Raw genomic sequence first — 72089 nt, forward strand, 5'->3', positions numbered from 1 at the left:
TTAAAGAACTTTGTTGTTAATGAATATATATGTCTGGCAAAGTTGGGAGATAATGTTGAAATTGGTTTAGTAATGAAGTTTAATTAATTTGAGACAAAAATAATGATAGTTAAGTAAGCAAGAAATAAGACAAAAAGAGTAGTAACTTATGTATCGGAAATCTTTAGTGCTTAACGATTTCGATAAACTAAAATCTCAGTACAGTGATCATAACAGTTTTAGCCCCCCCCCTTTTTCTTTTCTATTCGTTTAAATTCTGAAGTGTACTGAACTGATTTGACTAGCAAAGTCAAAGTCAATATAAAACCAAAATTTATTAGTGTTTTACCTTTTTCAAAATTGACATTGTATGTATGTTTCGAAAGTGCTATTTCTAGGGCAACCTATGCCCAATTTTAATCAGGTCAGTAGACAGTACGAAGTTTGTAGTAAACATTATAGTGTATTGTTGTGTATTTATGGCTTGTTCACATTAGTACAGAAAGTGAAATCATTAGTTCAGTAGATTTTCGGGTTCTAAAATTTACCACATCGGGTTCTAAAATTTACCACATTATGCAGTGCTATTACGTGTTGTTTTGTATGAACATACATCAGCTGGGTGTTGTGTGATGTCCTTAGGTTAGTTAGGTTTAAGTAGTTCTAGATGTTAAGTCCCATAGTGCTCAGAGCCATTTTTTGAACATACATCAACTTGTACTGGGAAGAAACTCAGTTAATGCCTAATTAGGCTGGCGACCGTATTATTAACAATTTGGTAGCATCTGCTGTGTCGTTTCTTGTCTGTCCTAACGTGTAGTTGCACTTCAGACTTGCTTGACGCATCATTGTTGTTACTGAGTGGGTGATAGTCTGATTTTGCCTCCATTCGGGTACACGCGGTCAATATCTACCCCAAAATCCTTTCTTATAAGGTGAAGCCCGTCAACTTACCATAGTACAGGCTTTAATAAGTATCGTACGCAGTAGCGTAGTGTTACAAGGTGATGTGGTAAAATGATGCGAAATGGACTGCCCAAATCTGAATAATAGGCAGCAAATATATGTAGTGATTTTTCTAAATATTATTGTGTGTTTATTAGTAAGTAAGGAAATGAACTGCCATTCAATGCCAACAGCAACAAATTGTCTTATAGTGTATATAGATATTTGCATTTGCTTTTGTAGTTAAATGTTTGTGTTCCAGATTTTGAAATTATTTGTTTGATAAATTTATTAAAAATGAGTAATTTGCTATTTAAATACTGTTGTGATAGGAGGTTGGACTGTGCCAAAGGCACTTAAGCAAACGATGGGTAAATGTTCTGGATATGTTAAAAAGTATAGACCTAGATGATGTGAGAGAAAGGAAGTTTGTGGTATAATTTTTTTTTTGTGACAATCACATAAAGATTCAGAACCACTGTATAAATATAAAAATTAGTGTTCCCATCAAATTTGCACTTAGTGAAATTTACTGGAAACAGGGGCATGTGTAACAACAACAACGTTATACTATTGTACATATAATAATTTTTGCTTCTGTTTTTCGATGAATTAGTATAATCGATGTTCTGATTTCATTTCTTTTTTGTTTCATGCCATTATGTTAAGGAAACTATAAACAACTTTCGATGTGAATATTAATGTTTATGTCAAATTTCAAGCAATATTTTAACAAAATTGAAATGTAAGAAATGTTGAAACTGTTGTAAGATGTTAAAGTTGTAACTGTGTGCCTGGTCCATACGTAGGCAATGTATTAGGATATGTAGAATGCAAAACCTCGGGTGAATACCCTGTCTGTAGGGGAGCGGTAAAAGGTGGATGGTAGGCGAGTGCGGGAAAATGCACATGGGCGCTGGACGGCATAACGGGCTCAGCAGTAGTAGTCGGAGTTGGGCATCGGTCTGAGTAACACGTTCTGGATCGAGAAGGCTCTCCTGGAAAACGTAGTTTAATTGAGCCTCGGATGTGCCGTTTCCGACGCCTATACAGCATGGCAATATTCCATAGGCACTAAATGGAAAAATATTCCGACGCTACGAAGAAGTAAAGTGCCGATACATCAAGAGCCATTGCTGTGATTGTATGTGTGCTTTGCGCCTCGCCATCTCGCCGCCCGCCAACCACCGCATCGACATGAACAGGTTGAAACTTTTAGTACTGTATTCGTGTGGACCAGTGTTACTTTTGTTCCTGACTGTTCGATAACAACTTAACTTTTACCAGAACTGTCCTATCATTTAATTATCCTCATCACTAACGTAGACAGGGTCCTTTCCACATGTTGTGCAATCCGAGTGTCCCGAGATGAAGATTTAAAGTTTATGTTAATAATAATTACCTGCAGACCTATCTATGTTAGAACGATGTTTAAAAAACTTTGTTGTTAAAGAATATATAAGCAAATAATATAGGTCTGACTAAGTTGGAAGATAATGTTGAAATTGGTTTAGTAATGAAGTTTAATTAATTTGAGACAAAAATAATGATAGTTAAATAAGCAAGAAATAAGACAAAAAGGGTAGTAACTCATGTATTGGAAATCTTGAGTGCTTAACGATTTCGATAAACTAAAATCTCAGTACAGTGATCATAACAGTTTCAGGCCCCCCCCCCTCCATTTTTCTTTTCTATTCATTCAAATTCTGAAGTGTACTGAACTGATTTGTCCAGCATAGTTAAAGTCAATATAAAACCAAAATTTATTAGTGTTTTACCTTTTTCAAAATTGACATTGTATGTGTATTTCGAAAGTGCTATTTCTAGGGTAACCTATGCCCGATTTGTAATCAGATCAATAGACAGTACGATGTTTTGTAGTAAACATTATAGTGTATTGTTGTGTATTTATGGCTTGTTCACATTAGTACAGAAAGTGAAATCATTAGTTCAGTAGATTTTCGGGTTCTAAAATTTACCATATTATGCAGTGTCGTTACGTGTTATTTTGTATGAACGTACATCAACTTGTACTGGGAAGAAACTCAGTTAATGCCTAATTAGGCTGGCGACCGTATTATTAACAATTTGGTAGCATCTGCTGTGTTGTTTCTTGTCCGTCCTAACGTGTAGCTACACTTCAGACTTGCTTGACGTATCATTGTTGTTACTGAGTGGGTGAAAGTCTGATTTTGCCTCCATTCAGGTACACGCGGTCAACATATACACCAAAATCCTTTCTTATAAGGTGAAGCCCGTCAACTTACCATAGTACAGGCTTTAGTAAGTATCGTAGTGTTACAAAGTATCTATGATTACCTCTTGACAAAGTCATGGATCTCCAGTTGTTGAGCCAATTTAGAAAATTTTCTAAAAATTTACACCTCTATTAATCCTTATGGCTTATTAGAGGCTTTTGCATTTCGTCTCTAAGTCTAAGACCTTTCAAAGCGGACTTAACATTCTCAATGTTCCTCATGTTCTTATTATTTTCTTAAATTCAGCAGTTCTTCCACAATTTTTAGAGTTATTTGTATGCACAACTCCAGTAAACTACACTTCATGTTGTCATTGAAGATTTGGCAAACAGGCTACACGTTTTGTCTTTCTAATGAAGAGGGCCACAGAGCTTACATACTTAAACCATATAAAAATTTCAATAATTTGTTCGTTTTAATGTCAAATATGGACCTAATTGCAGAAAATGAAGGTTGCATTCTCACAGATGCGTTTTCAAAGCTGGGAAAGCAAAATATCAGAAGTTCATCTTTCAAATTCACCCAATTATTTCTCATGCATTTCTCAAAGTGTACTGGGTCTGTAACATAAAACAAGGGTCTGGAATGATCTGAAGGGTGTGGGTAAGCAATACTAAGTTTTGCTAAATTACTGACAGCTTTTCTATTAATTGAATTATTGTCAAAACAAATACAAATAACGTTTCAGCCTAAGCCTTCCAACCCAACCAATACTTTTTTTGTTACATTGATGAACTGGACAGCAGTCATTTTATTTTCAGGCAAGATGTGGACAACATCTTTAAACGATGAAATTACAACATGAATCATAAACACATGAGCAGTTGTTGCAAGATTAATGGTATTATGTGCCATACCAACTAAATTTCCTCCTGTCCACGGCTGGCTTAACGTCTATTTCATCTAACATGAGTCTCACAAAACAGTAATGATGATTCAGGTTTGATACTATGTCCCTAAGGTAAACTAGAAAGTTTGGACTATTAGGAAAAACTTCATTAGAGAATTCCCTCCCTAGGCCCGACAAGACGCCTCCTGAGACGCGGCAAGGTAGGAGTAGGCAAAATGCAACAGGGAATAATAATATTAATGTGCTAATAGTAAACTGCAGGAGCGTCTATAGAAAGGTCCCAGAACTGCTCTCATTAATAAACGGTCACAACGCCCATATAGTACTAGGGACAGAAAGTTGGCTGAAACCCGACGTAAACAGTAATGAAATCCTAAACTCAGATTGGAATGTATACCGCAGAGACAGGCTGGACAGTAAAGGGGGAGGCGTGTTTATAGCGATAAGAAGTGCAATAGTACCGAAGGAAATTGACGGAGATCCGAAATGTGAAATAATTTGGGTGAAGGTCACGGTTAAAGCAGGCCCAGACTTGGTAATTGGATGTCTCTATAGGCCCCCTGGCTCAGCAGCTGTTGTGGATGAGCACCTGAAGGATAATTACGAAAATGCCTCGAGCAGATTTCCCCACCATGTTATAGTTTTGGGTGGAGATTTTAATGTGCCGGATATAGACTGGGAGACTCAAACGTTCATAACGGGTGGCAGGGACAAAGATTTCAGTGAAATTTTTTTAAGTGCTTTATCTGAAAACTACCTTGAGCAGTTAAACAGAGAACCGACTCGTGGCGATAGCATATTAGACCTTCTGGTGACAAACAGACCCGAACTATTTGAAACAGTTAACGCAGAACAGGGAATCAGCTATCATAAAGCGGTTACGGCCTCGATGATTTCAGCCGTAAATAGAAATATTAAAAAAGGTAGGAAGATTTTTCTGTTTAGCAAAAGTGACAAAAAGCAGATTACAGAGTAACTGACGGCTCAACACAAAAATTTTGTCTCAAGTACAGATAGTGTTGAGGATCAGTGGACAAAGTTCAAAACCATCGTACAATATGCGTTAGATGAGTATGTGCCAAGCAAGATCGTAAGAGATGGAAAAGAGCCACCGTGGTACAACAACCGAGTTAGAAAACTGCTGCGGAAGCAAAGGGAACTTCACAGCAAACATAAACATAGCCAAAGCCTTGCAGACAAACAAAAATTACGCGAAGCGAAATGTAGTGTGAGGAGGGCTATGCGAGAGGCGTTCAATGAATTCGAAAGTAAAGTTCTATGTACTGACTTGGCAGAAAATCCTAAGATATTCTGGTCTTATGTCAAAGCGGTAGGTGGATCAAAACAAAATGTCCAGACACTCTGTGACCAAAATGGTACTGAAACAGAGGATGACAGACTAAAGGCCGAAATACTAAATGTCTTTTTCCAAAGCTGTTTCACAGAGGAAGACTGTACTGTAGTTCCTTCTCTAGATTGTCGCACAGATGAGAAAATGGTAGATATCGAAATAGACGACAGAGGGATAGAGAAACAATTAAAATCGCTCAAAAGAGGAAAGGCCGCTGGACCTGATGGGATACCAGTTCTATTTTACACAGAGTACGCGAAGGAACTTGCCGGCCCTTCTTGCAGCGGTGTACTGTAGGTCTCTAGAAGAGCGTAGCGTTCCAAAGGATTGGAAAAGGGCACAGGCCATCCCCGTTTTCAAGAAGGGACGTCTAACAGATGTGCAGAACTATAGACCTATATCTCTAACGTCGATCAGTTGTAGAATTTTGGAACACGTATTATGTTCGAGTATAATGACTTTCCTGGAGACTAGAAATCTACTTTGTAGGAATCAGCATGGGTTTCGAAAAAGACGGTCGTGCGAAACCCAGCTCGCGCTATTCGTCCACGAGACTCAGAGGGCCATAGACACGGGTTCACAGGTAGATGCCGTGTTTCTTGACTTCCGCAAGGCGTTCGATACAGTTCCCCACAGTCGTTTAATGAACAAAGTAAGAGCATATGGACTATCAGACCAATTGTGTGATTGGATCGAGGAGTTCCTAGATAACAGAACGCAGCATGTCATTCTCAATGGAGAGAAGTCATCCGAAGTAAGAGTGATTTCAGGTGTACCACAGGAGAGTGTCATGGGACCGTTGCTGTTCACAATATATGTAAATGACCTGGTGGATGACATCGGAAGTTCACTGAGGCTTTTTGCAGATGATGCTGTGGTATATCGAGAGGATGTAACAATGGAAAACTGTACTGAAATGCAGGAGGATCTGCAACGAATTGACGCATGGTGCAGCGAATGGCAAATGAATCTCAATGTAGACAAGTGTAATGTGCTGCGAATACATAGAAAGATAGATCCCTTATCATTTAGCTACAAAATATCAGGTCAGCAACTGGAAGCAGTTAATTCCATAAATTATCTGGGAGTACGCATTAGGAGTGATTTAAAATGGAATGATTATATAAAGTTGATCGTCGGTAAAGCAGATGCCAGACTGAGATTCATTGGAAGAATCCTAAGGAAATGCAATCCGAAAACTAAGGAAGTAGGTTACAGTACGCTTGTTCGCCCACTGCTTGAATACTGCTCAGCGGTGTGGGATCTGTACCAGATAGGGTTGATAGAAGAGATAGAGAAGATCCAACGGAGAGCAGCGCGCTTCGTTACAGGATCATTTAGTAATCGCGAAAGCGTTACGGAGATGATAGATAAACTCCAATGGAAGACTCTGCAGGAGAGACGCTCAGTAGCTCGGTACGGGCTTTTGTTAAAGTTTCGAGAACATACCTTCACCGAAGAGTCCAGCAGTATATTGCACCCTCCTACGTATATCTCGCGAAGAGACCATGAGGATAAAATCAGAGAGATTAGAGCCTACACAGAAGCATACAGACAATCCTTCTTTCCACGAACAATACGAGACTGAAATAGAAGGGAGAACCGATAGAGGTACTCAGGGTACCCTCCGCCACACACCGTCAGGTGGCTTGCGGAGTATGGATGTAGATGTAGATGTAGATGTAGAATATTTGCATAAATGTTTCTAATAGTATTAGGCTAAGGCAGAATAATATTTCCAATGCTCCGTGTGTATCTGTAAGCATGGTGTGAAGAAAACAACAAGAAAGAAGATAATAAAACATGGGGAGAAAACCTATGTCTCTCAGGAGGTGAAAAGCTTAACTGAAACTGACTTCTTAGGAATTCAACAGTAGGTTTAGTTTTCCCCTCAAATTCTAAGTTATCTAACAATTCAACAATGATGTCTTGATGTTTATCTTCATTTATGCACACTAATCTTTCAACATATGTATTAATATTTTCCAGATCATGGATAATACTTACGGTTTTTGGAACTTTCTTGGAAGTGATTTCACAGCCCTTAACATAAATGATTACACAGAGCTCCTGATTAATAATTATGTACAAAATATGATGTGATGCTCCTTCAGTATATATGAATCTTTCACTGCTTTTGACCACTTTTCATCACAATTAACAGAATCAATCTTTTTTATCAGTTCTGGAAATTAACTGAAGGAAAACTTCTTATTATATTCTTCTATAGATTTAATACTGTCCTCAATGGATGCTCTCAGCTCAGCAGCTACCGTTTTCTCTTGTTTTTCAGAAGAAGGTTCTCTGGTTTTTGACATCACTTTAGATTTATACGAAGGGCAGTTAGGAAATACGCTTGGGACTGCATTTTGTCGGAGTTGTGGCTTGCTTAGTGGTGCGGTTAACGTAGCCCCAGTTTACCAGTCTACTGCTTGTGTTTCCCACAATACAGCATCTTCGTAGAAGTGCAAATGGCAGACCTACAAAGAGAGAAGTAATATACTCTACGCATGTCGCTGAAACTTGTACTGAAACTCAAACTTCAACTGCCATATACTCTCGTCGATAAGTACGGCTTAAAATAAAAGGTAATCATCACAGTATTCTTGCTAGAAACAGAGTTCTCTCTTTTGATCGCAGATAACAATTTCCTTCGCATATTCTCATCGGCTGGAAATGTAAAAATGTGAACGTTCTTCTTCTCGTCTTGATTACCGTCACAATCAGGAACACAACACTTATTCACCATGGTGATGATCACTTCTGAACTGCTACAGGCAGTATACACCCGAAAGAGCAGAAAAGAAAACGATTTCACATGGGAATTCAACTCACTAAGCCTACAGCTTCTAAACAGTTGTTTACCATGCATCTAGGTCGCGGTGCTTCTGGTAGGTGGCACTGCCTGTATACCTGTAGTTGATGTTGTCACTCAGCTATTGACAGAGAGATGTAAGGCCTTGTGAGTTAGATGGTGTTGGTTTGCCCCAGCACATTTGCCTTTGTGTGGGTGGTTTATGGTGGTTGGGTCTGTGGTCATGGTGTGTCAGCCCATCTGGTGCACTACTACATGATCACCACCTGCCATCCCATAATACGTTCTTTTTCCGTTTTGGCCATGTGAATGGACGCAGTTGGGTCTACCATGTAATGCCCACACATAGCCACACGGATCAGCTACCCACTCAGTGGGGGCCATCCGCTGACTCATCGACTTGTGAATGGCTGGCATTAGAATTGCTGGTTATTGTGCTGGTTGTAGAGACAATTTTGTGAACCCATCACCTCCTCCCTCCTTTCTCTGCCCATCTTCTTCTTACACCTCTGTCTCCATCTCCTCCTGCTTCCTCTCTCTGTCCATATCTTCCATCCTGTTTCCTATGTCCATTTCCTCCCGACCCTCTCACCATCTCCCCTTCCCATATCTCTCTGATCTTGAGACTTGTTTATTCCGATTCCAAATTCAGATTCTGCAGTAATTTTCTAACCATAAAGCAATAAGCCATGACGACAACTTCCCTTTCTGCTAGCAACGTTTCATTGTTATGTATTTTGTAACGTTTCTCCACTATTAAATTTATGTATTACATTTATTTAAAACAGGTAAATAAAAACAAGCGCGTACGCCAATGGAACGCTGCGACAAAATTTTAAAGCACTCAGGCAAACACTTTCTGAGAATAATGATTCTGAACGAATAAACATTTACGTTTTTATAACGTTTAGTCATTTATTACATATACGTTTACGTATATACAAGCTGGAGTTGCAGTGGGAACATAAAAACACTTGAGTATTCGAATGCATTGTTGTGCCAAAATTTCAAAGCAAGTCGTGAGGAACTTTCGGGTATTTGAGATTCTGTAGAAAAGAACATATAAGTTTGTGCTTATATAGAAAATGTTGTTCCTAATAGCAAGTATCCGAAATTTTTTGAGCGACTGCTTCGACATTTTGTCACAACCGTCCGCTGGTATACATACGTGAATTTGTTTATCTATTTTTTAAATATGTGTAATACCGAAATTTATATATTTAATGATAGTGGAATGTTATCACAAAAATCTCAAGAAGTTACACGTACATGTACTATATCTCTAATATTACAGAATTAGATACCTAAAGAGACGCCCATGTTAGAATTCAACGTTGCGTCAAAAGTTCAAAGCAAATGGTCAAGAACATTTACACTTTTATAACAGCTCCCCTTTTGTTACATATGCACCAGATGGCGTTCCAGTGCGAATATGAAAACACGCTGGCATTCGAATGCAACGTTGTATCATAATTTCGAAACAACCCGTGGAAGGTGTCAGGCTAAGCCAACACCTTCCATGAAAACACTGACATGATAAGCAAATCCAGCAGTATGTTACATAGCTCCAAATAAATCCTGACATTAAATTAACCAAAGTAATACGATCAACGAGTGAGCAAATGGAATACCACAGACTAACACAAGAATGCCTAAATGCATGTCATACCTCCCCACCGTGAAACAGACGCAGTTCCGAGGGAAGAAACGAGAACAGAAGCCGAGAGCAGAACCGTGTTAAGTTAGAAGGCCCTACGATAAGGGACGGACACCCACAATCCGGCTGACCACCAGGACCACCCCCCAGCCCATGTTAAAAGATAGAGCCCTCCAGAAGAACAGTATAGATCTTACGATAACACTAAAAGGGACACACCTGCTGCAAGTTTTAGCGTCAGATTTTTCGCGTCTCCCAGCCCATGTTAAAAGATAGAGCCCTCCAGAAGAACAGTTTAGATCTTATGATAACACTAAAAGGGACACACCAGCTGCAAGTTTTAGCGTCATTAGATAGACAGAATTTTTGTAGACAGAGCTTAAGGTTAACATTGAGACCCTAATTGGACAGTTGAAAACACAGCCAGATAGCGTTTTTTAAACCAACTTCGGTAAACTGTAGTAAGGAGAAGTTAGGAGAGAGTTGCTTCCGAGACGGCGAGGTGCCTGTAGCTGTGCCGCCCCCTGACGCTGCCTAAACACTGACAAGGTAATGCACGCACGCGATGCCACATTTTTGAGCGCATAAGGCTTCACACAGAACTGCAGAAGTCTCATATGTTACACCCCTTTTTGCATAATACTAACGTCGATCGTCAATTAAAGCTCATGGCATTCACATTTGCTACTAGAAGTTAAAATCTGAAACGCGATCATTTTTCTGTTATATAATTATTGAGAAGCCACATCAGCCACAGTAATTTACGACAAGTTAAATGGGTAATTAAAGATAATTGAGAGTCTCTGTAGACCATTTTTGATAGTTTTCTCTTTTATGAAACTTAGTTTAAACCTAGATGATACCCTCCTGGAAATGGAAAAAAGAACACATTGACACCGGTGTGTCAGACCCACCATACTTGCTCCGGACACTGCGAGAGGGCTGTACAAGCAATGATCACACGCACGGCACAGCGGACACACCAGGAACAGCGGTGTTGGCCGTCGAATGGCGCTAGCTGCGCAGCATTTGTGCACCGCCGCCGTCAGTGTCAGCCAGTTTGCCGTGGCATACGGAGCTCCATCGCAGTCTTTAACACTGGTAGCATTCCGCGACAGCGTGGACGTGAACCGTATGTGCAGTTGACGGACTTTGAGCGAGGGCGTATAGTGGGCATGCGGGAGGCCGGGTGGGCGTACCGCCGAATTGCTCAACACGTGGGGCGTGAGGTCTCCACACTACATCGATGTTCTCGCCAGTGGTTGGCGGAAGGTGCACGTGCCCGTCGACCTGGGACCGGACCGCAGCGACGCACGGATGCACGCCAAGACCGTAGGATCCTACGCAGTGCCGTAGGGGACCGCACCGCCACTTCCCAGCAAATTAGGGACACTGTTGCTCCTGGGGTATCGGCGAGGACCATTCGCAACCGTCTCCATGAAGCTGGGCTACGGTCCCGCACACCGTTAGGCCGTCTTCCGCTCACGCCCCAACATCGTGCAGCCCGCCTCCAGTGGTGTCGCGACAGGCGTGAATGGAGGGACGAATGGAGACGTGTCGTCTTCAGCGATGAGAGTCCCTTCTGCCTTGGTGCCAATGATGGTCGTATGCGTGTTTGGCGCCGTGCAGGTGAGCGCCACAATCAGGACTGCATACGACCGAGGCACACAGGGCCAACACCCGGCATCATGGTGTGGGGAGCGATCTCCTACACTGGCCGTACACCACTGGTGATCGTCGAGGGGACACTGAATAGTGCACGGTACATCCAAACCGTCATCGAACTCATCGTTCTACCATTCCTAGACCGGCAAGGGAACTTGCTGTTCCAACAGGAAAATGCACGTCCGCATGTATCCCGTGCCACCCAACGTGCTCTAGAAGGTGTAAGTCAACTACCCTGGCCAGCAAGATCTGCGGATCTGTCCCCAATTGAGCATGTTTGGGACTGGATGAAGCGTCGTCTCACGCGGTCTGCACGTCCAGCACGAACGCTGGTCCAACTGAGGCGCCAGGTGGAAATGGCATGGCAAGCCGTTCCACAGGACTACATCCAGCATCTCTACGATCGTCTCCATGGGAGAATAGCAGCCTGCATTGCTGCGAAAGGTGGATATACACTGTACTAGTGCCGACATTGTGCATGCTCTGTTGCCTGTGTCTATGTGCCTGTGGTTCTGTCAGTCTGATCATGTGATGTATCTGACCCCAGGAATGTGTCAATAAAGTTTCCCCTTCCTGGGACAATGAATTCACGGTGTTCTTATTTCAATTTCCAGGAGTGTAGATGTGATATGGCATAGGTCATCCTTCGATCGATTGTAGAACTTGGAAACCCATTCAGGGAATATTCATCACATTTTTGTTGAACGCAGTTCTTTTTTTTCATCCTGTATTAAAATATTTCCTTTTATCAATAGTGCAATTTATAAACAATGTTTTGTGAGTAGAATAAAATTTCCAATGGTAAACTTACCTGATTTTTCGACGTTGTTTTAACATCTAACTAAAAATGGGAAAGCGTTGAACCTCTTCCACTAAATTTGGTTAGTATTAAGATTCTTTTACAGGGAGTGCAGTGGAGCTGACGCTGAAATCATTAAGTATTTGATTATATCATCGCTAGTCTCACTTAACTCTTCTGAACTCTACATGTCATGTGTGGTCTGGCGTCTCCTTACCAGCAACAGGTCCCAGGTTCAAACTAGTCAATTCCCTAAAAAACACGCTCAGAGCGTTGTTGCGCGAAAGTGGTATGGAGACACGACTTAGAACAGTCGCAGAAACCGCGCAGAATGTTAGACCCGTAACGAACTTTCGTAGATTCGAGATTTTGAAGAACCGAACATCTGCGTTTGTGCTTATACAGAAACTATAATCGTTCCTAATCATAAATCTCCGAAAGTTTTTGACAGAATGCTTTGAAAGTTTTGTAATATCTCTTTATATTCTACTAATTATCCCTGCACAATTCTAACAGTGAAATACGTTTCCTACTTGACCATATATATACTCGCAGAATCGATGCGCAAAGTAGTACAGTACTATTACTATTCCATGAGCACAAAATTACTCTTTGTAATATACTCTCGCTGGTGTGTTGTGGGGACTTCTAGGATCTTCTGCGTGCCGAATAGCCGCTTTGAATAATTGTAATTTTTCTATCGAGATTACTGGAGGAAAATATATTATACGCTGTTCAAGAAAATATATACTGAGCATTCACATCAAAGGTGTGTAAGGATTTTCATTATATATGTATTCTCTAATTGGAAATTTGCACGGAGGCGTCGTTTCGTTGGTAATCAGAAGGGAACTTCCGATGAATTGGAAACGAACCTGCAATTATTAGATCCAAGAGCTCCATTATTTCATCGGATAATTAAACGTAATTAAAATCTATCAAAGCAAACTTTCCGCTTGATCTGAGGTTCCCCGACTGACTGCGCAACGCAAGAAAACCCAGACATAGTATTTACACAGGATTGCAGGTTGCTTCGAATCATCGAGGCTGCGGACAAGGAGAGTCATCGTCCGATTCGGATTAAACAAGTAAAGCTTAATTATAACTTTCTTGAGAGACTGCCATGACGGTGATACGGCTGCTTATGAATGAGATCATTAATAAAATACTAATAAGTAACTTTCCTCCTCACCAGCAACCAGTATAAACACAATACTAATTAAACTTTTAGACTGATAGAGCATTGCATTGAAATACGAGTATGTTTTTATACGGGGTGTTATAAAACGGTACGGCCAAACTTTCAGGAAACATTCCTCACACACAAAGAAAGAAACTATGTTATGTGGACATGTGTCCTGAAACGCTTACTTTCCATGTTAGAGCTCATTCTATTACTTCTCTTCAAATCACATTAATCATGGAATGGAAACACACAGCAACAGAACGTACCAGCGTGACTTCAAACACTTTGTTACAGGAAATGTTCAAAATGTCCTCCGTTAGCGAGGATACATCCATCCACCCTCCGTCGCATGGAAACCCTGATGCGCTGATGCAGCCCTGGAGAATGGCGTATTGTATCACAGCCGTCCACAATACGAGCACGAAGAGTCTCTACATTTGGTACCGGGGTTGCGTAGACAAGAGCTTCCAAATGCCCCCATAAATGAAAGTCAAGAGGGTTGAGGTCAGGAGAGCGTGGAGGCCATGGGATTGGCCCGCCTCTACCAATCTATCGGTCAGCGAATCTGTTGTTGAGAAGCGTACGAACACTTCGACTGAAATGTGCAGGAGCTCCATCGTGCATGAACCACATGTTGTGTCGTACTTGTAAAGGCACATGTTCTAGCAGCACAGGTAGAGTATCCCGTATGAAATCATGATAACGTGCTCCATTGAGCGTAGGTGGAAGAACATGGGGCCCAATCAAGACATCACCAACAATGCCTGCCCAAACGTTCACAGAAAATCTGTGTTTAAGACGTGATTGCACAATTGCGTGCGGATTCTCGTCAGCCCACACATGTTGATTGTGAAAATTTACAATTTGATCACGTTGGAATGAAGCCTCATCCGTAAAGACAACATTTGCACTGAAATGAGGATTGACACATTGTTGGATGAACCATTCGCAGAAGTGTACCCGTGGAGGCCAATCAGCTGCTGATAGTGCCTGCACACGCTGTACATGGTACGGAAACAACTGGTTCTCCCGTAGCACTCTCTATACATTGACGTGGCCAGCGTTACCTTGTACAGCAGCAACTTCTCTGACGCTGACATTAGGGTAATCGTCAACTGGACGAAGAATTGCCTCGTCCATTGCAGGTGTCCCCGTCGTTCTAGGTCTTCCCCAGTCGCGAGTAATAGGCTGGAATGTTCCGTGCTCCCTAAGACGCCGATCAATTGCTTCGAACGTCTTCCTGTGAGGACACCTTCGTTCTGAAAGCTGTCTCGATACAAACGTACCGCGCCACGGCTATTGCCCCGTGCTAACCCATACATCAAATTGGCATCTGCCAATCCCGCATTTGTAAACGTTTCACTGACTGCAAAACCACGTTCGTGATGAACACTAACCTGTTGATGCTACGTACTGATGTGCTTGATGCTAGTACTGTAGAGCAATGAGTCGCATGTCCACACAAGCACCAAAGTCAACATTACCTTCCTTCAACTGGGCCAACTAGCGGTGAATCGAGGAAGTACAGTACACACTGACGAAACTAAAATGAGCTCTAACATGGAAATTAAGCGTATCCGGACACATGTCCACATAACATCTTTTCTTTATTTGTTTGTGAGGAATGTTTCCTGAAAGTTTTTCCTGTATACTTAATTTCTTAAATATATGTAATATACAGTTTTTTATAAAATTAACAGGAGAGAAACGTTGTTGCAAAAGTCTCAAAAGAAATAGGTACATAAGAACACTCGTGTATTAGAAAGCAATCGGTCAAGTACTTTCGCTTTCGTAGATACACGGTTATGAGCGAACGAACATTTACATTTTTGTTTATGCACATGGAATGAAGAAATGTCTGACAACGCTGCTCGTACAAGTAAAGTAATGGAAACGGCAATCGCGACGTCCGCGCCAGCGGCAAGCAGCGTTGAGGAACTGTCTGGCCCACTGTCCCGGTTTGGCGATATTACTATGCGTCCAGAGTTTGGCTGACAAGACACGGGCGGCAGCCGAGCTACAGCTGGTAGGTAGGCAGGTAGGCGGCAGAGGCACGCCTCATTCTGTTGCGGGGCGCGCCCTTCTGCGACACCGATTCCTGGGCTCACGTACGGCACGTGAAGAGACACGACACGGTGATACCGCAGCTATCTGCCGCCCTCCGGTATAAGGGGCAGCTCCCTGGGCGGCGGCGGCACCGTGAGACATGGGCGGTGCCGGGTGGCGGTGGCTGGCGGCGCTGGTGGCGCTGGCGGCGGGCTGCGACGCCTGGAGCGTCCACCTGTACAACGTGACCGACGCCAGCGTCGAGGAGGGCGACGCGCACGGCCGCCTCGGCATCATCTTCCCCGGTACGTGACCGCCGCTCGAACTGTGACTCTCCCTGCTACCACTAGCTGGACTCTGGTGGTGTACCCCTCCTCAGCCTCTGCAGGTTTCGTGCACATTCCACTCATTTAATTAGAGTCCTGCCGTTTTCGCAACACCTTCGCAATAGATCTATGCTTATGTCTCTGGCACTTCTGTTTTGCATGTTGGTATTCCAGTTGCTGTGTCTTTTTATATTTATAGTTCACTACTGCTAAAGAGAACCGCTTGTACGAATATCAAGAGCTCAGATGGAAACCCAGTTCTAAGCAAAGAAGGGAAAGCAGAAAGGTGGAAGGAGTATATAAGGGTCTATACAAGAGCGATGTACTTGGAGACAATATTATGGAAATGGAAGAGAATGTATATGAAGATGAAATGCGAGATACGATACTGCGTGAAGAGTCTGACAGAGCACTGAAAAAACTGAGACGAAACAATGCCCCGGCAGTAGACAACATTCCATTAGAACTACTTACAGCCTTGGGAGAGCCAGTCCTGACAAAACTCAACCATCTGGTGAGCAATATTTATGAGACCGGCGAAATGCCCTCAGACTTCAAGAAGAAAGTAATAATTCCAATCCCAAAGAAAGCAGGTGTTGTCAGATGTGAAACTTATTGAACTACAGTTTAATAAGTCACAGCTGCAAAATACTAACGCGAATTATTTACAGACGAATGGAAAAACTGGTAGAAGCCGACTTCAGGAAAGATCAGTGTTGTGTCGATTCCCTAAGGTCTCGACACAATGAGTGGCTAGGTGCACGCGAAACTAACGCAGACGGGCGTAAATTCTGAAACAGGAGACTGGATGAAAACTATAAAGAAAAGAAGAAAGATTTTAATATACTTAACTTTAATGTAGTCTTGTTCTTGTTGAAATACATCTCTTGCATAGTAGTAAGCAATTAGCAATGATACACATGGCGCCTTGCTAGGTAGTAGCGATGGACTAGCTGAAGGCTATTTAATCTGTCTCTCGGCAAATGAGAGGAATACTTGGTAGGTCTAGTCGCAAGCTATGTCGTCCGTACAACTGGGGCGAGGTCAAGTCCGTGTCTTGTGACCTGCCCTGTGGTGGCGCTACGTTTGCGAATACACAGTGGCGACACGCGGGTCCGACATGTACTACAGGACCGCGGCCGATTTAAGTTACCACCTAGCAAGTGTGGTGTCTAGCGGTGACACCACAATCAGTTTGGATTCCGTAGAAATATTGTAACACGTGAGGCAATACTGACCTTACGACTCATCTTAGAAGAAAGATTAAAGAAAGGCAAACCTACGTTCCTAGCATTTGTAGACTTAGAGAAAGCTTTTGACAATGTTGACTGGAATACTGTCTTTCAAATTCTAAAGGTTTGTTGTTGTTGTGGTCTTCAGTACTGAGACTCATTTGATGCAGCTCTCCATGCTACTCTATCCTGTGCAAGCTTCTTCATCTCCCAGTACCTACTGCAACCTACATCCTTCTGAATCTGCTTAGTGTATTGATCTCTTGGTCTCCCTCTACGATTTTTACCCTCCACGCTGCCCTCCAATTTTAAATTTGTGATCCCTTGATGCCTCAAAACATGTCCTACCAACCGATCCCTTCTTCTAGTCAAGTTGTGCCACAAACTTCTCTTCTCCCCAATCCTATTCAATACCTCCTCATTGCCGGCCGCGGTGGTCTAGCGGTTCTAGGCGCTCAGTCCGGAGCCGCGCGACTGCTGCGGTCGCAGGTTCGAATCCTGCCTCGGGCATGGATGTGTGTGATGTCTTTAGGTTAGTTAGGTTTAAGTAGTTCTAAGTTCTAGGGGACTGATGACCATAGATGTTAAGTCCCATAGTGCTCAGAGCCATTTGAACCATTTGAACCTCCTCATTAGTTACGTGATCTACCTACCTTATCTTCAGCATTCTTCTGTAGCACCACATTTCGAAAGCTTCTATTCTCTTCTTGTCCAAACTATTTATCGTCCATGTTTCACTTGCATACATGGCTACACTCCATACAAATACTTTCAGAAACGACTTCCTGACACTGAAATCTATACTCGATGTAAAGAAATTTCTCTTCTTCAGAAACGCTTTCCTTGCCATTGACAGTCTACATTTTATATCCTCTCTATTTTGACCATCATCAGTTATTTTGCTCTCCAAATAGCAAAACTCTTTTACTACTTTAAGTGTCTCATTTCCTAATCTAATTCCCTCAGGATCACCCGACTTAATTCGACTACATTCCATTATGCTCGTTTTGCTTTTGTTGATGTTCATCTTATATCCTCCTTTGAAGACACTATCCATTCCGTTCAACTGCTCTTCCAAGTCCTTTGCTGTCTCTGACAGAATTACAGTGTCATCGGCGAACCTCAAAGTTTATATTTCTTCTCCATGGATTTTAATACCTACCGCAAATTTTTCTTTTGTTTCCTTTACTGCTTGCACAATATACAGGTTGAATAACATCGGGGAGAGGCTACAACCCTGTCTCACTCCCTTCCCAACCACTGCTTCCCTTTCATGTCCCTCGACTCTTATAACAGCCATCTGGTTTCTGTACAAATTGTAAATAGCCTTTCGCTCCTTGTATTTTACCCCTGCCACCTTCACAATTTGAAAGAGAGTATTCCAGTTAACGTTGTCAAAAGCTTTCTCTAAGTCTACAAATGCTAGAAACGTAGGTTTGCCTTTTCTTAATCTTTCTTCTAACAAGGGATCTCCCCATCGCACCCCCCTCAGATTTAGTTATAAGTTGGCACAGGGATAGGCCATGAAAAACTGAACACAGATCAATCGAGAAAACAGGAAGAGGTTGTATGGAACTATGAAAAAAATAAGCAAAATATACAAATTGAGTAGTCCATGTGCAAGATATGTCACATTAAGTTACCTGCTCACTGAGGAGCACCGTGGTCCCGTGGTTACCGTGAGCAGCTACGGAACGGAAGGTCCCTAGTTCAACCCTCCCTCGAGTGGTAAGTTTTAATTTTTTATTTTCAGACAATTATCAAAGTTCATGCACTCAGACATGATCAACTTTGCTCTCCAAAATTCCAGGACATGTTCAGATTTGCTTGGACACATGCAGGATTTGACGGTCTACACACTGAAAAACTTGAAAACGTTAAAAACGTTTGTTTTGACAGAGCACAGGGAAAACTGTGCGACTGTGAAACTGTTGCATTCATTTGTTGCCGTTTATGCGACAAACTCAATGTTTTCATCACTTTTTTGGGAGTGATTATCACATCCACAAGAAAACCTAAATCGGGCAAGGTAGAAGAATCTTTTTACCCATTCGCCAAGTGTGCAAGTTAGGTGGGTCGACAACATATTCCTGTAATGTGACGCACATGCCGTCACCAGTGTCGTATAGAATATTTCAGGCGTGTTTTCCTGTGGAGGAATCGGTTGACCTATGAATTTGCGATCAAATGTTTTCGGTTCCTATTGGAGAGGCACGTCCTTTCGTCTACTAATCGCACGGTTTTGTGGTGCGGTCGCAAAACACAGACACTAAACTTATTAAATGAACAGAGACGTCAATGAATGAACGGTCAGATCGTAACTTTGCGAAAATAAAGTAAGTAAAATTTTTGCTCGAGGGAGGACTCGAACAAAGGAACTCTCGTTTCGCAGTTGCTCACTCTAACCACGGGACCACGGCGCTCTTCGTGTTATGTAGTCCTAGATGTTGGATATGTTACACTTGGACTACTCAGTTTGTATATTTTGTTTATTTTTTCATAGTTCCACACAACTTCTTCCTGTTTTCTCGATTGATCTGTGTTCAGTTTTTCAAGGCCTATCCACTGTGTCAATTTATAACTAAATCTGAGGGGGGTGCGATGGGGAGGTTCCCTTGTAAGATAAGTCGTAAGGTTAGTATTGCCTCACGTGTTCCAACATTTCTACGGAATCCAAACTGATCTTCCCCGAGGTCCGCTTCTACCAGTTTTTCCATTCGTCTGTAAAGAATTCGCGTTAGTATTTTGCAGCTGTGACTTATTAAACTGATAGTTCGGTAATTTTCACATCTGTCAACACCTGCTTTCTTTGGGATTGGAATTATTATATTCTTCTTGAAGTCTGTGGGTATTTCGCCTGTCTCATACATCTTGCTCATCAGATGGTAGAGTTTTGTCACGACTGGCTCTCCCAAGGCCATCAGTAGTTCTAATGGAATGTTGTCTACTCCCGGGGCCTTGTTTCGACTCAGGTCTTTCAGTGCTCTGTCAAACTCTTCACGCAGTATCTTATCTCCCATTTCATCTTCATCTAGATCCTCTTCCATTTCCATTATATTGTCCTCAAGTACATCGCCCTTGTATAAACCCTCTATATACTCCTTCCACCTTTCTGCCTTCCCTTCTTTGCTTAGAACTGGGTTGCCATCTGAGCTCTTGATATTCATACAAGTGGTTCTCTTCTCTCCAAAGGTCTCTTTAATTTTCCTGTAGGCAGTATCTATCTTACCCCTACTGATACAAGCCTCTACTTCCTTTCATTTGTCCTCTCGCCATCTCTGCTTAGCCATTTTGCACTTCCTGTCGATCTCGTTTTTGAGACGTTTGTATTCCTTTTTGCCTGCTTCATTTACTGCATTTTTATATTTTCTCCTTTCATCAATTAAATTCAATATTTCTTCTGTTACCCAAGGATTTCTATTAGCCCTCGTCTTTTTACCTACTTGATCATCTGCTACCTTCACTACTTCATCCCTCAGAGCTACCCATTCTTCTTCTACTGTATTTCTTTCCCCCATTCCTGTCACTTGTTCCCTTATGCTCTCTCTGAAACTCTCTACAACCTCTGGTTCTTTAAGTTTATCCAGGTCCCATCTCCTTAAATTCCCACCTTTTTGCAGTTTCTTCAGTTTCAATCTTCAGTTCATAACCAATAGATTGTGGTCAGAATCCACATCTGCCCCTGGAAATGTCTTACAATTTAAAACCTGGTTCCTAAATCTCTGTCTTACCACTATATAATCTATCTGATACCTTTTAGTATCTCCAGGATTCTTCCAGGTATACAACCTTCTTTTATGATTCTTGAACCAAGTGTTAGCTATGATTAAGTTATGCTCTGTGCAAAATTCTACAAGGCGGCTTCCTCTTTCATTTCTTCCCCCCAATCCATATTCACCTATTATGTTTCCTTCTCTCCCTTTTCCTACTGACGAATTCCAGTCACCCATGACTATTAAATTTTTCGTCTCCCTTCACTACCTGAATAATTTCTTTTATCTCGTCATACATTTCATCCATTTCTTCATCATCTGCAGAGCTAGTTGGCATATACACTTGTACTACTGTAGTAGGCATGGGCTTTGTGTCTATCTTGGCCACAATAATGCGTTCACTATGCTGTTTGTAGTAGCTAACCCGCACTCCTATTTTTTTATTCATTATTAAACCTACTCCTGCATTACCCTTATTTGATTTTGTATTTATAACCCGGTAATCACCTGACCAAAAGTCTTGTTCCTCCTGCCACTGAACTTCACTAATTCCCACTATATCTAACTTTAACCTATCCATTTCCCTTTTTAAATTTTCTAACCTACCTGCCCGATTAAGGGATCTGACATTCCACGCTCCGATCCGTAGAATGCCAGTTTTCTTTCTCCTGATAACGATGTCCTTTTGAGTATTCCCCGCCCGGAGATCCGAATGGGGGACTATTTTACCTCCGGAATATTTTACCCAAGAGGACGCCATCATCATTTAATCATACAGTAAAGCTGCATGTCCTCGGGAAAAATTACGGCTGTAGTTTCCCCTTGCTTTCAGCCGTTCGCAGTACCATGACAGCAAGGCCGTTTTGGTTAGTGTTGCAAGGCCAGATCAGTCAATCATCCAGACTGTTGCCCCTGCAACTACTGAAAAGGCCGCTGCCCCTCTTCAGGAACCACATGTTTGTCTGGCCTCTCAACAGATACCCATGGTTCATGGGGGAAGATGCTAACGGTGGCAGAGGTAAAATACAGGGAGCGAAAGGCTACTTACAATTTGTACAGAAACCAGAAGGCAGTTATAAGAGTCGAATGGAATGAAAGGAAAACATTGGTTGGGAAGGGAGTGAGACAGGTTTGTAGCCTCTCCCCGATGTTATTCAATCTGTATATTGAGCAAGCAGTGAAGGAACAAAAGAAAAATTCGGAGTAGGTATTAAAATCCATGGAGAAGTAATGAAAATTTTGAGTTTCGCCGATGACATTGTAATTCTGTCAGAGACCGCAAAGGACTTGGAAGAGCAGTTGAACGGAATGGATAGTGTCTTGAAAGGAGGATATAAGATGAACATGAACAAAAGCAAAACGAGGATAATTGAATGTAGTCGAATTAAGTCGGGTGATGCTCTTTTGCTATTTGGGGAGCAAAATAACTGATGATGGTCGAAGTAGAGAGGATATAGAATGTAGACTGGCAATGGCAAGGAAAGCGTTTCTGAAGAAGAGAAATTTGTTAACATCGAGTTTAGATTTAAGTGTCAGAAAATGGCTCTCTGCACTATGGGACTTTACATCTATGGTCATCAGTCCCCTAGAACTTACAACTACTTAAATCTAACTAACCTAAGAACATCACACACATCCATGCCCGAGGCAGGATTCGAACCTGCGACCGTAGCAGTCGCGCGGCTCCGGACTGAGCGCCTAGAACCGCTAGACCACCGCGGCCGGCTAAGTGTCAGAAAGTTGTTTCTGAAAGTACTTGAATGGAGTGTAGCCATGTATGGAAGTGAAACGTGAACGATAAATAGTTTGGACAAGAAGAGAATAGAAGCTTTCGAAATGTGGTGCTACAGAATAATGTTGAAGATTAGATGGGTAGATCACATAACTAATGAGGAGGTATTGAATAGGATTGGGGAGGAGTTAGTGGCACTACTTGACTAGAAGAAGGGATCACAAATTTAGTATTGGAGGGCAGCGTGGAGGGTAAAAATCGTAGAGGGAGAAAGACCAAGAGATGAATACACTAAGCAGATTCAGAAGGATGTAAGTTACAGTAGGTACTGGGAGATGAAGAAGCATGCACAGGATAGAGTAGCATGGAGAGCAGCATCAGACCAGTCTCAGGACTGAAGACCACAACAGCAACAACACTGCTATTTGGTCTTAAATATTGTAATTTTGACATTTGTGGAGAGACAATGGAGCCATGGGCGCTACAAAAATTGAGTGCCAAGTGGAGAATTCGGAACATTTCGGACATATTCTGTTGGAGTTCAATTTAGGGGTCACACTAGCAGTGGTAGCCATAAACATTTTCGGCGTCTGTGGGGACAATGCCGCTGGACAGAGCACGGTAGAAATGGTTTTCTTGCTTTAAGGACGATCGTTTTGCGGTAGTGACTGTCCACAATGGGGAGAAGTTCTCGGGTTTGATTAAGATCATTTGAACGCACTAATCCACGATAATCCACGTTAGTGTACTCCAGAAGTGGCAAATGTGACGAACTGTAATCATTCCATCGTCGTGCAACATTTGCATGAGATGGGGAGGGTTCCAAAATCGGGTGTGTGGGTACCACACGCTCTAAGCCAAAATCACAAAAATCAATGGGTGCCCATATCTGCATCTCTTCTTGCTCTTTGTCAATTCGCTTTTGAACGACACCGACCATTCCTATCCTGAATCGTTACTGGTGACGAGAAATGGTGTCTTTATGCTAACATAAGGAAACAAGGGAACGGTTGGGCCCAAAAAGAAGCAGCAACTCCACGTAGCGAGACCTGAGCGCATCCACAAAAGATAACGCCATGCATCTGGTGGAACAGTAACGGTGTGCTGTACTGCGAATTGCTTCCCAGAGGTGTAACCGTCGCTGATGACATTTATTGTCTACAACTGACGCGTCTTTCAGACGCAGCCCAAGAACAATGACTAGAAAGGTTGCTTCTCCACGATAACGAGCGCCAGCATTCCGCCAGACTGACAAAGCACAATTCACAGGAGTTGGGTTGGCTAACCTTTCCGCAGTCATTAAACTCACCTGATGCTCTACCTTGACATTTTCGCCTTTTCGAGTTCTATCGAACAACCTTCAAGGAACTTTCTCTGCAGATGAAAATATACTTCGAACATACCTCGACGAGGTCTTCGCCTCAGAATGACGTGTTTTCTGCAGTCGCGGACTACAGAAGTCATCCAAGCGCTGGCAGACTGTTGTAAACAGTGAAAGGGAATACACTGAAGACTATCATTTCTGTTATGTCTATCTGATAATTTTATTAATCTTACAGAAAAACGCTACGAAGTTATACCCCAACCCAGTATTAGACTGGGTGGAGGAAACCAACTGTTGCAGTAGCATCTCTTGCGGATAATCTTCGAGCTACACTGCCTAACAAAGGAAGTAAAGCATCCAGAAGGCGAAGAGTAAACGAAATGAAACTTCTCGCCCTGGAAAGGTATATAATGTTCTTTCACTTACTACAAAATCGAGTCAAATTTACAATGAACGTGGCTCTATGAACACAGATATCCATATGACACCCTGATTCGGTCGGGAAGGTTCTCTTATCTACATCTACATCCATATTCGCAATCCACCGTACAGTGCATGGTGGAGGATAGCTTGCATCATTATTAGTCATTTCCACTCCTGTTGAAGTCGCAAATAGAGTGAGGAAAAGTCGATTGTCTAATTTATCTCATCTTTTCTTTGTGGTCCTTACGCGAGATGTACGTTGGCGGCAGTAGAATTGTTCTGCAGTCGGCCTCAAATGCCGGTCCTCTAAATTTGCGCAATAGTGCCTTGCGGAAAGAGCATCGACTTCCCTCAGGGATTCCCATTTCATTTCATGAAGCATCTACGAACCTACGTGTAACAAATCTAGCAGCCCGCCTCTGAACTGCATTGATGTCTACGTATCATCCGACCTGGTGGGGATTCCAGGTATTCCAACAGTACTCAAGGATGGGTCACACCAGCGTTCTATATGCAGTCTCTTTTCCATATGAATTTTTCTCACTTTCTCCCAATAAACGGAAGACAAGGTATTTAATTTAAGTGAGTGTAAAGCTGCACGCTACTAATCTTGTATTCGAGCGTTACAGGGCTGTTTTTCCTACTCGTCTGCATTAACTTACAGTTTTATACATTTAGAGCAAGCTGCAACTCACAACACCAACGACAAATTTTGTCTGATGCATCTTGTATAGTCCTACAGTCACTCCACGATGACAGCTTTCGTACACAACAGCGTCATCAGCAAATATCCGTAAATTGCTACTCACCCTGTCCGTTAGGTTATTTATGTATACAGAGAATAAAAGCGTTACTATCACACTTTCCAGGGGCACCCGTGACATTACCCCTGTCTCAGAGAGCCATTATGCCTTCTCCTGAGGCATGCTGGCTCACAACTGCTGTCACCTGTCCGTGCTATCCTAGATACTGTCTCTAGGACAGAATTTACATCCTATCAGGCCCACACAAAGCTTTATTGGGGACAGGTCTGGCAAGAGAGTAGCTCAACATCACGCAGACATCTCTTAGAGATGCGTGCGATGTACGGATGTGCTTTGTTCTGTTGATAAATGGTACCACTGTCACATTACAGGTGACACACGTAGCGTACGATGTACGTCACCTATCGTTTCGCTCCCACAGCTCCCTGAATCACTGAAAGCGAAGTCATATCCGATAGTTTCCCACACCATGACGCCAACAGTAGCACCGCTGCCCCTCTGCCTGACAATGAAAGATGGGAAGTCACGCCAGTCACAAATCATACGCGACGACGTGAACATCCAGGATAATGCACAAACGATATTCATCAACGAATATAACGTGACGCCATTTATTGCAGTCCATGCTCCTCGGTTACGGTACCACTCCCAATGCAGCCGTTTGCACATTTGTAATGGTAACGACTGCCTACGCGTGGGATGGTAATTCCTCATTCCGGCTCTAGCTTACGTCCCGCCGATGCTTAGCAATGACACGGAATGCTGCAGGGAGTTCATCACTTGTTCTCGGATGGCAGGCGCAAGGTGTGAAGTGGTTACGATGTGCTCGGTGCGCAATACGGCGATTTTGCTGTCTGGTGGTAGGATACCGAAGACCTGATCCTTCACGATGGGTATGCGTGGCCTCACGAACCTCATACTCCAGTATCGGGATACTGTTACATCTCAGTGCCCCACAAATCTGGTATTGCATGATTCGACCAGGCGGCCAGATGAAGACCCACAGTGAGGCTCTTTAAAAACTCTGTCAGGTGATGGTATCACTGCCTCACATGAGTGGGCGGCTTCTCACGGCTAAATATCTGGCGCTGCACTCCCGCTTATATACCCTACTATGCCTGGTAACAACAGTAAACATGAGCAACAATAAAGCATCCTAGTGGCTGTTCTACCTACCACAGAGAACTGCAACTCTAATTACTCTAATTATTTACCTAACCACCAACGACGTGTAGGCGTACGAAGTTACATTGACATCCGGCCATAACGTTTCAGTGCTTCGCTCTTTATGTAAAGCGGTATAGTTTAGATCCGTAGCGTCTATTCCGGGAACTGTATAAACTAAACGGGGTCTTCTTCTTCTTCTGCACTCCATGGATTATGGAGTGTTGTCGTTCCGCTCCAAAAAAGCATCTCACTATCGTTTCGTTGCTCTTCCCGGATAACTACTTCCCTTTTGTGTATAGTACGAGAACACTCTTCTTGGGATACTTTCGTTCGGCATTCTATAACATGCTGTCTCCAATCATTTCTGTAGTTCACAATAAATCCGTTTCAGTGGAGATTGTTGCCATGTCCACTGGAATGCGCACACTATAGGCCACCGTTGTCACCATTACACTTAGAATCCTCCTGTACTAGGCCTACAGAGTCTAACATTGAATATAAGTTTTCCGATTTGCTTTCTGCTATATGAACTAACGTCTCACGGGTAATGAGTGGTTATTTTTGTTTTAATATTCTCAAGATGTCCATGCATGAAATCGGTTAGTCCCAACAAAGCGTCTGGTTTGTGTGCCGTTCAAAATACTTCCACAAGCTAGCTTGCTTGTGTATGCTAAATGTTTGGGAGTCGAACTTAGTTGTTCTACATTGTAGCTGCGTGCCCTGACATACGAACTTGTGGCTATATACTTCTTTCCTGTTCTTGGAATTAACGGTGTTGTGGAATGTAAACTACCCTTGACACTCGCCGACTCTCTACGAATATCACTCATTTGTGCGGTTACATGAGCACGCCACTGAGGCAGGTCTTTTGTTAGAAGAACTTTTATTTGGTTAAAGTCACGATTAAATTCATTTCTCGTAGTACCCTGTTCAGATACCAATTACATACTACCCTTTTGTACCGTGACTTTTCGTTCAAATCTATTTTTTCAATAATTGCTGTGTCGTGATCGTCAGTCCACTTTGAAAAGCTGTCGTAAATGTTTTCTCTCGATCATTAAATCGTTCGTGCAAATTTCTGTCTTGGTCAACAGTCAGACTTAATTTTTGTAGTTAATTGCTGAACGATATGTTCGATTTGAGTGTCAGCCGTCTTAAGCGACTGGACATAAGACGATTGCTTGGTTGTTTCCAGTACATTTTTGTAACATGTTGTTTTGTAGGGTGGGCAACCACAGCCAAACTTCGACATTTTTTCAAAGAAAATTCCGCATTGGTTGTATGAATGATTTTTATTAAATATGCAGATTTTCTTTGAAAAAATATTTTTGTAAGCTTCTGTTAATCCCGAAATTCCGGTGGGAGTACTTGCATGACTACTGTTTAAATGTGTGACTAACCCTTTATCGCTTACATCCACGAGCGCGTTTCATTCATTAACTTTTGTCTCAGCTTGTGCAGATTGCTCTTGCGCTAATTGTTTGAAATTAGTGTCGACTTTAGCCAACTGCTCTTGGTCTAGTACACACATGAAAAAACTTTTCCATCACCTCGATTCCGAGAGTTCCGGAACATGTACAGAATATTTGAATTAGATCAACATAAACATCATTTCCGCCCTTTTTAGTGCTCACGAAAACCCCACATTGCATGTTGTACCACCATACAGTGAGACATTCTGAGGTGGCCGTGGTCCAGATTGCTGCACACACTGGTACCTCTAATACCTAGTAGCACGTCCTCTTGCATTGTTGCATTCCTGTATTCGTGTTGGCTTACTGTCGACAAGTTCATCAAGGCACTGTTGGTCCAGATTGCCCCAGTCCTCAGTGACGATTCGGCGTAGATCCCTCAGAGCGGTTGGTGGGTCACGTTGGCCATAAAAAAAACCTTTTCAATCCATCCCACGCATGTTCGATAGGGTTCATGTCTGGAGAACTTGCTGGCATTTCTAGTCGAGCGATGTCGTTATCCTGAAAGAAGCCATTCACAAAATGAGCACAATGGAGGTGCGAATTGTCGTCCATGACGACGAAAGCTTCATCAATATGCTGCCGACATGGCGGCACTATCGGTCGGAGGATGGAATTCTACATCTACATCTACATCTACATTTATACTCCGCAAGCCACCCAACGGTGTGTGGCGGAGGGCACTTTACGTAGCACTGTCATTACCTCCCTTTCCTGTTCCAGTCGCGTATGGTTCGCGGGAAGAACGACTGTCTGAAAGCCTCCGTGCGCGCTCTAATCTCTCTAATTTTACATTCGTGATCTCCTCGGGAGGTATAAGTAGGGGGAAGCAATATATTCGATACCTCATCCAGAAACGCACCCACTCGAAACCTGGCGAGCAAGCTACACCGCGATGCAGAGCGCCTCTCTTGCAGAGTCTGCCACTTGAGTGTATTAAACATCTCCGTAACGCTATCACGGTTACCAAATAACCCTGTGACGAAACGCGCCGCTCTTCTTTGCATCTTCTCTATCTCCTCCGTCAACCCGATCTGGTACGGATCCCACACTGATGAGCAATACTCAAGTATAGGTCGAACGAGTGTTTTGTAAGCCACCTCCTTTGTTGATGGACTACATTTTCTAAGCACTCTCCCAATGAATCTCAACCTGGTACCCGCCTTACCAACAATTAATTTTATATGATCGTTCCACTTCAAATCGTTCCGCACGCATACTCCCAGATATTTTACAGAAGTAACTGCTACCAGTGTTTGTTGCGCTATCATATAATCATACAATAAAGGATCCTTCTTTCTATGTATTCGCAATACATTACATTTGTCTATGTTAAGGGACAGTTGCCACTCCCTGCACCAGGTGCCTATCCACTGCAGATCTTCCAGCATTTCGCTACAATTTTCTAACGCTGCAACTTCTCTCTATACTACAGTGTCATCCGCGAAAAGCCGCATGGCACTTCCGACACTATCTACTAGGTCATTTATATATATTGTGAAAAGCAATGGTCCCATAACACTCCCCTGTGGCACGCCAGAGGTTACTTTAACGTCTGTAGACGTCTCTCCATTGATAACAACAAGCTGTGTTCTGTTTGCTAAAAACTCTTCAATCCAGCCACACAGCTGGTCTGATATTCCGTAGGCTCTTACTTTGTTTATCAGGCGACAGTGCGGAACTGTATCGAACGCCTTCCGGAAGTCAAGAAAAATAGCATCTACCTGGGAGCCGGTATCTAATATTTTCTGGGTCTCGTGAACAAATAAAGCGAGTTGGGTCTCACACGATCGCTGTTTCCGGAATCCATGTTGATTCCTACAGAATAGATTCTGGGTTTCCAAAAACGACATGATACTCGAGCAAAAAACATGTTCTAAAATTCTACAACAGATCGACGTCAGAGATATAGGTCTATAGTTTTGCGCATCTGCTCGACGACCCTTCTTGAAGACTGGGACTACCTGTGCTCTTTTCCAATCATTTGGAACCCTCCGTTCCTCTAGAGACTTGCGGTACACGGCTGTCAGAAGGGGGGCAAGTTCTTTCGCGTACTCTGTGTAGAGTCGAATTGGTATCCCGTCAGGTCCAGTGGACTTTCCTCTGTTGAGTGATTCCAGTTGCTTTTCTATTCCTTGGACACTTATTTCGATGTCAGCCATTTTTTCGTTTGTGCGAGGATTTAGAGAAGGAACTGCAGTGCGGTCTTCCTCTGTGAAATAGCTTGGAAAAAAGGTGTTTAGTATTTCAGCTTTACGCGTGTCATCCTCTGTTTCCTGCCATCATCATCCCGGAGTGTCTGGATATGCTGTTTCGAGCCACTTACTGATTTAACGTAAGACCAGAACTTCCTAGGATTTTCTGTCAAGTCGGTACATAGAATTTTACTTTCGAATTCACTGAACGCTTCACGTATAGCCCTCCTTACGCTAACTTTGACATCGTTTAGCTTCTGTTTGTCTGAGAGGTTTTGCCTGCGTTTAAACTTGGAGTGAAGCTCTCTTTGCTTTCGCAGTAGTTTCCTAACTTTGTTGTTGTAGCACGGTAGGTTTTTCCCGTCCCTCACAGCTTTACTCGGCACGTACCTGTCTAAAACGCATTTTACGATTGCCTTGAACTTTTTCCATAAACACTCAACATTGTCAGTGTCGGAACAGAAATTTTCGTTTTGATCTGTTAGGTAGTCTGAAATCTGCCTTCTATTACTCTTGCTAAACAGATAAACCTTCCTCCCTTTTTTTGTATTCCTATTAACTTCCATATTCAGGGATGCTGAAACGGCCTTATGATCACTGATTCCCTGTTCTGCACATACAGAGTCGAAAAGTTCGGGTCTGTTTGTTATCAGTAGGTCCAAGATGTTATCTCCACGAGTCGGTTCTCTGTTTAATTGCTCGAGGTAATTTTCGGATAGTGCACTCAGTATAATGTCACTCGATGCTCTGTCCCTACCACCCGTCCTAAACATCTGAGTATCCCAGTCGATATATGGTAAATTGAAATCTCCACCTAAGACCATAACATGCTGAGAAAATTTATGTGAAATGTATTCCAAATTTTCTCTCAGTTGTTCTGCCACTAATGCTGCTGAGTCGGGAGGTCGGTAAAAGGAGCCAATTATGAACCTAGCTCGGTTGTTGAGTGTAACCTCCACCCATAATAATTCACAGGAACTATCCACTTCTACTTCACTACAGGATAAACTACTACTAACAGCGACGAACACCCCACCACCGGTTGCATGCAATCTATCCTTTCTAAACACCGTCTGTACCTTTGTAAAAATTTCGGCAGAATTTATCTCTGGCTTCAGCCAGCTTTCTGTACCTATAACGATTTCAGCTTCGGTGCTTTCTATCAGCGCTTGAAGTTCCGGTACTTTACCAACGCAGCTTCGACAGTTGACAATTACAATACCGATTGCTGCTTGGTCCCCGCATGTCCTGACTTTGCCCCGCACCCGTTGAGGCTGTTGCCCTTTCTGTACTTGCCCAAGGCTATCTAACCTAAAAAACCGCCCAGCCCACGCCACACAGCCCCTGCTACCCGTGTAGCCGCTTGTTGCGTGTAGTGGACTCCTGACCTATCCAGCGGAACCCGAAACCCCACCACCCTATGGCGCAAGTCGAGGAATCTGCAGCCCACATGGTCGCAGAACCGTCTCAGCCTCTGATTCAGACCCTCCACTCGACTCTGTACCAAAGGTCCGCAGTCAGTCCTGTCGACGATGCTGCAGATGGTGAGCTCTGCTTTCATCCCGCTAGCGAGACTGGCAGTCTTCACCAAATCAGATAGCCGCCGGAAGCCAGAGAGGATTTCCTCCGATCCATAGCGACACACATCATTGGTGCCGACATGAGCGACCACCTGCAGATGGGTGCACCCTGTACCCTTCATGGCGTCCGGAAGGACCCTTTCCACATCTGGAATGACTCCCCCCGGTATGCACACGGAGTGCACATTGGTTTTCTTCCCCTCTCTTGCTGCCATTTCCCTAATTCACGTATCGTACAGCCCTTACGGCGTCTTCCATGACCATCAGCGGCGAACGTCCACCCCACATAATGCCACCCCAAAACAACAGGGAACCTCCACCTTGCTGCACTCGCTGGACAATGTGTCTAAGGCGTTCAGCCTCACCGGGTTTCCTCCCAACATGTCTCCGACGATTATCTGGTTGAAGGCATACGCGACACTCATCGGTGAAGAGAACGTGATGCCAATCCTGAGCGGTCCATTTGGCATGTTGTTGGGCCCATCTGTACCGCACTGCATGGTGTCGTAGTTGGAAAGATGGACCTCGCCATGGACGTCGGGAGTGAAGCTGTACATCATGCAGCTACTGCACACAATTTGAGTCGTAACATGATGTCCTGTGGCCGCACGAAAAGCATTATTCAAAGAGTTGGCGTTGCTGTGAGGGTTCCTTGCAGCCATAATCCGTAGGTATCGGTCATCCACTGCCGTAGTAGCCCTTGGGCGGCGTGAGCGAGGCTTGTCATCGACTGCTCCTGCCCCTTTGTATCTCCTCCATGTACGAACAACATCGCTTTGGTTCACTCCAAGACGCCTGGAAACTTCCCTTGTTGAGAGCCCTTCCTGGCACAAAGTAACAATGCGGACGCGATAGAACCGCGGTACTGACCGTTTAGGCATGGTTGAACTACAGACAACACAAGCTGTGTACCTGTTTCCCTGTGGAATGACTGGAACTGATCGGCTGTCGGACCCCCTCCGTCTAATAGGCGCTGCTCATGCAAGGTTGTTTACATCTTTGGGCGGATTTAGTGATAGTCAAAGGGACTGTATCTGTGATACAATGTCCACAGTCAAGTCTATCTTCAGGAGTTCTGGGAACTGGGGTGATGCAAAACTTTTCTTGATTTGTGTAATTTGAAATTAGTATCCAGTACAGTAAAAAGCTTTTCAGATAATGGATTTAAGCCTTCTATTGTTTGAGAAGTGCTAGCAGTGGGTTGTGACTGTGGTTCAGGTTCGGTTCGTACAGAATCGGTACCTGCATCTCCCATTATCGGATTTGTCATGTTGCTACCATGATGTTCATTACAACTCACTGATGCAATTGTTGTAGTACAGCAAACAGAACCATTACACACACAAAAATAGATACTATTACTTTAAGATATTTATGCAAACTTTTTATTTATTTACCAAGAACAGACACTGGTATCTAAGTTTGAAGGAACTGAATCTACAAAATCGACTGCTCGCATATGTAAATAACAATCTCGAATCAACTCTCCATATTAGCTCCGGGTAACGAAAGTGGCCATCTTATGCACATCTCAATTACGTTACAGTCTACAAGCAGAAAAATTTGGAAATTTATAAATAACTGAAAAGCTCTGGACGTGGGCAATGAACATTCTTGTGCTTGCTTTATGGTTCATGACATCAAAGTACAAGCGGTTCAACAATAATGCCCTTAGCTACAATTCATGCAGTGCAATCTTTTATGATTTCATATTTTTTATTCTTTCAGATAATCCTTGGTTACATTGTCAATTATTTCTGTTGTTTATTACTCTTCTTTGATTTAAGGCTTGTATTTTACCCGGATATTTATTGATGTACATGGAACAAAATGTACAATTGAAGTGCCATGAAATATGTATAGTGCAACACAGTCCTGGGAAACTGTCGCCAGTTCAAATGTGCCGCGTCTATAGAGAAACGTCTACAGTGGAAAATTGTCGACCTAGATGATATTAGGAAATGCACATAATTCCATGACTGGCATGCATGTTTTCGGTGCGTCAAGAAGGTACATTTCAGATGCAATGGGATGTAGGTTTTAGTTTGATCGGGGTATTAATGCGCTTAATATGCACTCGTCTGAATCTGAAAAAGTGACAGTTATCATACACTTACTACAAGGCGGTAAGGGGAGTTGGGCTACAGTGTGGTACAGCAATTGTCATCATAGGAAAGCTGTACAGGAGCAGGAAATATTAGTGAACAAGTTAACACAGTGAGCAAAATATTTACTTGTGTTTCTCCAAACTTATGTAGACTCATTACAAATAATGAAACAAGAAAACAGAGTGCAACTAAACAGTGTCCACAAGAATGAAGCCGGCTGTGCCAGGCACGGACTATAGTGTCGATGAGATGAGGCTCCAAACATGAGTGGGATGCGTGGCTGTCTCCAGCCATTCTATACCGCAGCAGCAGCGGAGTTTGAAATATAGAGATACTGGAGATGTGGCTCCCCGCGCGTGCTTCATTGGGTCCGACAGATCCTGTATGACCACTATCGGCATTGCCATTATGTTACCGTATGTTACCGACTGTGGAATGTTTGTGAGGTGGTATCAGTGTATGATACAACGGTCACTGCTGTCTGATGGAAGTAACTATAGAGAATCCAAGCTAATGAGTCTGAAGGCTTCATCCTGGCACTAGAGCATGGCTGGTTAACATATATCAGACTAGATATGGCTGCCAGGACTGCAATATAGTCCGGACATAAAAATGCAGGAGACAGACTGTTACCGTGGTAACCAGGATTGATCGTAGTAAAAACTGTGACTCTTCACCTCTACGTGAGGAAGAAACATCTGCTCTCATTAGGCATTGTCTCTTACCACCTGCAGCCAGTTCGGATTGGTACTCTGCGCCAGTCATCGTCCATGTGGGCGACCCAATTTACTGCTACTGGACGCCACATCTACCAGCTGGGGACCATGGGCTGTGCCTAGTCATGATGCTGCTGGGAGCTGCACTGGTGTCTTCCAGCCAAGGAGTCACATGTGACATGATGTCTAGGAGCTTCACAGCGCCTACCTGGGCTACTATGGTCAACACCAGGCCGTGATTCACTGCTGAACCGCCACCTGCCTTGTGCTCGGTTCCTGTGGTGCTGCTTGTTTGTGTGTGTGGGCCACTGTCGCTGCATCCTACGCTGAGGTCCACGGCTCATATCTGTGAACGGGAGTGTGTCTTGCACTGAGATGCACATATGCAACATACTGTGTGACCGACTTACTGAATGTCACTGCTATGTGCTGTCTTCCTGCCTGGGCCTGATTCGGCAATACACTCACCAGCGTGCTGACAACATAAGTCTGTCACTGCTGCTACCTGCCTGGAGTGCCGACCGGCCGCCCACAGCTGTGACTCCTGCAGCGTTGGAAAGTACAGACACTATCATTCGAGGTGATTGGCAGATCACAATCAGACACCTCGCTGCTCAAGTGGACATCTCTGTTGGTAGTGGTGACACACTCGTCCACCAGCTGGGGTACTCAAAAGTCTGTGTGCCCGCTTGGCTCCTCGCCACCTAACATCAAAAGCAACACGTTTAGCGCAATGAAGGATACACTCTGCGGAAAGCAGTATGTGGATGGTGGGGAGGTTATTCATGCAGAAAGACTTAGGATTCGACGTCGACCACATGAGTGCAGCCATGCGGGTACGCAGGCCCTCCCAGTAAGTTGGTGTAGGACCGTCGCATTGAACGGAGATTATGTTGAAAAATAGAGTTTTTGTGGCCAAAAGAGTGGGGAATAATATGGTGTATTGGAATACTGAATAAAATCACCCTGTTTTCAGAAAAATTGAATGAAATCCTAACTTACATGTGATGTGTTCATCTCTTATCAACGGGAAGCCGGGCGCCCACGGATAGAGGTATGCAGATGTGGGCAAACAGCTGATGCGTAGCCACTAAGGACGGTGTACCACAAAACACCTTCACCGGTCAAACGCACGCTGTCATACGAAGAGGATAGCCTATACTAGCTCCGCAAATGGTCGCCCAGCAGCGCCCGCACTCCATCGGCAGCGCTGGAACACTCTGTCTTAGCCAACTCCCCAGATGTCAAACTTTTCTGTGTCTCGTAAATTTAATTTCAGTGGCTTCTAAACAGATGTTGCCTTTCTGACCTACTGTCCCGATCTCTTTAAAAATGTGTGTGAAATCTTATGGGACTTAACTACTAAGGGTCATCAGTTCCTAAACTTACGCACTACTTAATCTAAATTATCCTAAGGACAAACACACACACCCATGCCCGAGGAAGGACTCGATCCTCCGCCGGGACCAGCCGCACAGTCCATGACTGCAGCGCCTTAGACCGCTCGCCAGATCTCTTAGCCATATGTCTAAACAGTTGGAACTACTGTAATCCTATGTTTCCGTGGTCGTTGTCACAATCAATAAAATTCTTCTGGGTTTGAGGCCTCATTTTCAACTATAAAGTTCCGACGTTTCGGAGACTGTTGCAAGGCGCTTTGGTTGAAATGGCTCTGAGCACTATGGGACTTAACATCTGAGGCCATCAGTCCCCTGGAACTTAGAACTACTTAAACCTAACTAACCTAAGGACATCACACACATCCATGCCCGAGGCAGGATTCGAACCTGCGACCGTAGCGGTCGCGCGGTTCCAGGGTGTAGCGACTAGAACCGCTCGGCCACCCTGGACGGGTGCAAGGCGCTTTCCTCAGGGTGTATTGCTAACTGCAGTTAGCAATACACCATGAGGAAGGCGACTTGTAACTGTCGCCGAAATGTCTGAACTTTATAGTTGAAAATCCGGCCTCAAACCCAGAAGAAATTTATTGAGAGTTGGAGCAATTACTTTACAATATTTTAGTTTTCTTCTTGCTGAACTTTTTTGTCAAGTGTTCTTTATGTTTTAACATAATTGTTTAGTTATAGTCTATGTCCTCTTTCAAGCTGGTATCCTGTGTCACTACTGTCAGTCACTGAGGCGTGGTAGTGGCCGTGCTGCATGTACAGGGGGTGGGAAAAAATACGGGAACACCAAAACGTAACTCATTATCATACTTAATACGGTTTGGGAGGACCTTTGGCATTCGTAACAGCTTGCATTTGTCTCGGAATGGATAAATAGTGGTCACGTATGTTTTCCAAGGGAATCGTATACCATCCTTCCTGCAAAACAGTGGTAAGTTCACGTTCCGATGATGGAAGTGGATAACGAACACGGACCATTCTCTCCAAAGTAGACGGCAAACGTTCAATACGGCTGAGATTTGGTGACAGTGGTGGCGAGGGTAGATGCGTCAATTCATCCCCGTGCTCACAAATCCAGTTCTGGGCAATGCGAGCGGTGTGAACTTGGTCCCTGTAGTCTTGGAACACAGCATCACCATTCGAATAAGAAACATTGTACCATGTGATGGACCTGATGTGCCAAAATGCTCACATAATCGGTGGCATTGATAGAAGATTGATTAGTACCCATGGGGCCCAAGCAATACAACAACATGTATGCCCAAATCATCACCGAACCTCCCGCCATGTTTCACTCTTCGTCCGCAAACTGAGCCAGAAATTGGAAACCGTGCGAAACAAGACCCATCCGACCATATGACTTCCTTCCGTTGCTCCAGAGGGCAGTTTTAATACCTTCAGCACCACGTTTTCCTGTCGGGGAATTTTGCTTCACTGATGTGTGGGTTTGGAATTCGAGATCATCCAGCAAGTCCCTGCCTATGGAGCTCCATTCTTCTTGTTTTGGTGTTGACTGGGTTTGCGAGTGCAACATTCAGTTCTGCAGTGGCTTTGATAGCTCTTGTCCTCTTATATTTCATAACAAACCTCTTCAGAAATGGGTTGAAAACAGTCGTTAGCGCAACAGAATATTTATTTGCGATGGTTAACAGTTTCGGTGAGAAGGCGCCATCTCCAGTTCATTTAAATAATACTGGCAGACGGTGACAGTGCTCCGTTCACCACAACCACTTAGCATCATTATACAGGGTGGTCCATTGATCGTGACCGGGCCAAATATCTCACGAAATAAGCGCCAACGAAAAACCTACCGTAACTAAACTTGTCTAGCTTGAAGGGGAAAACCAGATGGCGCTATGGTTGGCCCGCTAGATGGCGCTGCCATAGGTCAAACGGAAATCAACAGCGTTTTTTTTAAAAAATAGAAACCCCCATCTTTATTACATATTCGTGTAGTACGTAAAGAAATACGAATGTTTTAGTTGGACCACTTTTTTCGCTTTGTGATAGATGGCACTGTAATAGTCACAAACGTATAAGTACGTGGTATTACGTAACATTGCGCCAGTGCGTACGTTATTTGCTTCGTGATACACTACCCGTGTTAAAATGGACCGTTTACCAATTGCGGAAAATGTCGATATGGTGTTGATGTATGGCTATTGTGATCAAAATGCCCAACGGGCGTGTGGTATGTATGGTGCTCGGTATCTTCGACGACATTATCCAAATGTCTGGACCGTTCGCCGAATAGTTACGTTATTTAAGGAAACAGGAAGTGTTCAGTCACATGCGAAACGTCAACTACAACCTGCAACAAATGATGATGCCCAAGTAGGTGTTTCAGTTGCTGTCGCGGCTAATCCGCACATCAGTAGCAGACAAATTGCGCGAGAATCGGGAATCTCAAAAACGTCGGTGTTGAAAATGCTACATTAACATCAATTGCACCCGTACCATATTTCTGTGCACCAGGAATTGCATGGCGACAACTTTGAACGTCGTGTACAGTTCTCCCACTGGGCACAAGAGAAATTACGGGACGATGACAGATTATTTGCACGCGTTCTGTTTAGCGACGAAGCGTCATTCACCAACAGCGGTAACGTAAACCGGCATAATATGCATTATTGGGCAACGGAAAATCCACGATGGCTGCGACAAGTGGAACATCCGCGACCTCATTGGGTTAATGTATGGTGCGGCATTATGGGAGGAAGGATAATTGGCCCCCATTTTATCGATGGCTTTCTAAATGGTGCAGTGTCTGCTGATTTCCTACCTAATGTTCTACCGATGTTACTATAAGATGTTTCACTGCATGACAGAATGGCGATGTCTTTCTAACATGATGGATGTCCGGCACGTAGCTCGCGTGCGGTTGAAGCGGTATTGAATAGCATATTTCATTACAGGTGGATTGGTCGTCGAAGCACCATACCATGGCCCGCAAGTTCACCGGATCTGACGTCCCTGGATTTCTTTCTGTGAGGAAAGTTGAAGGATATTTGCTATCGTGATCCACCGACAACGCGTGACAACGTGCGTCAGCGCATTGTCAATGCATGTGAGAACAATACAGAAGGCGAACTACTCGCTGTTGAGAGGACTGTCGTTACACGTATTGCCAAATGCATTGAAGTTGACGGACATCATTTTGAGCATTTATTGCATTAATGTGGTATTTACAGGTAATCACGCTGTAACATCATGCGTTTTCAGAAATGATAAGTTCACAAAGGTACATGTATCACAATGGAACAACCGAAATAAAATGTTCAAACGTACCTAGGTTCTGTATTTTAATTTAAAAAACCTACCTATTACCAACTGTTCGTCTAAAATTTTGAGCCATATGTTTGTGACTATTACAGCGCCATGTATCACAAAGCGAAAAAAGTGGTCCAACTGAAACATTCGTATTTCTTTACGTACTACACGAATATGTAATAAAAATGGGGGTTCCTATTTAAAAAACGCAGTTGATATCCGTTTGAACTATGGAAGAGCCATCTAGTGGGGGAACCATAGCGCCATCTGGCTTCCCCCTTCAAGCTAGACAAGTTTCGTTCATTGTAGTTTTTTCGTGTGACGCTTATTTCGTTTGATGGTTGGCCCGGTCACTATCAATGGACCACCCTGTATAAATGACCTGAAGGTGGTGAGATTCACACCGAAACCAGTAACCTTCGCAAATAAATATTTTGTTGCGGTCAACACTATTATTAATCAATTTTTAAAGTATCGTTGCTAGCCGCTGTTTTCCTCCAGGAGAAATGTTGTAAGAAATTACAATCTTCTTCAGTGATCGCCTGTCACTATCACTCAAGACACACTTTCGTCCGCGTTGTGACTCACCGGGTGATGTTCCTACACTTTTCCAGTATGTGGTGTAAATATTTGATGTGCTGCCTCTTGAAACATCAAACACTTGGGCGTCCGTGGTTAGGAAACACCAACGATATGAACACCAACATTTTGCCCTTGTTCGAATCCAGTTTTCTCCGACATTTTGCATTCACATCTACACAGCACAATGTTCTGGGCACGACTGACACGTACACCGTACTAAGGACATTGCACAGGAGCCGTTCGTGGTCACGTACAACAGCGCAACGTGCAGGCTCGGCTGGCATCTGCATTTATGTTCAACCGTGTATTTGTCGCAGTGTTGCCAAAATTTTGGCCAACCCCTATATCTCCCGTGCTGTGTCTCTCTCTGCTGGAAGTGTGCGCCTCACGTGTGTCCGCAGGCACCAAGTGGTGTGGTTCTGGCAACGTGGCGTCCGACTACGACGACCTGGGCCAGTTCGCCGACACGGACGCCTGCTGCCGCGCTCACGACTCCTGCCCTGACGTCATCGAGGCGGGCCAGATGGCGCACGGGCTCACCAACAAAGCCTTCTACACGAGGTGGGTGTTACGGTGTTCATAAAATACCGATACATCGATGTTTTTCACAGAAGATATCAATATGTGTCGGCGATGTTCTTGCTCCGATATATCGATATCGTACGGCAATGCCGAGTGTCGATATTTCTATTTTATATTATATTTCTTTACGTTATATTTTATCACAATTTTCGGTAAATATTTGAAGTTTTTTTTTAATTGTAGTGGAACATAATTTCACTTTCACTGTGTGAAGAAGTCTTACTACTTTTTGAGCTTTAATCATGTCGAGTCTTTCTCTTTGACTATCTGAAGCAAGTATGGGTGGCACAAAAGAAAACGTCAGATTGCACAGGGGGGTGGTGGTATAGATGGAATAACGACCCCCGATGTGAAGAAATAACGCACCAGTAGCGTTAAAAAACAATTTTTAACGCAGCTGGTTTGCTACTTTCTCATACCGACATTCATCAAAAACAGCTGCTGAAAATGATGAACAAAAATCTACATGACAAGATTGGTCATTGCGGTGAGCGGAGGCATATGAGGGGATATGCAGACGAGTCGGCGCTTGGAGCTACGAACAGAAACGGCAACGTTTAGCTTCGCCACGCAATTTTGACAATACATGTGCTACTTCACTGGCATGGGCATAAATGAAAAAAAAAAAAAATGAACGAAAAACAGGGAAGTCGACATGAAATGTTTCGGACAAATCCGCTACGTGACGAAACCGAATGAATGTCCCAACGGACACCTTGTATTCTGCCACTTACATGCAGTCACCATTGCTTATCGCCAAGCGTGAACGAACATCGTTTTTCATTCAATTCTTGCTGTAAGGGGGCTAGGCGGGCTGCTAAAACCGGAAGTGTACTTACAATGTGCAGCCTATATTTTTATAGGCCGGTACGTCGACATTTTTTCCTCCGATATATCTGCGTATCGATAATTTTCTCCGTTATATCGAAAGCCGACAATGTCATTTTTTTTAAATTTATTTATAAGATTCCCGATGTTTTTAAAAATAGCAACAGTGCCAGTAGATATACCCAACAAAACGTACCGCTCCGCACACTAGCATCAATCGGCGCACGGATACGAAGCCCGTTCATTTATCTCTAGGTCAATATAGAGTATAATGTAGAAGGCTGTGGAAGGGACCTGACATTACTTAAGTACGGGACACTGAGTTTTGCAGCCCAAAGGAGAAGACCCAGTAGGTGTCCTTGGGAAAAAGACGAGATATTCACTTTAATAGACGAAAGGAGAACATGTAAAACTGCAGCGTACGATGCAAGGAAAGAGTATGCAGAACTCTAAGAAATGATATTGACAGAAAGCGTAAAATGGTGGAGCCAATATGGCTAAAGAACAAACGCAGGGCTATGGAAGCACGCATGACTGGAGGCAAGAAAATATGCCACTTACTGGAAACTTGACGACGCCTTCCGAGAAAACAGAAGCAGCTGAATTAATATCAAGACCTAAGATGACAAGCAAGAACCAAGCAAAGAAAGGAAAGCTGAAAGGTGTAAGGAATATACAGAAAGGCTATAAAAGGGAGATTAACTCAAAGGCAGTATTACAGAAGCGGAAGAGTAGGTAAACGAAAATCAGACAGGAAGAAGATACTGCAACAATAATCTGACAGAGAACTAAAGGAGCTAAATCGAAAAAAGGTCCATGGAGTATACGTCATTCCCTCAGAATAACTGAGATTCTTGAGAAATCTAATTATATCACTAATGTTCCACCTGGTATGCAAAATATGTGAGAAGAATATTATAGTCTCAGACATGAATTGTTCACGAAAGAATGGAACATCTGGTAGAGGCAACGCTTCGGGGAGATCAGTTCGATGTAGAAAAACACGAGACGGTACTATTAGAGGAGAGTTTAACGAAGGGTAAATCTACGTTCATGACTTTCGTAGATTTAGAGAATGATTTTTACAGTGTCACTGGACCATACTTATTAAAATTCTCAAGACTGCAGGGAAAATACCAACATCTTGTGCAGAAATTTATACGCAAGTTATCCACTGATGATCCAAAGAAACTGGTACACCTGTCTAAAATCGTGTAGGGCCCAAGCGAGCACGCAGAAGTGCGATGTCGCATGGACTCGACTAATGTCTGAAGTAGTGGTGGAGGAAACTGACACCATGAATCCTGCAGGACTGTCCATAAATTCCTAAGAGTACGAGGGGTGTGGAGAGCTCTTCTGAAGAGCACGTTACGAGGCATCCCAGACATGCTCAATAATGTTCATGTCTTGGGAGTTTGGTGGCCCTCAGAACTGTTTAAACTCCGAAGAGTGTTCCTGGAGACCTTGTGTAGCAATCCTTGGCGTGAGGGGGGTCGCATTGGAATTGCCCAAGTGGGTCGAAACGCACAGTGGACATGACTGGATGCAGATGTTCACACACGATGCTTACGTACGTGTCACCTCTCAGAGTCGTACCTAGACGTATCAGAGTTCCCCTATCACTCAACTGCACACGCTCCACACCATTACAGAGCCTCCACCAGCTTGAATAATCCCCCGCTGACATGCAGGGTCCATGGTTTCATGAAATTGTCTCCATACCCGTACACGTCCATCCACTCGATACAATTTGAAACGAGGCTCGTCCGACCAGGCAACATGTTTCCAGTCATCAATAGTCCAATCTTGGTGTAGATGGGCGCAGATGAGGCGTAAAGCTTTGTGTCGTGCAGTCATCTAGGGTACAAGAGTGGGCTTTCGGCTCCGAAAGACCATGTCGATGATATTCTGTTGAATGGTTCCACGCTGACACCTGTTGACGGCCCAGCATTGAAATCTGTAGCAATTTGTGGAAGGGTTTCACCTCTGTCACTCTGAACGATTCTCTTCAGTCGTCGATGGTCCTGTTTTTGCAGGATCCCTCGCCAGTCGCAGCGATGCCGGTGATCTGATGTTTCACCGTATTTCGGATATTCACCGTACTCTCGTAAAGTGGTTGTACGAAAAAATCACCACATCATCTCTACCCCAGAAATGCTGTGTCCCATTGCTCGTGCGCCGACTGCAACACCACGTTTAAACTCACTTAAAACTTGATAACCTGCGTTGTAGCAGCAGGAAGCCATCGAACAACTGCGCCAGACACTTGCCAACCGCAGCGCCATATTCTGCCTGTTCACATATCTCTGTATTTGAATACCCATGCCCGTACCAGTTTGTTTGGCGCTTAAGTGTATAATTTAGTTACGTAAGTCGAAGGTAATGAAAGGGAAGAAGTAGTTGAGAAGGGACTGAGGCAGGGTTCTAGCCTATTATTCTTTCTGTACTTTAAAGCTGTGTTCAGGAAATGTGGGAAGGCGAAATGTGGGAAGCGAATAAAATTTTTGGGAGAAGATATGATAACTCTGCGCTTTCTGATGACACATTAATTTGGTCACAGACGGCACTGGACTTGGAAGAGCAACTGGACGGAATGGGTTGTGTCTTTAAAAGAGGTTATAAGATGAACGTCAAAAAAGTTTACATATATCCATCACTATATTTATTATTATATTGCAGTTATCGTAATTATAATTATTATTTTGAAAGATATTATTAATATTACTATTATTATCATTACGTACTGTCACATACTACTTATATTCCAACGAAATTACAAACCAGTCAAAGTTGCACAGACGTTTCTTTTATTTAAATGGCGACCGGTTTTGGAATTTAGTCAAGTATAAAGCCGTTCACAATTGTCCTATCACAACAGAATAATGTGGGTAGCTTCATAATATACTTAATTCCGAAACCGGTCACCATGTCAATGAAACAAACTTCTGTGCAACTTTGATGGTTTTGTAACTTCATTGAATCGTAGTATTTTGCTGCCTACTGCCGACCAGCATGCTGAAACTGAGTGGATGTATTTCAGTGTTAACTGACTAATGATGTTTGGTTAGAGGTAAGAGAGATCTTGAAGACTTTAATGTTGTCAGGTGAAATAATTGCATAAAAATAAATAATCTTTGGAACTGACGACCGAAATATCAGCCCCTTTCAAAAATTCTTTTCCATCAAGATGTACTGATTTACTTCTCGAACGTACCAAACTAATAGAAGTAACTATAAAAGGTACAGAGAACTTGTAGAACGTCCCAGTACATCTCACCACCCCGTCGTAAGCGATGGGAGTTTCAACCCTAATCTTCGTTCACTCATTCCATCGCTTAGAAATAGTTGCAGTTTTGATAAAACCTTTTACAGTTACTTAGATTTTCAGCTGTCATACAACGTTCCTATTCACAATTATTTATTCAATCAGTCTGAAGTTACGTAAAATATTGCTAATTTTCCTCCGTATCATCGAAATCTTGCTTTACTTTTAATAATAATACCGGGAAATTACGCATCTGTTAGTGTATTTAAAAACATAAGACACACCATAAAACACACTTTAAACTGGCGTCTCACCATAGGCTGCGTGACGCAGTGTACTTGGGTCATTCACTGATCTTACTGTCTACCACTTTGCAGATCACCACAAGCGATCCGAATCAGACTGCGATTGTCAGTTTTCTGGTTCTAAAAGCTTTTAGCGATCGAGAGTCTTAGGCGCACAGTTCGTTTCAACGTCAAGGAGACTTGTGTCGACCGACGGAATCCCCCCTAGACAAGTCTCCCGCTTGCCTCTCGTATACCAGAGTTTCGAGTAGTTGCGCTCTCTTGCAGGCTAGAGTGCACTTGCGACGAGAAATTCTACGACTGCCTGAAGGCGGTGGACTCCCCCGTCAGCTTCCAGGTGGGCGTGGCCTACTTCAACCTGCTCAACACGCAGTGCTACCGCAAGGACTACCCCATCGTCGAGTGCAGGCGCTACTCCACGTGAGTATCGCCGTCACACTGTTCACATTGGCTCTTCTACAAGCAATATCGCCTTAAGACGTTAGGCTGGTTCTTTCAGCGTCACGGACAGTCACAGGGAAATTCGAGACAGCATTTCTCACTGGAGTCCTTGGCAACTTCAGAAACAAATGCAGTCATCAGTGGATTGTATACGTACATGTTTACTTGGCTTTCCCTTGTTAAGGGGGTTCCCCAGTGTGAAGTTTTCAAAATGTGGTTTTTTGCGCATTTTGACTCTTTATGGTTTTAAGAACATCAAAAGAATTTTGTCGGTAAATAATTCTTTGTGCCTAAAAATCATGTTTGAATAGGAGCGCGCATACGCCCTCCCTAGCCGCTCTCGGCGTTTGGTGCATCGCGACTCCGATCGATTTATCTTTCTCTGTAACAGTCTGGGACGAATAAATTATCGATATAAGTGCTGTAATTGTCCACCAGAGGTTTCAAGCATATGATTGCGACGAATGCGAGATTTAAAAAGCAGTTATGACAATCAGCAGCACGGTTACTGTTCTAAAAGTTGGTGTAAATGGAAGCAAGCTGATATGAACATGACACTGGACACGTTTGATCATAAGCCATCACTGAGGAGGTAAGTTACTGAAGCTATTGCTGACGTTTACAAACATATGACTGACGACAGTCTGATGTAGAGATGCCTTGGGCTGATGCCCAGAACAAGAAGGAAGCACTGAATTCATCTTGGACTTATGATCCGAAACACATGTCTTGGAGTATAAAAGTCGTCAGAGTTGCTACCAATCAGGCGGGCGTCATTTTAACGACGGATTTAAGGATATCCTGGTTGACATGAAAGTCGTGGGAGTCGTTATCGGCACCACGTCTTCCTCATTCGCCACAAAAAGGGCCGGGAAATGCCTGAAAGGTTCGTACTGCCACTCGCTCCAGACAAGCCCCGAACCTAGAATTGCAGCTAGAGCAACTCGCGGCTTAGAAAATGAGGTCTTCGAAGAAGATGATCATTTACTCTGCTGGCCAGGAACAGCAGATTAATGGTAAGAGTAAAATCGAATTCGAAACTTTGAAACTACTTTGTTTGTACTGAAACTGCTGAATGCAACTGAACCTACTCTCTAGTTACTTATTTTTATCATTGCATCAATGGCCTACAGAATTTTCCCTCACAAGGGCGACTCAAACTTAACCTATTCACTTATTACCCACAATATACAAGCGCAACGCAATCTGACTGCTCTGAAATGATAACATTACTTCAAATAATTAACCCAAAACTGGAAGAAATTGGAATAAATCCTAACAATAACCCATGCTTTTCGTAAGTCACTTACCTCACAGAAAATCTTCATAACACGAACTACAGCAGTTACAGCAATCAGCAATACAGCCCGGTAAATAAAAAGATTCTAACTACTATAGGCTCTAACTACTAGTAGGCATATGGTTAGTAAAGGAAAGATTTGGTTGAAGAACAAACAATGTATTTAGTTGATTTTACCTTAGTCATGTAACATCCAGTTCCAAAAATTATATAAACGTCAATAATTCCACTACCCAAACATTATCAAATACACCAATCATCATTTTACAATGAATGTGCTACCAACACTAAATCTCCATGAAGGACACACGTCCGAACCGTCCGCTCGCTATCTGCTGACCGCCAACTGCTAACTGCAAGTCAGTCCAAACACAGAGTCTCTTACTTAGGTCGTAGGGCGCCGTCAGTGATATTAATACAGTCTATAGCGCTGCCAATGTACGAACAGGCTATTTACAACTTTAAAAGGTATATTTCTCGTGACAACGTTTGTTAAACTGCTTAGAATGATTAAAAAAACAGAACCCTGTAAAACTGCATGCCGTTTTGGATTTAATAAGACAGACCTCACTAAACAGTACACTTTTCATATTGTTCGTTATTTATTTACGTTTAAAGCCAACAAAATTGGTCGATTTTCAGTATCTACGTTTTCAAGTGGCCACCATTTTGAAATGCACATCAGGAAATTCAATCTTCGTGGTTCACGCCATAGAGCATTTAGTTGTCATATTGTACAAATGTTTAATTACCACTGCAGACCTGTATTTCATCCTCAATTGTGCGAACCATTTGGTTGCGCAATCCGCTCAGAGGTATTTTGGCTATCATTTTGATCTGTATAGGCTCATGAATTTACAGGCCAAATATCATTTAAATGGTGTTTAGGATTTGTACTTTTGTTTGTTGATAAATATTTGTATGAAATAATAATTTCTTGCAGGAAAATAATGGTGTGGATGAGGATAAAATAAGGCACGGAGATCAGAACAAACCGTTATCTTGTGTGACTAATCTTCTGTTAGATAGTAAAACGACTGAAAATTTCTCTGTAATATGAAAGCAATTTTGGATTTCTTTTCTACGAAGCAAGCCATGTGTGTATCAATTATGGTAGAAATTCCTCTATGCGAAAGGAGTTATTGAGGTGTCCTATTCTGAAAGTATTACAGTAGTCAAATGAGTACCAGAATCCACAGAATTGGTGAGGATAGGAAAATGTGGAGAAGACAAATGAGAAGATGGGAGTATTACTAGATGGGCACATAGAAGATGACGCGTCTCATTTCTCAGTAAAACGTTTACTTTCTGTCTTACGGACATCACGGAGAGCATAATCCCAAATCCTTTTGCATATTTATATTGTATTGCTATATCCGATAATGGATTACATATATGCTGTATCAAGTAGGAAAGAAATACGTCTCAGAGAAAATGGACAGAGCCTATATGACGTGCCGGCCGAAGTGGCCGTGCGGTTAAAGGCGCTGCAGTCTGGAACCGCAAGACCGCTACGGTCGCAGGTTCGAATCCTGCCTCGGGCATGGATGTTTGTGATGTCCTTAGGTTAGTTAGGTTTAACTAGTTCTAAGTTCTAGGGGACTAATAACCTCAGCAGTTGAGTCCCATAGTGCTCAGAGCCTATATGACGTCTGTTCGTATTTTGCCTCGGGACAATGACATCAACTTCGTCCAGAAGAAACGTGTATGTTGATTACTATTGGTGGACAAATTACTCATGTCTTCAGGAGCTGAACAAAACACAGCAACTTATCCAAAGAGACGAAAATCTGGACAGGGACACAGGTATTCGATAAAATTTCCTTCGCAGCCAAAGAACAACTATAAACTCATATTATGTACTGCTGTCATAAAAGGCACCTGAGAAACATCCTAGATGACAGACCTCGAGATTTCAGTTTGTCAGTGTCTCAAACAGAATGTGCAGAAGTAAAACGTCATTCAACAAAAATGGTCTGAGGTATATAATTTTTGCACTGATGTAGTCAGGACATTCACGGCTGAAACGGTATGGATTGCGCTATTTCCCACCCAAATACTGGGTACCGTCTACAACTTCCCCTTCCAGCGTAATCGCTTGTCATCTCCGTGGAAGCATGTGTCGGTCGAGAAATAGTAATCTTTTGCGACGTGGACTCACTCAGGCTTCCTAATTTTCTCTGTAGCAAAAGTGCAATATAACCTAGATCCATCTCAAATACTTTTTAGAGATCGAACAACAATTAAACATGCCAACTTTTACCTGTGACAGAGCATGTGTTTGTATGATGGTTTATTTCACTATGATCCACACACTGTTGATAAATATCCATTTAATCGTGACAAAAAATGTATTTTGTGTATATGTAACCCAGTGAGACGTTTCACCACTGCAGACTCTTCCAGTAGATACCAAAAATATCAAGCAGCAGTGGAACGCTAATGTTGGCGCAGCACCAACGAAGAGCATCTTGAATATACGAATAATACCACAGTGTTATTCAGCACCACATAGTTAAAACACGGATTGGTTTAGTTTAGGATTAAGTCCTGGATCATTATGATCTTCATTATCCTTACACTGAAAAAATTTAAAGAGGATTTTCACTTATCAGCAGCGCCATTCTGTAGAAACTGTGGCACCGCACAACAAATAACAGAAACCACAGAATGTTCTTAAACGCTTTAAATTTCGTATGAGCTTAAATACCAGCCAACTGCTTTCAGTGTAATGGTAGCATGGTAGCAGGAAAGAGACTTATGTGCATAAACGCATTTATAGAGCTCAGAGGGTAAATACCTCCGACCGAAACGCTAGTAGTACTGCACCGTCCAGCCAAAAAGTTCGGAGACTGGTGTTATTAGTCAGCGCTTTCACTGCGGTGGCGACATGAACGAACAATACTGTAAAAAAGAGACGGGAACTGGATCAATCAGTTTTGAGCAGGCAATACTAAGTACTGGACGTGTGAGACTTGGTGTTATAAATATGAACTTAACACAAAACGACGGAGTGCAGAAATTTCCCGTGGAAGGTCAACGCTTTGACGACATAACGGATATTTTAGCCAATGTAGCGGAGTAGTTGAAGAACAACCGACACGACAATTTTGTGGGGTTGTATGAACGTTCATCTCTTTGTATTCAAGTGTGGGGAGACTAGGTGGAAAACCTGAAGCATTGAAATCACCATTTTAACTTTTTCCTATAATTTTATTCATCCAGTCACGAAACTTTTTCGACGTCCAGTAGTCGCTACTTGTAGCAAACATTTCTCATAGTGGAAGTTAAGGTGGAATCGGGTAAGGGAGTAGAACAGGGAACCGCCATATCTCTCTTTACGAGTTGGTAACATAGCCTTTTGGCCGTTACACCATAAAGACAGCCGGCAACTTCAGTACGACCATAAGGCTTGGTAGTGTCAAAGGGTTGTTGTTGAGCAAATCAGTTTGTTAGATTTTTATCGTTGTGAATCTTACTTTGTGATATTTTGTGTTCAGTACGGAACTTATACCGTCATATTACAAGACGAAACTAGGAACACAATGAACAATACTTTTAAGAATCTTTGGGAACATATGTCGTGTTAAACGATTCTTCATCTTTGTCTTACACGCAAGGAATTTTACAGATAAGGTGCAGTTGGAGTACTACCTGATATTACTGCATGGTTTCGTTAAAGTTAACTTACATGTGTGACCTAAGAAATGTTCTTGTTGTTGTGGTCTTCAGTCCTGAGACTGGTATGATGCAGCTCTCCATGCTACTCTATCCTGTGCAAGCTTCTTCATCTCCCAGTACCTATTGCAACCTACATCCTTCTGAATCTGCTTAGTGTATTGATCTCTTGGTCTCCCTCTACGATTTTTACCCTCCACGCTGCCCTCCAATGCTAAATTTGTGATCCCTTGATGCCTCAAAACATGTCATACCAACCGATTCCTTCTTCTATTCAAGTTGTGCCACAAACTTCTCTTCTCCCCAATCCTATTCAATACCTCCTCATTAGTTACGTGATCTACCCACCTTATCTTCAGCATTCTTCTGTAGCACCACATTTCGAAAGCTTCTATTCTCTTCTTGTCCAAACTGGTTATCGTCCATGTTTCACTTCCATACATGGCTACACTCCATACAAATACTTTCAGAAACGACTTCCTGACACTTAAATCTATACTCGATGTTAACAAATTTCTCTTCTTCATAAACGCTTTCCTTGCCATTGACAGTCTACATTTTATATCCTCTCTATTTCGACCATCATCAGTTATTTTACTCCCTAAATAGCAAAACTCCTTTACTACTTTAAGTGTCTCATTTCCTAATCTAATCTCCTCAGCATCACCCGATTTAATTTGACTACATTCCATTATCCTCGTTTTGCTTTTGTTGATGTTCATCTTATATCCTCCTTTCAAGACACTGTCCATTCCGTTCAACTGCTCTTCCAAGTCCTTTGCTGTCTCTGACAGAATTACAATGTCATCGGCGAACCTCAAAGTTTTTTCTTCTTCTCCATGAATTTTAATACCTACTCCGAATTTTTCTTTTGTTTCCTTTACTGCTTGCTCAATATACAGATTGAATAACATCGGGGAGAGGCTACAACCCTGTCTCACACCCTTCCCAACCACTGCTTCCCTTTCATCTCCCTCGACTCTTATAACTGCCATCTGGTTTCTGTACAAATTGTAAATAGCCTTTCGCTCCCTTTATTTTACACCTGCCACCTTAAGAATTTGAAAGAGAGTATTCCAGTTAACGTTGTCAAAAGCTTTCTCTAAGTCTACAAATGCTAGAAACGTAGGTTTGCCTTTTCTTAATCTTTCTTCTAAGATAAGTCGTAAGGTTAGTATTGCCTCACGTGTTCCAACATTTCTACGGAATCCAAACTGATCTTCCCCGAGGTCCGCTTCTACCAGTATTTCCATTCGTCTGTAAAGAATTGGCGTTAGTATTTTGCAGCTGTGACTTATTAAACTGATAGTTCGGTAATTTTCACATCAGTCAACACCTGCTTTCTTTGGGATTTGAATTATTATATTCTTCTTGAAGTCTGTGGGTATTTCGCCCGTCTCATACATCTTGCTCACCAGATGGTAGAGTTTTGTCATGACTGGCTCTCCCAAGGCCATCAGTAGTTGTAATGGAATGTTGTCTACTCCCGGGGCCTTGTTTCGACTCAGTTCTTTCAGTGCTCTGTCAAACTCTTCACGCAGTATCTTATCTCCCATTTCATCTTCATCTACATCCTCTTCCATTTCCATAATACTGTCCTCAAGTACATCGCCCTTGTATAAACCCTCTATATACTTCTTCGACCTTTCTGCCTTCCCTTTTTTGCTTAGAACTGGGTTGCCATCTGACCATCCGAGCTCTTGATATTCATACAAGTGGTTCTCTTCTGTCCAAAGGTCTCTTTAATTTTCCTGTAGGCAGTATCTATCTTACCCCTAGTGAGACAAGCCTCTACATCCTTACATTTGTCCTCTAGCCATCCCTGCTTAGCCATTTTGCACTTCCTGTCGATCTCATTTTTGAGACGTTTGTATTCCTTTTTGCCTGCTTCATTTACTGCATTTTTATATTTTCTCCTTTCATCAATTAAATTCAATATTTCTTCTGTTACCCAAGGATTTCTATTAGCCCTCGTCTTTTTACCTACTTGATCCTCTGCTCCCTTCACTACTTCATCCCTCAGAGCTACCCATTCTTCTTCTACTGTATTTCTTTCCCCCATTCCTGCCAATTGTTCCCTTATGCTCTCCCTGAAACTCTCTACAACCTCTGGTTCTTTTAGTTTATCCAGGTCCCATCTCCTTAAATTCCCACCTTTTTGCAGTTCCTTCAGTTTCAATCTGCAGTTCATAACCAATAGATTGTGGTCAGAATCCACATCTGCCCCTGGAAATGTCTTACAATTTAAAACCTGGTTCCTAAATCTCTGTCTTACCATTATATAATCTATCTGATACCTATTAGTATCTCCAGGATTCTTCCAGGTATACAACCTTCTTTTATGATTCTTGAACCAAGTGTTAGCTATGATTAAGTTATGCTCTGCGCAAAATTCTACAAGGCGGCTTCCTCTTTCATTTCTTCCCCCCAATCCATATTCTCCTACTATGTTTCCTTCTCTCCCTTTTCCTACTGACGAATTCCAGTCACCCATGACTATTAAATTTTCGTCTCCCTTCACTACATGAATAATTTCTTTTATCTCGTCATACATTTCATCCATTTCTTCATCATCTGCAGAGCTAGTTGGCATATAAACTTGTACTACTGTAGTAGGCATGGGCTTTGTGTCTATCTTGGCCACAATAATGCGTTCACTATGCTGTTTGTAGTAGCTAACCCGCACTCCTATTTTTTTATTCATTATTAAACTTACTCCTGCATTACCCCTATTTGATTTTGTATTTATAACCCTGTAATCACCTGACCAAAAGTCTTGTTCCTCCTACCACCGAACTTCACTAATTCCCACTATATCTAACTTTAACCTATCCATTTCCCTTTTTAAATTTTCTAACCTACCTGCCCGATTAAGGGATCTGACATTCCACGCTCCGATCCGTAGAATGCCAGTTTTCTTTCTCCTGATAACGACGTCCTCTTGAGTAGTCCCCGCCCGGAGATCCGAATGGGGGACTATTTTACCTCCGGAATATTTTACCCAAGAGGACGCCATCATCATTTAATCATACAGTAAAGCTGCATTTCTTAGGTAGCTTTACCTAAGAAATATACCCTTTTAACTGTACGCTACTTACGTTTTAATAACTGCTATTAAATAATTACATACAAAATTTACAGTTATTTTGCGCCAATTTTCAGGTTATTGTTGTCACCAATAGTTTGATTAATTATCTCTTATTGAAGAAGTATGTTTACGTTTGAAATGAAGCCATTAAGCGCTTTATCGAATGCGAGGTCATTCCAAAGTTTGTCAGGCTGCGAAAGTGTTTCCGAGGGGCCGAACGTAGGGCCTCCGCAGTTCGTTTGATGAACAGGTTTCGGGCGTTATCTGTGGCTGACGAAGCCTCTGAGCCGGATGCAGTCGTCCACCCTGTTCCAGAGGAAGCTTCTCGGCCCGCAGGGTCTGGAGATTCATAGAGGGTGGGTTTGCTGGGAGCTCCAACGTTAGGCGGGCTATGGGACCCCTTAGGAACATGGCTGCCAAGGAGGGGAAGGAAGCCTGTGTGCACTCCGTGTGCATACCAGGGTGTGTCATTCCAGATGTGGAAAGGGTCCTTCCGGATGCCATGAAGAGTACAGCGTACTGCCAGCTGCAGGTGGTGGCTCATGCCGGCACCAATGACGTGTGTCGCTTTGGATCGGAGGAGATTCTCTCTGGTTTCGGGCGGCTTACGGAAATGGTAAAAACTGCCAGTCTTGCTAGCGACATTGAGGCGGAGCTCATCATCTGCAGCATAGTCGACAGAACTGACTGTGGTTCTTTGGTGCAGAGCCGAGTGGAAGGTCTGAATCAGAGACTCTGGCGGGTGGCCGTGTAGGCCGAGTTTCCTTGACTTGCGCCATCGGGTGGTGGGTTTCCCGGTTCCGCTTAATAGGTCAGGAGTCCACTACACTCAGGAAGCTGCTACATGGGTACCGAGGGCTGTGTGGAAGGGACTGGGCGGTTTTTTTAGGTTAGAGGGTCTCAGACAACTACAGATAGGGCGTCCGTCTAAAAGGGGGCAGATAGAACACAGTAAGGTAGTTTTAGAAACTATCGGTGTTGTAGTTGTAAATTCTCGTAACTGTGTTGGGAAAGAACCAGAAGTACAAGCCCTAATAGAAAACACTGAAGCTCAAATAATTATAGATACAGAAAGCTGGTAAAAGTCGGAAATAAGCTCAGCACAATTTTTTTCTGACGAACTAACATTGTTCAGAAAGGATAGATTAAATACAATTGATGGTAGAGTATTTATTGCTGTCCGAAGTAGTTTACGATGTAGTGAAATTGAAGTAGATAGTTCCTGCGAAACAGTATGGGTAGAGGTTATAGTTGACAATCGGACTAAACTATTAAGTTGATCTTTTTAACGACTCCCCGACTCAGAAGTATAGTTGCTGAGCAGTTCAAAGAAAACTTGAGTCTGATTTCTAATACGTACCCCAATCATACAATTATAGTCGGTGGTGATTTCAATCTACCCTCGATATGCTGCAAAAATTATACGTTTAAAATCGGCGGCGGGCATAAAACATCATCCAAAATTGTACAGAATGCTTCCTCAGAAAATTATTTTGAACAATTACTTCACGAGCCCACTCGAAGCATAAAAGGTTGAGAAAGCATACTTGACCTTTTAGCAACAAATAATCCTGGACGAATAGGGAGTATCATGACGAACACAGGGATTAGAGACCACAAGGCAGTTGCTGCTACGCTGAATACCGTAACACCTAGAACCATCAAAAAGAAAAGCAAAGTATACATATTAAAAAAACTGATAAAAATGCTCTTAAGGCCTTTTTAAGAGACAGTCTTCACTCCTTACGATCTGATCATATAAGCGTAGAAAAGGTGTGGAGTGATTTCAAAAGGGATAGCATCGACGGCAAGTGAGAGATATACATCACATAAATTAATAAGTGATGGTACTGATCCCCCATGGTACACAAAACGGGTTAGATCGCTGTTATACAAGCAACGAAAATTGCACTCCAGATTTAAAAGAACACAAAATCTCCAAGATTTCCGAAGTTTTGCAGAAGTTCGAAATATAGCGCGTACTTCAATGCGAGATGCTGTTAATAATTTCCACAACGAAACACTGTCTCGGAACGTGGCAGAAAACCCAAAGAGGTTCTGGTCATACACAAAGCACATCAGTGGCAAGACACAATCAATACCTTCACTGTGCGATAACAACGGTGAAGTCACTCATGATAGTGCTACTAAAGCAGAGGTATTAAACACGGTTTTCCGAAACTCCTTCACCAAAGAAGACGAAGTAAATATTCCTCAATTTCAATCAAGAACAACTGTCAAGATGAGAAATATACGTAGAAGTAGATATCCTCGGTGTAGCAAAGCAGCTTAAGTCAGTTAATAAGGGCAAGGCTTCCGGTCCAGATGGTATACCAGTCAGGTTCCTTTCAGAGTATGCAGATGCAACAGCTCCATATTTAGCAATTATATACAACCGCTCGCTCACAGAAAGTTCCGTCCCTAAAGACTGGAAAATTGCTCAAGTCACACCAATACCCAAAAAGGCGAGTAGGAGTAATCCGCTGAATTACAGGCCCATATCACTACCGTCGATTTGCAGTAGGATTCTGGAACATACACTGCGTTCGAACATAAATTTCCTCGAAGAAAGCGATTTATTGACACATAGCACGGATTCAGAAAATATCGTTCTTGTGAAACACAACTAGTTCTATATACTCGTGAAGTAATGAGTGCTATCGACAGGGGATATCAAATTGATTCCATATTTTTAGATTTCCAGAAGGCTTTCGACACCGTTCCTGACATGCATCTTCTAACCAAACTGCGTGCCAATGGAATATCGCCACAGTCGTGCGACTGGATTCGTGATTTCCTATCATAAAGGTCACAGTTCGCAGTAATAGAGTGAAAGTCATTGAGTAAATCAGAATTAATATCCAGTGTTCCCCAAGGAAGTGTTGTTCCTGATCTATAATAACGACATAGGAGACATTCTGAGTAGCCGTCTTAGATATTTTGCAGATGATGCTGTCATTTACCGTCTTGTAAAGTCATCAGATGACCAAAACGAATTGCAAAATGATTTAGAAAAGATATCTGTGTGATGCGAATAGTGGCAATTGATCCTGAATAAATAAAAGTGTGAAGTTATGTGAATGCTAAAAGAAATCCGCTAAATTTCGATTACGCGATAAGTAACACAAATCTGAAGGCTGTAAATTCAACTAAATACTTAGGGATTACAATTACATATAACCTATATTGGCCGGCCGCGGTGGTCTCGCGGTTCTAGGCGCGCAGTCAGGAACCGTGCGACTGCTACGGTCGCAGGTTCGAATCCTGCCCCGGGCATGGATGTGTGTGATGTCCTTAGGTTAGTTAGGTTTAAGTAGTTCTAAGTTCTAGGGGACTAATGACCACAGCAGTTGAGTCCCATAGTGCTCAGAGCCATTTGAACCATTTAACCTAAATTGGAACGTTCACATAGACAATGTTGTGGGTAGAGCAAACCAAAGACTTCGATTCACTGGCAGAACACTTAGAAAGTGTAGCAGATCTAATGAAGAGACTGCCCTACTCTGGAGTAGTCAGTGCGGTGTGGAATCCGCATCAGGTAGGACTGACAGATGACATCGAAAAAGTACAAAGAAGGGCAGCTCGTTCTGTATTATGTCGAAATAGGGGAGATAGTGTGACAGACATGATACGTGAATTGGAGTGTCAATCATTAAAACATAGGTGTTTTTCGTCGCGATGGAATCTTCTCATGAAATTCTATTACCAGTTTTCTCTTCCGTGGGAAATATTCTGTTGGCACCCACCTACATAGGAAGAAATGATCATCACGATGAAATAAGAGAAATCAGGGTTGGCACAGAAAAATGTAAGTGCTCGTTTTCTCAGAGCACCGTTCGAGAGTGGAATGGTAGAGAGACAGCTTGAAGGTGGTTCGTTAAACCCTCTGCCAGGCACTTGATTGTGAATAGCTGAGTTATCACTTAGATGTAGATATAGATATGGCCAGGAAATTAAGACGTGGCTTAACATCCATCCGGGAAGAGTGGCCAACCAGAACCAAATATCTCAGTTGTTCGGACTTGCATGTGCTAGAACAGCAACAATGCAAAATTACCGATCTGGGTTTATAAAGACGGGTGCCTTCCCTCTTAATGCAAAAGCGTTTGACGAAGAGAAATTTGCATCGTCAGCTACAACAGAAAGAATGATGCCACATTCCCAGAACACAACAGAGTCAGTTATTTGTTCCTGGTCCATTGACTGGTATGCTGACGGTCTTCATTCACTGTATCACCGCAGAGTGTAACGCTAGTTCTTCATTACGAGATGCCATCATCATCCAGGTGGTGAGGAAAATGTACTGTGATCACGGAGTCTCCCTACAAAAATGAACTTGGTGCAACATAAGGATCTTCCCAGCAGGTTAGAAAGTTGTTGAAGGACTCCGGTTGTAGACCACGAAAAAGAGCGAGAAGAGTCTGAAGTCGTGACAGGCAAACATATCTTCTGAAGACGAGAATGAAACGCCTTGTCTTCTTTGTAAAGAGACCTGCTGATTAATAAGAAAATCGAATGATTGGCTAAAGCATTTAAAGTGTGAGAAGTAGGACCATGAGCAGAGTACAGGGTGGATTTAAGATGACTTACGTTAGTATCGGTGTGTCGCATTCATCAGACGGGAAATGTAGCATTGCCCGTTTGTGGCCCTCAGGATATCTGCTTTTGCTCCAAGGTATGGGGAATAGCCACACACTGCACAGTGCTGAGTTATATTAAATTTTAATCATGAAAAACATGCCCTCGTGTTTCATGTATGTTGTTCTTGCCTAGGTTATCTTTCACCGAAATAAATTTGAGATCTCAACAGCGAAAATTGTCATTGCTATCTAGATTTCTGCTCAGCTACTCGATTGTAACTCCTCTTCCCCTATAAATTTGAAAGAAGAATCCATATAAAGATAGGTATACAATTCAAGAAGTTAATCTTACCACTGATTCTTTTTATTGAGAATGTGACAAAATGGACTCTAAAAACTGTACATTGATATTTCTTTGTATGCCTTTTGATGCAATATTAGACAACACTGTAATATTTTATGTTAAATGTGTAAAACAGTTTTTTGGAATGATCTTTGTTCTTGTAATCTGAAACGTTAGGAGCTGATATTATTTTAATTTAATCTAATACACCTTTTTCTGTGTTTCTAGAATAATCCGTTCCAGGTGTCTGGAATATCAACTGGACGAGTCTGCGATGCCTAAGTATCAATGGTTCGATGTACCTTTGTACTGAAGATGGGTAATAAAATCATTACCAAAATATCTGTTTTCTGAGTTTCTTTTTCCTGTACCTTTTCTACATATACATACACTTCGTGGACACACTTCCTCCGAAATAAAACTGTTATCAATGATAGAGGCGATATTAAAGATATTACGACGATGTCCCCTGTCTGTGGGTGACGTACTTTTTGTCTACTGTGCTTGTTAGAGAAGTAATTCTGTCTGCGGGTTGCCGTTGTACACAAATAGCCAAAGGACATGGGAAGGCACTCGGTCTGAAGTTAGTGGCGCGTCTCTCTTCCGTTGCTGAAGCCTGTGCGCTATGTTTCTGTCCATAAGGTCCCGTTATAAAAGGCTTACTAAGTAAGGCCCCACATTCATACTGGAGGTGTGTAGCTCACAGCAGACGGTCCATCGTCCCGTATGTCTCTGCGGGGGCGGCGTGACGTCAAACACTGTGATCGTCATGCTCGGTGGGATATGCCTGCGGAACCGACATAGTCTCTGCGATACTGAGGATCCACCTTAGACAATTCTGGCCTCAGATTGAGAAACTCTAATCTAATCTAGGACTCGTGTGATTAGGGGAAGATTCGGGTCTAACGTCCCGTCGACATCGAGGACATTAGAGATGGTCATGCGATTGTCATCACGCATTAAGAATCGTTTAAGTGGCGAGATCTTGCCATCTCCACTACACGCTTGTCTACAGTATAACAGACTGCTCAAACATCCTGTCTACGAAAGAGGCTATGACACGTTATTTAGCGCCCCTGCAGTACCAAGCTGAACTCTTAGCCAGCATGTTCCGTGAAGGCATTTTGCAATTGATTTGAAAGCAAGAGAATATGTGTGCGAACTTGCAGCATAAGCAGTTGCCGAATTTATTTTCCAGTTCGTGCCTGCCGTTTGCACTGCAAGCACAGAAGCAATGAAGCTAGGCATAATTCTCATTTCAAGTGAATATTGTTTAAAAATACCATCTGTTATTGGTTCTGTTCATATGTCTCATACGCGAGTAGAAAAATAATTTTCCGCAGTTTAACTTTACTTGAAAAAATGACGTTATTATTCGTGACTGCTATCCGTAGATTTCTGAGACAGCGATCACAGAAATGCTGCTCTTATTTTGACTGGACACAGGTGCGAGTCTTCTTATACGTCCAGGGGGCCTGAATATGGCGTAACATATCGCCGTAATTGGCATCTCAATAAAATAACAATTTGGAAACAGACTGGTGAAGGCTGTTTGACGTGACTTCTGTGCTGAACAGCCGATGCCCCGCAACCATCTGTGGAAAGATGGACGTACAGAAACTGTTTAGTCAATAGATGGATCAATTCATGGAACTTGAACGGCTGTACGGATATTTTCAGTAAGATGGAACGACAGCACTCACCGACTTGACAACCTCGTCACGAGTGAACGATAAGGTGTTCTGTCAGGAAAGGACAATGAGGGACAATGACGAGGGGCAGTGCAGTCTCCCGGCCACCTCGATCTCCTGATCTCTCTCGCTGTAATTTTAGTCTGTGGGGCAAATAGAAGAGTCAGTGTACTCAAATAAATATCACACACTGGAAGAGCTACTGCAGGACATGGAAAACGCTGCTGCTGCTATTCCTCAGACAGAGCCGCTACGTGCGTCTCATTTGTTTCATAGATCCAGCACAGTGCTGCGTCAACGCCACCGGGTAGCACTTCCAGCACCAGCCGTGGGGTTCATTAAGAAGGGCCAGTCTCTAAATACGTAGCTTGGAATTTAAATAGTGGCAACACAGCTGAGGAGACACTATGCAATGGAATCTACTATTGTCGTTGATAGCACACGTTGTTGACATACATACCGTACCTCTGAGCAAATGGACCCACCCGTCCCACGTCACCGGCATGCGCACAATCGAGGGACACACAGTCACTTGTGAGCGAGCGGTCTAACGTAACGCTGTCACTAAGTTTTCGAAACAGGAACAACGGAGTTGGATCAAGACTGAATGTGCCAGAGGTCGTACAGCACGACAGTGTCATCGAGGTCTTCGAGAGGCCTGCGTGGAATCGGCATTGCCGTACAGAACAGTGGCACGTTGGGTAAAAGCCGTCAACGAAGGTCGGCAAACTGTGGCAGACATGCATCTGGCAGATCGACCTAGTGTTTCTGCAGGAAACGTGCATGCTGTTGCCGCGTTAGTGGACAGTTATCGACCGCATACTATTCGTGAGCTCTCCCACGAAACTGGATTAGCGCATACGACTGTGCTTCGCATCCTGAAGGAACGCCTGAGCATTCGAAAAATTGCTTCACGGTGGGTTCCGTATGACTTGACAGAAATGCAGAAATGGATGCGTTACGACGCTGCTCAGACGCACTTGGAGCGCTATGAGCGCGAAGGAGAGGCTTTCTTACGCCGTATCGTAACACTGGATGCGACATGGGCCACATATTATGAGCCAAAACTGAAACGCCAATCCAACGAATGGCGTCATTATGGGTCGCCGCGAAAGTCGAAAGTGCGTCAGAGCCTCAGTTATGGCGATTCTCGTGTACGTGCCGCCGAAAGGAGCCGAGGATGGCCTGAGAACCCAAGCGGCAAGCGTCATTCGTGCTGACAAGTGCCACTACGTGCAGCCCGTTGCGCTCAGTGCGCTCGATAGCCGCCGGGAGGGTCTCCTCCACATCATGGATGAGACCTCCTTCCAAACATACCGAATGCACACTGGAATTCTTTTCCACCTTGTCTGTTATCTGCTTGAGGGGATCTGACCGCTGTCCCAACAGGAGAGGCATCCCGTGCTGGCTCAATCATCAACACTGGTTAGCACCTCGTACCTGTTAGTAAGACGTAGGGAGCCGCCCGCACGGCCTGCTCCCTCTTTCGCATTCCGCCCAGTGACACGCGAACCCACCACTGTCTGCCACCGACTCTGGAAGGAGGACGGACCGGTCAAATGTTGCTTATTAGAAGCCGCAGCGACGTCCGAGTCTCCAGGGTATTCCAGTGGCACCGATGGTGTCGCAGGTCTGGCACCCCGACGTCACGGCAACATTGAGCATTAGCTAGCAGATTGTCGACGGAAGCCAAAGCAACGTCCAGCTGTTTACGAACAGCAGCTAACGCTCTTTGTATCCGCTCACAAGCACATTCCCTAGCCATATCGTACTGTGTATAAAATAGATATAAGGTCTCAAATGGCGCTACTCAGTTTGAAAATATAATGACGGATAATAAAGTAACAGTAATAGTTGCTGTGCAGATTTCTCACGGTACTCTGAGACCGTTAGCTATTAAACAGAAATAAATTTCTCTACTGAAGTTGATTTATTTACCGATACCTGTTATTAGAACCTCCGTCCCCCCCCCCCCCCCCGTCGAACAATTACTGCACGAGACAAGTCGAGACAAATATTCAAACTAGAATGCACTGATCTAAACTGTGTGCTGTCTGCTAGCACAAAATTAAAACTATGCGGCGTGACGCAGTTTCTGGCGTTGGGAAAATATACGCTAGGAAGGCGCCCTACACAAGGATAATCAGAAGACTTACGCAACAATAACGTAAGTACTTATCTGCAGAAGAACGTGAGAAAAAACAAAGGCTAAATTAATTTGCAGTCCATTACACAAGTGCTGATGCTGCTCCGCTCCGCGTACGTACTTATCTGCAGAAGAACGTGAGAAAAAACAAAGGCTAAATTAATTTGCAGTCCATTACACAAGTGCTGCTGCTGCTCCGCTCTGCGTACGTACTTATCTGCAGAAGAACGTGAGAAAAAACAAAGGCTAAATTAATTTGCAGTCCATTACACAAGTGCTGCTGCTGCTCCGCTCCGCGTACGTACTTATCTGCAGAAGAACGTGAGAAAAAACAAAGGCTAAATTAATTTACAGTCCATTACACAAGTGCTGCTGCTGCTCCGCTCCACGTACGTACTTATCTGCAGAAGAACGTGAGAAAAAACAAAGGCTAAATTAATTTGCAGTCCATTACACAAGTGCTGCTGCTCCTCCGCTCCACATACGTACTTATCTGCAGAAGAACGTGAGAAAAAACAAAGGCTAAATTAATTTGCAGTCCATTACACAAGTGCTGCTGCTGCTCTGCTCTGCGTACGTACTTATCTGCAGAAGAACGTGAGAAAAAACAAAGGCTAAATTAATTTGCAGTCCATTACACAAGTGCTGCTGCTGCTCCGCTCCGCGTCCTCTTTGCGCGGCGGCTGCCGCTACACTATTGCCATCTTCAGATATTTACAATGGGGTGGTCAAGTTCAGTTATCTGAGGCTAAATCTATAAAAGACCTATGAATACATAGGAAATCACAAAAATAACAACGTAACAGCCACGCATACCAACCAGACATATTCAGTTATTAATATCAACGTCAATATCTCTACATCTAAAAGCATGTTAGGTGCTGGTAATGGCCTGGGGGTGGTCCTATAGTTCTGGAAATGCCGTATGTATACACAGTGATTATCATAGTAAGATTTAGGTAATTTTACAGCCCTCCTGCCCGACGTTTCCTCTCCTACCATATGTCGGTAATCTCTCCATTTTCACTTGCAGTAATTTGGTGACACATTCGTAAAATAATCGGTCGAGTATTTTCTGTACTTCCTTAACTGTTAAAAATCGTTCAACAGCCGAGATAGCATCTTTTTTTATTTAAGACAACCGGTGTTAACAGACTATCCTGTCATCGACAGGTCTTAAAACCTTTTTTCTTGTAAGGCTTGTTCATTTTATGGTGAACTCACGCACAAGATGTCAAGTGGATAAAAATAGCACATTGTGAAAGGTTTGTCATTGCTACAAACAGTTGTGCTTTTATATATAGCGTTTGTATGATGCAACAAGCAACTGTGAGCAATATGTATATTAACACAGCTTATTGCACAAGGTGATGTATGTTTTTTAAATTATTTAGCGAATGCAAACCTTTCATAGTGTGCTGTTTTCTATCAACTTGACATCTTGCGTGTGAGGTCAGCGGAAAATGAACATGTCTTACAATTAAAAAAAAATTACGACCTGAAGATAATATCGTAGTCTACTGAAACAGGTTGTCATCAATAAAAAAAATGTTTTATGCGATCTTAGCTGTTGAATGGTTTTTAACAATTAAACAGATCGCTCTTCAGCTCTCTCAAAATGACAAAATTCTATTCCTTACATGACTCAGTGTATATTCATATGTTTATGCATTTCTTTCACCTGACAAGGCTATAGCCTTCAGGTCCTCTTCCACATCTGACCACACATTATTGAGCCAGTATTACAACTTGTACATTTCTACCAACCATTATATAATCATAATGATAATAGTAACACTAGTCTACTAGAGAAATATTTTTCTGACACCTACACCTAATTATTTCCTACGTTTTTGCCTTCATAAATATAAATATGAGCCATAAACTTCCTCCATATGTACACATCTCAGCTTCAAGTAAATTTAAGTGTTTTGACAATTGCTGAAAACATTCTGAGCAAACAACATTTTTAGGAAGAACGAAGCCGTAAATATTCTTAACTAACCCAAAGCATTAAAAAGAGCAATTACAAAATTAAAAATACCTTTATGTTCCAAAGCATTTTTTTCATTTCTTTCTCTTATATGATGCTAAAGTTCTTCTTCCTAAAAGCAGCAGTAATTCCCTTTCATAGCTCAGTCTTACTGGTGCTGGTATCTGGTTTCAGTTGTTCTACTGTCTTGGTAAAACATTTCATCTTGCTCGTCAGTAACTTGTCCTACGTTTTCAGAGGAATAATAGTCCTGTTACGTATGGAAGGATTTTAGTTTTAGAGACATTCGGTACTCTGTGGGTTTTATTCAGACATTTGTAATTTTTACCCGTATGTTGGGTAAGAAAGTCTTTAACTATCTTCACAGATGGCTTACATTCAACATGCTCTTTTCACGTGGCTCACTCTCATTTAATTCCGAGTAACTTACCACTTTTCTGGCCCCGTGGAAACTTCTTTCTTCAACTAAGCTTCACTGAGTGTAGGGAAATGTTCAGACACATATTTCATGTATCGCATATACACCATCCGCAACTCAGGAAGTTTTTAATCAGTCATAGTTTATCTGTAGGGGATGAGGAAGTAAGCACATTCCTGGGATCAGCAAAGAGCGTGTGAGATAAATTGCTTTCGCCATGCTCATAAGGTATCCTTTTGTCGAAGCCTTCCTTTAAAAAATGTTGCTCTGTAGCTATACTGTCCCATAAGCATAAAAATATCGCAGTACATTGTGTAACCTCTGTGCAGCCCAACTAAAATAGCTATAAGCTTCAAATTCGCTCGTATTTACCAATTTCGACCAATTTTATTAAGCTTAAAATTGTCATCAAATTGTCGCCACATTGTAGGTGTCTTTGACTGAAACTGAGTGAATGACTGAAATGCACGGTTTTTGGTTTACATTGTGAGGTTAAACAGATTTCAGGCTATATTTCGACGAATCAAGGAGGAGATGACGTTCTCAAGGGTCATGATCTATTTAAGGCTCCTCCTCCATTAACCTGTTTAATGCAAAAAATGCATAGATTACATTCTTGCTTACAGAAGGCTGAATAAAAAACATTTATTTTCCTAAATGAACTTATGGTAAGACACTATTATGCTACTTCCTGGCAGATTAAAACTGTGTGTCGGACCTAGACTCGAATTCGTGACCTTTGCCTTTCGCGGGCAAGTGCTCTGTACTATTACGCTAGTTAGTAGCAGTGCTTCTAGCAATAAAACAATTCAAGCGTATAACAGTAACAATTCCTTCATTGGTGGTCGTAGGAGTACTTGTGACGAGATTTTTTTGGGTGATTATTTATTGTTTCCTCTTTCTTTTATTTATGTTACCTATGTTATATCTCACTCGTAAACTTAGATGTAATGTACTGTATGTATAATATTCTATGTCAGTATAAATTAAAATGAATATAAAATGAGGAGAACAAGGAGAGCGAGACAACTGAAGACCAGCTGAGTGGAGAAAGACAAGTTGGGCTAGTTGGCAGTACGACAAGCTAGAAATACAAAAAGTTACATTCCACTAAGAATTAATTACTCATGCGGAAATTGATGTAAACTGAGAACATACTATCGGAAGTTGATGTGTTATGTGTAAAAATTACTACGAAAGACTGCATTTTAAGATGTGCTACACTTGTTCACTGGGACGACTGTTAGGATTTGGAAGATACTCTGTCTACATAAACAACGCAGGTACAGGTCGGATGGAGTCTAGTTAATAATCAATGAAAGAATGATCGTCTATTTACTTGCATATAAACCGAGTCAGCGATCCTATATTAATGAAACTGATGTCTGTGAGCAATTCATATCACATCCCACCATAAATTGTTGTGCGTACATTGCAAACTGTACTGGAACCTATAATCATACAGCCATCCGTCAGTCATTTAACTTCATTAGTAGCTTTAACATTTAATTACGTAACATTGAAGAAATGAGACTCTTCATACTGGATACAGATTCATTGATCACAGCATTACACGCCGTCTTCATATTTGCATACATCTTTGACCATAGTTGAAGTAACCAATTAAAGAAATTGATTCTCATGTGCATTCATAGTGTAACAAGAATTTAAAAAATTAACGAGGATACAAATAAAGACGCGTTTAGTGAAAAAACCATTTTAGAATCTCAATCATATGCAAAATTATTTGAACAGTTTGTGTACTTCCTTACTTAGTGGCTTAATAAGGAACAAAAAAATTATCTGTACCTAACAAAATATGCTGTTATCCTGTCTGTCTGTACGTTATTGATAAACCTTCGTTGGTCTGTAGTAAACTTCTGTCCAACGAATAACGCGTACTAATAACGGTTAAGAAATTAATAAAGTTCTGAAAGTGATGTTGGTATGTACTTGCATGATATGTGCGTCGCGACTGTAATTTTGCTACCAACGTAAAGGTAAATACCGCGAGTACATCAGTAAGCAAGTACAACAAAGGAAATAAAATGAATACCGATACAGGAAAAGATTATGTGACGAATGACTCAAGACAGGAAATTACTAGCCAGTCTGTACATATGCAGTCGTCTCCCATGAAGAAAGTACTCCTCCTTTTTCTCTTATACAGCTGTTACTTTCGCAGAAGTTCCCTTTTCTGCCGGAAAGGGCACGAAATTTATGCCCAGTATGGACCACGAGAGGGAGCTTTACTTTAAAGCTCCCTTACTTTCTTCCCTTTTTTTTATGACGTGGCCCCTCCAGGTTGACGCTCGCACTCTGACAAGTCGCTCATTAACTCCAGCAAATTCCCCTCCAGATATGTCTCTGTTCTCCCTCTGTCTTCTCCGTTTACATGTTCTCGTCACCGGAACAGGAGGCTGAGTCTAGGCTGCTATGAATGCTGTGCATGAGATGGTCTGCGTGTATTGGCGACAAGTCTCAGCTGAGTAACCACTCCTTCTCGATACCCCCTTGTCATATCAAAAGGTATTTAATAAGGAACTATACTTAATCATTCCTCGATTATCTGACCTATGTAGGGAATTTCAATATCTAGACGATACTCCACATCAACGAGACACTGAACGAGAATAAATTGCTGGGAGTTCATCATGGAAACACGGTGTAATTTTAGGAATGATAGCTAATATACCTGAAATTGTATTTTGATCGAATTCTTGCCTCCAATACTTAAAATGTAAAAGCATTTTACGAAGAAATAGATGGAGTACGTAGCTGCAGAAGCAACATTAAATGTTGAATTTCGTTGGAAATAAATAATACACTACATTACTTTCGTGACTTCCACGTTCTGGGAGAAGCAAGGACTCGATAGATAATACACAGCATTATTTTCATGAGTTTTAGAGTCTAGAAGAAGTTATCTTACATCTATTCATTTACCAATTTTAAACTGGAGTGAACAGATTTACCTCTACCAACTTTCGCTTCACTGTTTATTTATTGATGTTATTTACCGTACGTAACACATCTCATTTTCAAACCAATAATTTTGATCATGGTATCATCAACGCAAACACATAAACTCATTCACTGTGATCTAGAAATGTATTGGTAATTCTTTAAGAAACATTTCCAGTATCTTGCCAGTAGCTGTATAATGCTTACCATTAATGAAGTACAATTTATGAGAAACATAACAAATCTAATAGAGACAAAGTATTTCTACTCGACAGACGCCTCTCTTATCATGAGCAGTTGGAGGAATAAACACACAAGGGAGCTGTTATTGGTACTCCTAGTTCCTTGAACAGATCTTTCGATGACGTTCTTGAACTCACACCACAAATACTCCTTATTCCACCCTGTCGCATTCTCATATCTTTAGCTCAGCTAGATTAGTTATCCCAATATGTGGTACCATTTGACACCGTGAAATGAAAGTTCGCGAGGTAGGCCAGAGTTTTTGTTTTTATATCACCTTTGTCTGACAGTATCCCGACAGACACATCATAGTAGGTCTTTCAGCAATTCTGGAACATGTTCCTCGGTTCCGAATTGATTTAATTGTAATTCAAATAGTTTAACATCTCATATTTCTGTCTCCACGTTTTTTAGTTCGGACATCTGCTGGGAGGAAAGCTCTTTCCAATTCTGAACTGCACGTAGTTTTTTTCCTGACAGTGTCACTACAGTAACCATAATTTGCTATACAACCATTTATTATACTCATGAAACCTTCATTAAGCACTCTTTCTAGAACTTCACTTTATTTGATAGTTATCGTAATGCTTGTTTGGTAACCGAGGGAATCAAAAACCAGGTAATTAATGAAGTTAGTAACAAAAGAACGCTGAAGAGTGGCCTCACTCATGGCTCGGAACTTTTACCGTTCTATGAACTAACAGAGGAATGAAGAAATCCATCTATGGTCATGAAACGGTATATAAAGTAGATCCGACCGTTCAACCAGGGGGAGCGAACCAACCAAGAAAACCATGGAGCTACCTCAACCGTGTCAGTACTGAGCACTCCGTGATCATAGCAAGATAACATAAACGACGGATGACCGACGATGAGAAATGTGACTTTGAAACATCGGAACAAACACTAGAGCGCATTTTGCAAGACTCTCCGAAAAGAGAATTCATGGGTACCTGGAAAGAATTTGCTGACGCAGCACTTGAAGTAACCACCTGGTCGTATTCAGTATTGATCATTACTTTTGCTAGTCACTTTATTTCATCTTATAACGTATCATTTCAGTGTACACACTAAGATAAAAAAAGACAGCCCGCATCTCGTGGTCGTGCGGTAGCGTTCTCGCTTCCCACGCCCGGGTTCCCGGGTTCGATTCCCGGCGGGGTCAGGGATTTTCTCTGCCTCGTGATGGCTGGGTGTTGTGTGCTGTCCTTAGGTTAGTTGGTTTAAGTAGTTCTAAGTTCTAGGGGACTTATGACCACAGCAGTTGAGTCCCATAGTGCTCAGAGCCATTTGAACCATTTTGAAAAAAAGACACACCACGAAGGAATTATGCGAATGGGGCAGGTTGTAGTAGTGTGATGTACATCTGCAGGCAAATGATTAAAATTTCATAAAAAATGGATAATTTATTCCGGCGAGAGAGCTTCACAAAATGAGCAAGTCAACAACGGGTTGGTTCATCTCTGGCCTTGATGCAAGCACATATTCGGCCTGGCATTTATTGATACAGTTGTTGGATCTCCTCCTGAGGGATGCAGTTTCAAATTCTGTCCAATTGGCTCTTTAGATGGTCATACTCCCGAGATAGTTGAAGGTCCCTCCCCGTAATGCTCCAAACGTTCTCAATTGGGAAGAGATCCGGCGACCTTTCTGGCCAGGGCACGAAGACAAACAGCAGAAACACTGGAGGTGTGCAGGCGGACATTGCGAGACGCCCCAGGCGCTGGTGGGATACCCAACTGACTCACTCGCCATACTGCCTGACGATCATGAGTTATTGGCCTGGGATGTCAATTCATACGTTATCCGCGACACCCTTACAGCGCCGCGGTACATCCACGATTTTTATGGCTCGTTTTGTTGCCCTTCATGGCTAGCCATCCTGAGCTTTCATTTCAGCAAGATAACGCCTTTCTGCTCACGGGGAGAGTTTCTAATGCTCGCCTTCTAGATTGGCGAACGCTTCCTTGGTCAGTAAGATCGGTGTATCTCTTCTCTACTGATAGCTTTCGGAGTATTGTAGGCAGGTCCATCCAAACATTTCGGGATTTGGATGATCTAATGCCCAAATTGGACCGAATTTGACACCATATTCATCAGAACGGCATCAAACAACTCTGACAATCTTTGCCAAGCTGAGTAATTGTTTGCACAAAGGCCAGAGTTGGGCCAATGCGTTACGGGGCTTCCTCAATTTGCGAAGCTCATTCTCTTTAATAAATCATCCATTATCTCTGAAATTATAGTCACCTGTTTCTCTGTACATTAAATCTACGGCTTAGCATCGTTCTTTTTGTCTTGGAGTGTAATGTAAATCTGCACCACACCAGGAACATCATTTTATCAGTCTGTATCAGGAAGAGACAACCCCCCTACCCTCCCATGAGCTATGGACCTTACAGTTGGTGGGGAGGCTTGAGTGCCTCAGCGATACACATAGCCGTACCGTAGGTGCAACAACAATGGAGCGATATCTCTTGAGACGCCAGACGAAAGTCTGCTTCCTGAAGAGGGGCAGCAGCATTTTCAGTAGTTTTAGGGCCACAGTCTGCATGATTGAAGTGGCCTTGTAACATGAATCAAAAGAGCATCGCTGTGGTTGTACTGTGAACGGTTGAAAGCAAGTGGAAACTACAGCTATAATTTTTCCCGAGGGCACGCAGCTTTAGTGTATGGTTACATGATGATCGCGTCCCCTAGGGTAAAATATTCTGGAGGTGAAATAGTCCCCCATTTGGCTCTCCGGGCGCGTACTACTCAGGAGGACGTACGTATCAGGAGAAACAAAACTGGCTTCCTACGCATCGGTGCGGGGAATCTGAGATCTGTTAACTGGGGAGACAGGTTAGAAAATTTAAAAAGAAAAATGGATATGTTAAATTTAAATACAGTGGGAATTAGTGAAGCTCGGTGGAAGGAAGGATAGGACATCTCGTCAGGTGAATACAGGGTTACAAATAAAAATCAAATATTGGTAATGCAGGTGTAGGTATATAATGAATGAAAAAAATAGGAGTGAAAGTACGCTACTACAAACAGTATAGTGAACGCTTCACTGCGGCCAAGTTACACACGAAGCTCACGCCTACCACAGTAGTACAAGTTTATAATGCCAACCAGATCTGCAGATGACGAAGAGATTGACGAAATATATGATGAGATAAAAGATATTATTCAAATAAGGAAGACGAAAATTTAATAGTCATGGGTGACTGGAATTCGATAGTAGGAAAAGGAAGGGAAGAAAACGTAGTAGGTGAATATGGAATGGGGGTAAGAAATGAAAGAGGAAACCGCCTGGTAGAGTTTTGCAAAGAGCATAACGTAATCATAGCTAACACTTGGTTCAAGAATCACGAAAGAAGGCTGTATACATGGAAGAGGCCTGGAGATACTGGAAGGATTCAAATGGATTATATAAAGGTAAGACAGAAATCTAGGAACCAGGTTTTAAATTGTAAGACATTTCCAGGGGCAGATGTGGACTCTGATCACAATTAATTGGTTGTGAACTGTAGATGAAAGCTGAAAAAACTGCAAAAAGGTTGGAATTTATGGAGATGGGATCTGTATAAACTGAAAGAACAAGAGGTTGTAGAGAGTTTCATAGAGAGCATCAGGGAACAATTGACAAGAACAGGGGAAAGGAATACAGTAGAAGAAGAATGGGTAACTTTGAGATATGAAATAGTGAAGACAGCAGAGCATCAAGTAGATAAAAAGACGAGGGCTAGTAGAAATCCTTGGGTAGCGGAAGAGATATTGAATTCAACTGATGAAAGACGAAATATAAAGAAGCAGTAAATCAAGCAGGCGAAAAGGAATACAAACGTCTCAAAAATGAGATCGAGGGGAGGTGAAAAGCCGGCCGGTGTGGCCGAGGGGTTCTAGGCTCTTCAGTCTGGAACCGCTTGACCGCTACGGTCGCAGGATCGAATCCTGCCTCGGGCATGGATGTGTGTGATGTCCTTACGTTAATTAGGTTTAAGTAGTTCTAAGTTCTTGGGGACTGATGACGTCAGTTGTTAAGTCTTATAGTGCTCGGAGACATTTGAACCATTTGTTGGAGGTGTAAAATTGCTGAGCAGTGATGGATAGAGGAAAAATGTAAGACTAGGGGTAAGACAGATGCTGCCTGCAGGAAAATTAAGCAGACCTTTGAAGAAAAGAGAACCACCTATTATCAAGAGCTCATATGGCAAACCCGTCGCAAGCTAAGAAGGGAAAACAGGAAGGTGGTAGTGGTATGTAGAGGGTCTATACAAGGGCTATGTGCTTGAGGTCATTATTATGAGCACTGAAAGACCTAAGTCGAAACAAGACCCCAGGAATAGTTAACATTCCGTTAGAACTACTGATAGCCTTGGGAGAACCAGCCATGACAAAACTCTTCCATCTGGCGAGTAAGGTGTATGACACAGGTGGCACACCCTCAGACTTCAAGAAGAGTACAGTAATTCCAATTACAAAAAAGGAGGTGTTGACAGATGTGAAAATTACCGAAGTATTAGTTTAATAAGTCACAGCTGCAAAATACTAACACGAATTCTTTACAGACGTACGGAAAAAGCGGTAGAAGACGACCTAGAAGAAGGTCAATTTGGATTCCGTTGAAATGTAGGAACACGCGAGGCAATACTCACCCTACGACTAATCTTAGAAG

The 72089-nt window shown here is 42.7% G+C and overlaps 1 protein-coding gene across 1 annotated transcript; it reads left to right on the plus strand.

The window, feature by feature from the left end:
* Positions 1-15747: 15747 nt before the first annotated feature.
* Positions 15748-58284, plus strand: LOC126204039 (phospholipase A2-like; the record flags this gene model as incomplete). Its single annotated transcript, XM_049938464.1, has 4 exons — positions 15748-15856; positions 39963-40122; positions 44809-44961; positions 58200-58284. Coding segments are annotated over 4 exons (507 nt in total), but the record flags the coding sequence as incomplete, so codon positions are not given.
* Positions 58285-72089: the final 13805 nt, after the last annotated feature.

The sequence above is a fragment of the Schistocerca nitens genome, chromosome 9 (assembly GCF_023898315.1).
Source record: "Schistocerca nitens isolate TAMUIC-IGC-003100 chromosome 9, iqSchNite1.1, whole genome shotgun sequence".
Classification (NCBI taxonomy): domain Eukaryota; kingdom Metazoa; phylum Arthropoda; class Insecta; order Orthoptera; family Acrididae; genus Schistocerca; species Schistocerca nitens.